Source organism: Lepidochelys kempii, chromosome 1, assembly GCF_965140265.1.
Source record: "Lepidochelys kempii isolate rLepKem1 chromosome 1, rLepKem1.hap2, whole genome shotgun sequence".
NCBI lineage: Eukaryota > Metazoa > Chordata > Testudines > Cheloniidae > Lepidochelys > Lepidochelys kempii.
Window position 1 is genome coordinate 84,517,269 of NC_133256.1, and position 72,089 is coordinate 84,589,357.

Sequence of the window (72,089 nt, forward strand, 5' to 3'; positions counted from 1 at the left end):
AAAAATTGTCTCAAGATTTGCTTTCTTCCAGGCTTCTGGAAGTTCTCAGTATTCCAAGACTTATTGAAAGTCAACATTAATGGTCCAGTGAGCTCTCACCCACCCCTTTTAAAGCTCTTGGATGCAAGTTATCTGGACCTGCTGATTTTAAAATGTCCAACTTTATTAGCTTTTGATTAACATCCTCCAAAATCCTAGTAGAATAGAAATTGTATTATCACCACCATATGATAAGACTATATTATCTGTTTTTATACCCAAATACAGAATAGAAATATTTATGTTACACTTCTGACTTTTTTGCATTACTATTGATAATTCTATTCTGTCCATCTAGTAATGGTCTAAAACCACTGTCAGAATTCTGTTTGTTCCTAATATATTTTTAAAACTCCTTCTTATTATCATTAACTCTACTGGCCATTGATTTCTCCTTTGCATCCTTCATCAATTTTCTACAATTCTTAACTGCTGATTTATATTCATTACTAGCAATGCCCCCATTTTTTCTATTATATATTATTTTAAGTTTTTTTATAGCTACCTTCATTTCACCTCTAAACCAGGTTGTTGTTTTTTTTTAAATTAATACTGTCTTTTTCCAAGATTTTGGGATTGTGGCTTTTGGGCTTCTAGTAAGGTGTTCTTAAATTATTCCCAATTATCATTCACATTTTTTTCTGCTTCATTTCTTTCCTCTAGCTGATTTGGCTCATAACTGTTTTCAGCTTTGTGAAATTGGCCCTATTAAAGCACCCAGTACTATTGGTAATGAATCTCCAGCAAGGATTGTCTGTCTGCCTTGGATGGCTGCAGAATTCTTTGCAGGCAAGTTTGTTTTTTTTCTTATAGATTGGGCTGGGCTGCTATCTGTGTGTGTGTCCTGTACCTCTGTTCATTGCTCTGGACTTGTTGGATCATGAGAGATATATTCCATAGTTTCCACCTTGAGGACCTGGTATCAACTTGAAACTTCTAGCTGTGTGGAATTCCTTCTTCTTATCTTCTCTCTGGTGGTCACAGCCTGCCCATCCTCAACTCTCTACATCCATATGGAATGCTGCTGTGACTTCTTTCCTCTGGTGGTTATGAACCTCCAGGCCTCTTCTCTGACTTCCTCTTCCTCCAATCCCTTGCTGGCCAAGTTCATTCTTCCTTGAACCTGAGTTACTGGTGTTTCTTAAAGTGGCTGTTTAGGATTTCCTCACATTCTTTGAGTATCAGTAGACACATCAGTACACATCAGTAGTATCTCTACTCACCCCTCAAATCCAAGAACAGCTACCAACTTGCACTTCATTTACAGGAAATCCCTTCTGGTTCAGGAAGGAACAAAAACATGGCTCATCTCTTGCAGTCACCACCACTATTCCATCATTGGCCATCTTTATATTACTTCCAATAATGAACTTGGAAGGAAAGTCTCTTTTATTGCTTCTCTAAATTCCCTCTGAAACTGTCTTGTTAACTGCCCAGCTATGCAGCCTGTATACAGAGAACAAACAAAGAAAGTCAAATAACTACAACCCATATTTGGTAGGGACCACATTCTGAAATAAATCTTTTGTGAACCCCATCATCTGGCTTTCAAACAACCCACCAACCTCTCCAAGTTCATCATCAGAAGCAAGATCCCCACTGAGAAGCTCACGCCTACTCAAAATGGCACCAGACCCTGCCAAAACATCATATGCAAAACCTGCAAATTTATCTCCATTGTTATGATGGTCAATACAACCGATAATAAACCTTTCAAACTTTGTAAGTCCTACACATGCCTACAATAACTATATAGGTGAAACCAGACAATCACTACAATCAAATGAACTCATACAGAAAAATGATAAAAGACAAAACCACACATTTCACAAATCATCCACTCCATATCAGACATCTCAGTCCACATTCTCAAAGGAAAACTGCACAATCCATTCAAAAGATGAGCCTTGGAACTTAAATCAGTTAGACAGTAAAAACTTGGACTTAACAGAGACATTTGTTTTATGGCTCATCACAACAATGTATAAAACACCCTACTGCCTGCTAACATTTAATTGCCCACTTCATTTGTAAGTGGTCTCTGACCGCATGTGTGACCCCTTATGCTTAACAATCTATCCCAACTTTTATTTTAGTTTAGACACTCTGGTTACCTCCCCTGAACCTGAAGAAGAGCTCTTTGAAGCTGGAAAGCTTGTCCTTTCCCCCAACACATTTAGTATAATAAAAGATATTACTGCACCCATCTTGACTCTCTCATATTCCTAGACCAACAAGGCCACAACACTTCAAAATACAAACACCCCACAGACGGACCAAATACACTGCTCACCAAGTCCAGCTACGTCCAAGCAGAGTTTCCAGATGTTCCCTCCAAAACTCTTCTATTAGCTGCCTATGTTTGCGGTGATCTTGGGACTGACCAAAAGGGTCACCACGGCCAAACACTGTCAGGCTCAACTTCTCCTTCATCATCTCCTTTCTCTTCTCTCATACATCTTCAGTTTGTTTTGCTGCTGCTGCTACTGCTAAGTAGCCTTTTGCACTGCCTGCAGAAATGTCGGACACATGATCCTCCCCCACTCATCACCCTGGGCAGGGCAAGAATGATGTCACTGACCATCAACAGCACCAAAAAAGCTAATTATAGACAAAGTGGTATAAAATAGAAACAAAAAAATGTAACATTATGGATACAAATAGCTCAAGGACCAACTTCCTTCCCCTAGCCTGGCCCCAGAAATGACATGTTTCAGAGTTGGTTTGCGGAAAATGTAAGAATTCATTATTTACACTAGTTAGGATAAGATTATAAGAGCTACCAATTGTCATGCTTTAGGGCATAAACTCATAAACCTAGTCCTCAGCTCTCAGATGCAAATATTGAACACATGGCTTTAAATTGCTTGCCAAGGAAAGGAATCAACATGAATTATATAGCAAAGCACAAGATTAGAAAGCTATGACTAACACAGTATTCATTTCTATGCTATATAATTTTCTAAAAACCTCAATTTGACAATTCTGCAATTTCTGTGCTGTAATATACAATGAAATACACCAGTTCCAGGATTGATAAAGTCACACTGGAATCTAAAATGATCAAGTACAACTGAGAGGTACTGAACTGACAAAGACAAATGTCCTCCTGCCTTATTTATGTGATTGTGAAAAGAAAGTATTGGTGAGTAAGGAATTGAGGTTTGTTTCATTACTCAAAATAATTCATATGACTTTGTCTTTGTAGCATTCTTCTTTGTTAAAACAAACAAACAAACAAATTAGCATGCTTCAGAATTAGAAAAAAAAATATATGAAGGGCTGTTGAAATACACAGGCTGTTCAATGTGCCTTGCATTGGGCGTACAACCCTGATGCCTTCATGCCTCATAAGAATGGTAGGCAGATGCCTTGCTGACCTAAAAATACTTGTGGTGTTTTATGTGTATATATCCCCCTGGTGATTGTGTAATAGGTTCTTCACAGTGCTTGATTTGCAGAGGATATGAGAGCGTTACAACCCTGGGGTGAGCTGGAGCCGGTTCGCACCGGTTCGTGCAAACCGGTTGTTAAATTTAGAAGCAGTTTTTGAACCAGTTGTTAGGGCTCCCTGAGCTCCTGGCCGGGGAGGCTCCCCCTGCCCCTCCCCCGCCTTCCACCTCTCGCAGAGGCTGGTGCCAGCGCTCTGGACCGCTCGTCGGCAGCTCTGCAGCACCTGCGGCTTTGAGCAGCATGGTAAGGGGGTGATCAGGCACTATGTGACTGGGCACCGCGTAGGGCTGGGGAGCCAGGCCTCCGGCAGCAGCAGCCTCCTCTGCCCCAGGAGCCAGGCAGGCTGGTGCCATGGCTGAGGGCTGCCTTGGGCTTGCTGGGGCAAGTCCCCCCAGTCTCTCCTGCTCCTGCACTGTGGAGCTGTCCAGCCTCCGCTGCTTAGGGGTGCTCCAAGGTGCGGAGTCGGGCAGACGACAGCCTTTGCCTGCAGGGAGCCGCAGCCCCACATGCCAGGAGTGACCCCACTGATGCAAGGGCTGCAGGACTCCTGTGCCACCAGCAGGCACCTGGGATGGAGAACAGGCCTGGGGAGGGCAGGGAAGCAGGACAGAGCCTGGGGGGCAGGATGGAGCCTGGGCGGGAGACGGCAGGACAGAGGGACATCCCTTAAATCAGAACTTTTTATAGGGAACCGGTTGTTAAGATTTTGGCAGCTCATCACTGGTTACAACTATAGCTACAGAGCTTTAAATTCAAGTGGCAGCCCCTCATGTTTTATCTCTGAAGATCCTGGGTTCAATGTCTCTTCATTGTTAGTCATCACATGTGTATTTCATTTTTAAATTCTACCAGGGGTTTTCTGGAGAGAGGAAAGTACAGTGTTACAAACATGCATGGTTTTATCATGAGTCTTGTGATATTTGATGATTTCCTTAAAGTCCCTACTCTTGTAGTGATGTTATCTCACGAGACTCTCAGCTTTCAGTTAACAAAGGATTGCCGAGAAAATTTTGAAAAATGTGAACCCTAAATGCACAAAACTCAGAAGGGAATTGAAAGGAATCAAAATGTATTATTAAAAAAATCTCATTATATTTAAGCCAGTCTCATGATTTTTGAGGGTCTGACTCGTGATATTTAAATGAATATGGGTGGGCAATGAAGGAGTACAGGGTGAGCAGAGTAATGGGAAGATAGAAAGGGAGAACATATAAGACAGGGAGGGAGTTGGGGAGGGGAGGAATGGTAATAGGAGGTGTTGGGGAGGGGAGGAAGGAACAAGAGGGAGGAAAAAAGAGCTCAACTCTCTCCAAAGTTTAGGAGAGGACAAGAGGAGTCCACCCACCAGTGGAGACTAACAATTGTGTGTCTGCACAAGAGCATTTGACAGATGTGTAAGTTTGAATTTCCACCCTAAAATGATCACTCACAGCTTAGGAGAAGGAGCCATCCTGCTAAAACCTCAATATTCAGAATGAAGACACAAAATGTGATTTTGTTATTTTCATACCCTTTTAATTTTTTTCTCCTGATTGTTTCATGATTTTTGAGGCTTGGTGTTGGCCATACTGCCCAAAGAATGAGGAGAGAGGACTGTAAGCCAACTCCTCTCCTGTCTCCCTGAATAAAGAATACAAAGAAATCTCTATGAACACCACATCCAGGAAACAGCAAAAATAACTGGGAACTTTGGGAGGGGCAAAGTCCTGGGCTCAGAGCTAAAATTCTTCTTCCAAAGCCCAGAACACAAATTGTCCTATTCTAGGTACTGGATCTGATTTTGTAGAACCAAACACTGGCCCTATTGAAATCAATGGGAGTTTTGTCACTGACTTCAGTGAGGCCAGGCTTTCACTCTTGAGTTTTAATTGAGGCCCATCTGTGCTAAAGATGGAGGCACCACAGAAATGTAGGGCTGGAAGGGCCCTCGAGAGGTCATATATTACAACCCCCCTGTGCTGAGGCAGGGTTAATTAACCATACACCATCCCTGAAAGGTTTGATTTACTGTTCCAAGAGTTTTCCACAATGAGAAAGGTTTGCTGGTGTAAAGAACAACTTGAGGGGATGTAACAGACTATTAGAATAAAGACTGTAAAACTAGAGAAAGCAAACACTGTTTCTGCATAGCCAGGATAGAAATGGTCTGTGAATAATTAGATATTTAGTACAACAGTTATTGTAGGTTAGAGAAATTCTAAAATGAATATCAGAAAAAAGTATGTTCTTTTCTGCAAAAGATAGTAATTTACACTTTTTGTTGAGACTAAGAAGGAAAATTGCTGTTTTCTCTGTCACTTTTTATTTTACTTTGGAATCAGGGAAGAGCACAGTAGTGACTTTATTTGGAACAACATCTTCTGCCACAGTGGACAATGACAAAATTACGCTCAAGCCTAGGTTACATAAAGGAACTGGTAGCAAATCCATTTAATTGTGTTATTTTTTATATTTGTCTAAGAACCTACATCTGCTTAATAAGGAGTTTGTTTCCATCATTTGTTTAAGGCTTCATTCATTTTTCTGGTGGTATTTATTAAAAATACATTCTTTTTTTTTTCAGATTTCAATATCAGCATATTCCCCCTAGTAATAACATATGGAGTCTGAATCCAAACAGCTGACTGATGTTTATTTAAAAACTCTCTGCTGAACTAATTCATTATACATGACTTCAGATTTTATTTTATCTTCTGATTTTTATCACACAGCACATAATGCTGGAGTTACATAATGTAAAACGAAACAAATAAAGTACCCATCTGCAATGTAACTTCTGACTCTTTTTTTTTTCCTAAGGATGTCCTGAGACAGCAGAAAGATTGGGCAGATAGGGTATATGCTTAGAAGTTACAGTGCCACAGGAGATTAAAATATATGCATATACATTTTTTCCCTTTGCAGTAAAAAGGTAAACCAGTTACAGGTCATAGTACTGCTGGCAAACTGAGAAAAGACTTTCTTCAACAATAGACAGTGTACATAAAGAACTAAAAGTAGTTGAAGTGCTAAGATCTAGATTCTATAAACAATTAAGTGTGTGTGTTGCTTTACTTGTGTCAGTAGCTGACTAAAGTCAATTGGACTATCCACATGTAAGCATTTTCATGATCAGGGCCTAAGGATGGGGTCCAAAAGGGACTTAGGCACCCAAGTTGGTTTTCAGGAACCACTGCAATCCATAGAACTCCCACGCAGCTGCTATTTACCCCTGTTAGGTGCCTAAACTTGCTCAGGGTCTAAATTTTTGTAGTAAAGTTCCCTAGGTTCTTACTTCTGAACCTGGGCATTGCTCCCTCACTCTAGGCACCAAGAAACCTATCTCCCACCTAAGCCCGGACCAAACCACAGGAAGGATAGGGAGTCCTCTGCCTAAATTGTGTGTGCAGCCTGATCTGGTAGATGTGTTCAAATGCTCCCCAACTCCACACAAACAGTGGAGGAGGCGCACCCACCCACCCCCTTATAACCTTTAGCCTAATGGTTAGGATATTCACTCAGGATGTGGGATACCCCTAGTTTATGTCCTCCTTCTGCCTGCAGAGAAGACATTTGAACAGGGACTCTGCCATCTCATAGATGATTGCCCTAATCACTGCACTTTTATCAGTCTCACTCTTCATGTAGCCCAATTAATATTTATTCAATTACTTACTTAAAGTGGAACAACTTCAGTAAGAGAGAAGGAGGAATAACTATATCAGAATATTCCATAGCCTTGTGGTTAGGGCACTAACATGAGAGGTGGAAAATTCCTGTTCAAATTATTTCTCCTGGTAGAGGGGAGTTGGACGGGGGTCTCCCACATCCTAGATGCGTACTTTAACCTTTGGACTACAGGTAGACCCTCATTATCAAAGAAATGTAGGGATAGAAGGGACCTTGAGAGGTCATCTAGTCTGACCCCCTGCACTCTGGCAGGACCAAGTATATCTAGATCCTCCCTAATATGTGTTTGCTCAACCTGCTTTTTTAAAAACCTCCAGTGATGCAGATTACATAACCTCCCTTAGAAGTCATTAAAATTAGAAAGTTTTTCTTAATATCTAACCTAAATCTCCCTTGCTGCAGATTAAGCTGGTTACTTCTTGCCACTTCAGTGGAAGCGGAGACAGTTCATCACTGTTCTCCTTATAACAGCACTTAACATATTTGAAGGCTGTTATCAGGTCTCCCCTCAGTCTTCTGTTCTCAAGATTACTCATGCCCAATTTTTTTAATCTTTCCCCATAGGAAAGATTTTCCAAACTGTTTATCATTTTTGTTGCTTTCCGCTGGACAGTCTCTGATTCATCCATATCTTTCTTAAGAAATCAGACACTGTTCTCCAGCTGAGGCCTCACCAGTGCTGACCAGAGTGGGACATTACTTCCTGTGTTTTATGTACAACAGTCCTGCTATTAGCCTTTGTAGCAACAGCTTCACATTGATGACATATTCAATTTGTGATCCCCTATAATTCCACATCATTTTCAGCAGTTATTCCCCAATAAATTATTTATTGAATTTCATGTTCTTGATGTCAGACCAATTCTTCAATATGTCAAGGTTGTTTTGAATTCTAATCCTGTCCTCCAAAATGCTAGCAACCCCTTCCAGGTTGGTGCCACTCATACATTTTGTAAGCTCATTCTTCACTCCATTATTCCAGTCATTAATGAAAATATTGAATAGTACCAGACCCAGGACCTCACCAGATACATCCCTCCTCCCAGTTTGACATCAAACCATTAAGAAGAGCCTTTCAATCAGTTTTGCACCCATTTTATAGTACTTTCATCTGGACAACATTTCCTTAGTTTTTTTATGAAAATGTCAGGTGTAATGATGTCAAAACCTTACTAAAATCAAAATATTAGGTTTACAACATTCTTCTTATCCAGTGACCAGTAACCCTGGCAGAGAAGGAAATTAAGTTGGTTTGGCATGATTGTTTTTGACAAATCTATGCTAGCTATTACTTTTATTCTAGTCTTAGAATTCAATTTTATATAATTGTATATAATATCAATGTTTATTTTTCAGCTTTTTAAATTTTTTTAAAGACTTTAAATTTCACAGTGTGGGAAATCATGGGTGTGTCAGATAATAATTATTTAATTACAATAGATGTTGAGATTCACAAATTTTAAGATTTATAACAGTTACAACCCAAATTGTCAACATCACATGTCAAAATATACAAAATAAATATCCTAAATCAAACTCTAATACATTCTGAAGCATCAATTTTCTTATTTTGCCTATCTGTAAATTTCACTTATCAATGGATTTTTTTTGCTAATTTCTGTGTGTACACTGAAATTGACATTTAACTATAAAAATCTAATCCTTCCAAGATGTTTTATAACCCTATTGTCCTCTAGAAGCTGACAAAACTTATTGCTGAATAACTTGTTCCAATATCTTTCAAGGTATCAAAGTTAAGCTGATTGGTCTATAATTTCCCAGGTCCTCTTCCCCCCGCCCTTTTAAAAACACTACTATATTTTTCCTTCTCCAGTCTTGTGGGACCTCACCCATCTTCCATGAATTCTCAAAGATAATTGCTAACCGGTCCAAGATTGTTTCAGATAGTTCACCCTAGGACGAATTTAATAAGGACCTACTAAATAAAATACATCTAACTTATCTAAATTCTCTTTAACCTATTCTTTCTCTATTGTGGTTTGTGTTTTTTCACCCCTTCTTGTTTGCATTAATTGGGCTGTGTATCTGGTCACCATTAATCTGTTTAGTGAAGACTGAACCAAAATAAGCATTATATAATCAGCCTCCTTCATGTCATTGGTTATTAGCTCTCCTTCCCTGCTAAGTAGTGAAGCTATATTTTCCTTCATCTTTCTCTTGCTCTGATGTATTTATAGAACCTCTTCATGTTACCTGTTTTGTCCTTTGATAGATGTAACTTATTTTGTGCCTTTTTCTTTATGATTTTGTTGCAAGATGCTTGTGCTGTTCTTCTGTACTCTGATAGCACTGTTCCATGTTTCACTTTTTGGCAGATTCCTTTTTGATTTTCAGGTCATTAAAGAGCTCTTGACAGAGCCATATTGGCCTCTTATTCTTCTTCCGATCTTTCCTTAGCATCCAGATAATTTGCTGTTGCACCTTGAGTATTGTCTCCTTGAGAAATTGCCTTTTTCTCTCCTGTTTCTCAGATTTTTTGTGTGTGGAGTTAAGTGGTTTCTGAGCACGCCTACTGGAACGAGTGCTGTACATCATTTAGGTGGAGGAGCACCTATCCTTCCCAGTTTGTGAATCACTAGCAGAGATGGGTGCCTCCCTGAAGCCTGGACTTAGGTGCCAAACTCTGAGAGAGGGACAGGATTTAGCACACACCCATCTCACCAACATCTCTCCTTGTCTAGCTTTGTTGGCTCCCTAACTAGCATGCTGTCTTTCTGGATCACGTTCTTAGGCACCTATGTCTCCCCCTTCATTTTACAGGGAACCTCAGTGCCTAACTTGGGCTATCAGAATTGTAATGTTGTTCCTGTGATTTTCTAGTTGAGACTAGAATATGTATAAAAATCTTGCATGGTAATAAGATCAACAGAGGTGATTGTAATTAGATTTTATTTTAGTCTGTTGTGGGATTTTAATTCCTGATTCTGTTCACCTCCTTCTGTGTATCTCTTATAAAAGTTCTATGGTCGGGGACAGCAGTTTGTTTGTCTCTTGCTTATTGCAATAGAAGACTTTAATATGTCCTCCCTCCCACTCAAACTGTACTAGCACTTGAATACAAAATGCCTTTTTTTTTTCATTGTTCCGTTATAAAATAAAAAGAGCATATGCTATATATGGACATAATAAAACAGTTTGTTATCCATGGACTGCCAAGTTTATTTTTTCGAATAAAAATGATTGCCATTATATTTTTAATAATGTGCCAGTTCTTATAAAAAACTAATGCTAATTATCACTAGAGAACTGTTCATTAACTTTTGCAAACAGATAAATAATGGATAGAAGATGTTTTGTTAAGCCTGAAATACAGCAGAATACTCTTAATTGGGAAATGGAGGTTGGTAGGCGGTCTGTCATCCCAATTAGGCTACTATTTTGATTATGCAAAAAGGTCTTTTTTAAAAAAACCCTGAGAAAAACTGAATTAAATAAAATACTGTACTGACTAAAATGCAGTAGTGAAATAAAGAATATTCAAATCACTTTAGATATATTCTTAGAATTTTTTGGCAAGTTCTGAATAAGAAGATTAGAACTTAGAAATTCATACTTTGTGGACCTTTGGTTAAACCCCACTTAACCTTTTGCACTATTGGCCAAATCTAATGCATACTGAAGAATATGGCAATCTTTCTGTTGAACTCACTGAAAGTTGGATTGATCCCTATGTAAAAATGTCCCTATTAAGTAGAATTTTTACTAATGCTGTTCCAGTAAAATAGCAGTCATTACCATTTGCTTCCATTAGGTTAAACCGGTGCTCTCATACATCTTTTGATAAAAAGACCTCCCAATTAAGGGCATCCTAATTTAAGTGTAATCTAGTTATGAGTAATTCCAGTTATCCTACACACCCTGCTTGTACTGCTACTTCCAGAACTGGTTAAGTGTCTATATCTGTACTTTGTGTTTTATATATATATGAAGAAAAATGAGAAATTAGACATTTTAAAAGCACCAATCTTGCAATGACATGCACTAGTGCAAACCATTCTGTCTACGTGGCATCTCAGTGAAATCAGTGGAACTCTGAAGCACTTAGACGAGAGGAAAGTGATCAGGAACAGTCAGCATGGATTCACCAAGGGAAAGTCATGCCTGACTAATCTAATTGCCTTCTGCGATGAGATAACTGGTTCTGTGGATGAAGGGAAAGCAGTGGACGTGTTATTCCTCGACTTTAGCAAAGCTTTTGACACGGTCTCCCACAGTATTCTTGTCAGCAAGTTAAAGACATATGGGTTGGATGGATGCACTACAAGGTGGGTAGAAAGTTGGCTAGATTGTCGGGCTCAACGGATAGTGATCAATGGCTCCATGTCTAGTTGGCAGCCGGTATCTAGCGGAGTGCCCCAAGGCTTGGTCCTGGGGCTCGTTTTTTTCAATATCTTCATTAATGATCTGGAGGATGCTGTGGATTGCACCCTCAGCAAATTTGTGGATGACACTAAATTGGGAGGAGAGGTAGATATGCTGGAGGGCAGGGATAGGATACAGAGGGACCTAGAGACATTGGAGGATTGGGCCAAAATAATTCTGATGAGGTTCAACAAGGACAAGTGCAGAGTCCTGCACTTAGGACGAAAGAATCCAATGCATCGCTACAGACTAGGGACCGAATGGCTAGGCAGCAGTTCTGCAGAGAAGGACCTAGGGGTGACAGTGGACGAGAAGCTGGATATGAGTCAACAGTGTGCCCTTGTTGCCAAGAAGGCCAATGGCATTTTGGGGTTTATAAGTAGGGGCATTGCCAGCAGATCGAGGGACGTGATCGTTCCCCTCTATTCGACATTGGTGAGGCCTCACCTGGAGTACTGTGTCCAGTTTTGGGCCCCACACTACAAGAAGGATGTGGAGAAATTGGAGAGAATCCAGCGAAGGGCAACAAAAATGATTAGGGGACTGGAACACATGAGTTATGAGGAGAGGCTGAGGGAACAGGGATTGTTTAGTCTGTGGAAGAGAAGAATGAGGGGGGATTTGATAGCTGCTTTTAACTACCTGAAAGGTGGATCCAAAGAGGATGGATCTAGACTATTATCAGTGATATCAGATAACAGGACAAGGAGTAATGGTCTCAGGTTGCAGTGGGGGAGGTTTAGGTTGGATATTAGGAAAAACGTTTTCAATAGGAGGGTGGTGAAACACTGGAATGCATTACCTAGGGAGGTGGTGGAATCCCCTTCCTTAGAAGTTTTTAAGGTCAGGCTTGACAAAGCCCTGGCTGGGATGATTAGTTGGGATTGGTCCTGCTCTGGGCAGGGGGTTGGACTAGATGGCCTCCAGAGGTCCCTTCCAACTCTGTTATTCTATGATTCTATGATTCATCACAAGTGTAAGGGTCAATACAAATATATCCTGTTGCAGGATCAGAATGATGGTATGGGAAAAAAAGAAGGGAATAGATTGAAGTATATTAAATTTTGAAAGGTGTAATTAATATTAAGCAGATTATCCTTTATTTCCCATCTCCTGTGGGGCAATGCCCCAGTGATTGTGTTGGAAGAGATTAAAAGACAGTAGTGGGCCCACGTAGCCCTCCCCCCCCCCAACAGCCCTTCAGAGCACGTTCCCTGTAAATAAAGGGATGAAAAGAGAACAATTTGGCTTGGAAGGGGGAAGGTGAGGGAGGAGGACAGACCTATCCTGAAGGTCCTGACAAAGGCGCCAGAGAAGACTTCCTGAGGTAATTGGACTATATGCTGAGCCTGATCAGGGCTGATGGTTTGGTTTTCTTTTCTTTTTTTCTTTTCATCCAATGTTGGATGAGAAACTGAGAGAGAAAAGCAGCAGTAGGAAGTGACCCAGGGACAGTAACTAGGAGGACACCTTTGGGGACCAGACATTGCTGATAATTCCAAGGCCCTGGGTTGGAGGCTGAAGCAGTGGGTGGGCCTGGGCTCCCTAATCACTGCTCCTACGACAGGAAGGACCCAAACCACCCATCCACCTCATTGCATGTCTAATTAAAGGAGGACTAGGATCCCGAGATCTACCCACTGGGAAGTAGCACAGAGGGATGCTAACCACTAGGCCACCTAACCCACCAGGAACCCAATTACAGGACCCCAGGGACAGATGTTGAAGGAAAAGGCAGTACATTTAAACCAGCAAAAGGAAAGGAATACTTTTACCGTATAAACTCATACTGATTAGTATGGCTGAATTTTGAAAGATTTTAGAAATCTGGTATTTGTGATAAATTTAATATTTACAATTATACAATTTAAAGATAAGACATTGAGTATTATAAATTAATCATTTTGGATGTCACCTGACAGTCTGTGGCAGTTAGAAAGAAATTCCCACCCTTAAGCATCATATTACTGTTAGGAGTGTTTCTGTCTTTGTCTTGCTTTAGTTTGAAGCATCCAAAGTGGCCACTGCCACAGGACATGTATTGGACTAGATGCTTTGACCAATATGGTGAAATTAAATGTTTGCTTTAAAGACTTGTGTATTAACAAGATAGGATGCCAATTTATAATCTTGTGTCTCCAAGAGGTTATGTTTCAAGGTTTGTAGGACTGAATGAGACGTATGGAATGAGTAATTCTAGCACTTCTCCTTGAGTTCTGGGATGCAGGCAAAGACAGAAAGATGGTTTAGAAGCTGATACTGGGCAATGTACACTTTTAAAGTGTAAATGGAAAGAAGAGGGGCCTGGCTATAGCAGGTCCAATGTGGAGTGGAGACAAATTATGACATTATATGATTAAAATATGACTATGTAGATCATTGCTACTACCACTGTTATATAATTGCAACAAACCATGCACAAAATATGTCAGGTAAGGTGTCATTGAAAAAGTTTTGGTTTGTTGAATATTATTATCCTATTTGTATGCATGTATCATTTTTGTATTTAAAGTTATGAATATTGACTATGTAACTCTATTTTCAAATGTGTTTGCTCCTCTGGTAACTCCCAAAAGGTACTTTACAGCCAGCCTAGCCAGCACATTGTGTTTGTTAATGGGCCACCAACTTGAATAGTCTATTCACAGTGGGCCAAGGAAGAAGCTTATCCCCACCTGATAAACTTTCCTGGGGATGTTTTAGCTAGAATATGGGTAATGGCCTCTGCTATAACTCATCAAAGCATGCAAGGGCATGTGACCAGTTTATGTGACACTAAGCTCCATCCTGAGTCTGTACTTTTCAACTAACTGTGCTAAGGGCTTTGCTTGGGACAATGAGTTTACCTCCAAATGACAGAAACTATAAAATGCCCTGGAAACATCTCAATTTTTCCTCTTTCATGCTCTGATCTCTGGACAAAGGGGAACATTCTAACAAAAGGACTGAGGATCTTCTGATCATTTGGAAGCAACCAGACATTAACAAACCAGCAGTTTATTCCATCACTGCTTCAAGCATAATCCAAGAACATTACAATAATTGTATGTATTTGATTCCTTTAACCAAATTTAACTTTCACCTCTTTTTTTCCCTCTTATAAATAAACCTTTTGATAGTAGATACTAAAGGATTGGCAACAGCATGATTATTGGGTAAAACCTAAGTTATATATTGACCTGGGTATGTGGCTGATCCTTTGGGATCAGGAGAACCTTTGTTTGATTAAATTGGTTTTAAATAATCACTCATCTTCAGGTCTTGTGTCTGGGTGTTGAAACAAGGACTAGAATACCTAAGCAGACTTCATTTCACACTTCTTGTTAGCCAGTGTGGTGGCACAGAAGTTTACTTTTGTTGCTGCTTGGTATATCTTATGGAATAATAACCACCAGTTTAGGGGTGCATCTGCCTTATTCCTTAGCTGTTTATCCTGAATATGGTATTCTTAGTTCTGACCCATTGAGGCATGGTGACACAAATTATGAAGGTTTTTCCTTTGCTTTTAAAAAATGAAGAAGCCTGTGGTTACATCTGAGAAGCTACTCTAAGGGATGTGGAACGAAGAAAATTTTGCCCAAAGCATTAAAATTTTTACATGAAAAGAAGAGGCTTTCTGAGGAGGTAAACTTTGGACAAGTTGTTTTTGATCTTGTTAATCAAAACAGAAACAAAGGGACTGAAAGATTCATATAAATTTAGGGGAGAATAAGATAAGCCTTCTGAGGTTTTTCTGTCTATAGTGTGAATAGTACTGTGCCTAGAAAAAGCCAAAGTTTGTTGAGCCAAATAGCTTTGTCTCTAACAGGTTTTCAGTCCCATTATCAATTACTTGAGTCTCATTCTAGTGGAAGAATAAATTGAAGCATTAAAATGGCATGTGCAAATATCAACCCATAGTAGATTAACAAAGCTAAAGAGTATTTAGCTGTGATTGCAGACTCTTGAATTTCAGCTCCTTTTTTGAAATGCTATATAGTAAAAGTTCCCTTTTCTCATCCTGCTCTTCATTCTTGATTTGTCTCTGTGTTTTGCTTTCCTCATTCTTTCTAGTTTGCCTAATTTAGAAGCACAAACAATCTGACACACTGTCTGTAACAGGCTCAAACAGTCTGGACACATACTGAATACACAGAGGCAATCCAAACCAGGCCATCTGGCCACCAAGTGTGTGTAAGGATATAAATGTGCAGGTCTATAACCTGGGGGACCTGGATCTCTGATACTCCATCATTGACACCACAGGAGATGGGTGAAGCAGCATCTCACTAAACATGGAAGGTCAGGACCCACAAGAAATTCTATTGGCCAATCCAAGGCCTGCTGCTTCCTGATTGGCTCAGACCCACTACTTAAGCTACAAAGTGAGTTGGGTTGATAGTCTGAGCAGCTATGCTGACTTCCACCTGTTGATCCATATTGGATCCTGCTCTTACTTGCCTCCTGCAATCTTGATCCAACCCTGTTCCTGAATCCTGCTCTGCTCATAAGCTGCTCCTGCTCCTTGCCTGTTTCTCATTCCTGCACTTTCATCTTCTTCCTGACCATTGATTACAAAACCTGGTTCTGACCCCCAGCTCTGACTTCTCAATCCTTGGCTCTGGCATTTGGTATCGGAGCCTCAGCTTTGATTCCTAGTCCTGACTGGGATGATTTAGTTGGGGATTGGTCCTGGTTTGACCAGGGGGTTGGACTAGATGACCTCCTGAGGTCCCTTCCAACCCTGATATTCTATGATTCTATGACTCTGGCTGAACCCCCTGGCTCTGGTACTTGGCAGTTGAATTTGGTTCTGAACCCTGCTTCTGTTCTCCAACCTGGTGCCTGCTTTGCCCAGTAGGCTAGACCACCTATGTCCCAGTTCCTAAGCATGTGAAAATATTGGGGTCAGGAAGTAGTAAGTAGGTACTAATGAAGAATAAAGAAGTAGACACTTCTTGATAATATGACCTTTTCTAATGGGGAACAAGCAACAAGATTCCATTAAGTTTGGAGGAAAAGACTATGGGAGATGTCTTAGTATTCTGCAAAAGGAGAACCACACTGATGTTATTATCAAGCACTAGACTTTTCCCAAGCAAATCTTTACAACCAACCTGTTGTTATCAAATGTAATCTAAATTCTTGAATACCTGTACATGTGGTGATTCAAACATATTGTGATGCATCTTGAAGAACTCTATTGATTTGCCTATGCCTACACTATGAACTAGACATGTGAATGCCCCTTTTTGGTACACATACTCATATTAGCTCTCATTGATGCAGTAGCACTGGTAGTGGGGGAAAAGACATAGCTGAGGCATGCCAAGTACAAACCTGCCTGAAATCAGTGGGTATGCTCTTAGCACAGCTCAACCATTTCTCCTCCGCTGTTACCTCTGCTACCACAGCTACACTGCTATTTATACTCCCAGGAGCTCAATCTATATGAGCATGTGTACACAAACAGAGGAATCACACCAATAGCTCATATCCCTATGTCTCCTGGGGCCCTGGGATAGTCTTTCAGACTGGCCAGGAAGCAACAGCTTTTTGACCATGAACTACAGCATTGACAACTTTCATAATTTTATTGTCTCTCTAAGAGCCCTAGCTCATGGAGTTAGAAAATTACAAGAGAATGTTTTATTTAAAAAAAAAAAATCTAGTTCTCATCGTTGCAGAGAAAGCTGGAAAATGTGAACCTTAAAGGGTCAAAAACTAAAGCGCAATTTTTTTTTAAAAAAGTCAGGATTTTCTAAGCCAATTTCATGATTTTGGGGGTCTAACTTGGGATTTTAGAAAGTGTTGTCAATACTGCAGTTACAAATCTTTCTATAAGCTGAAAGAAAGTACTTGTTCTATCTCTATTTAGATATAGAGTAATGATGGGAGTAATGATACTGATCTTGTTTGTAAAGTATTGTAAAGTATTTTGAGACCTATGGATGAAAAGAGCTACGTAAGAGTGAGGTATTATTAATTATGTTATCCATATGCCCCATTTAAAGCATAGGGAATATCTCTAAAGCCACCTGAACCTTTGAAAAGAGAAGACTCTTTTAAAATGCAACCATAAGTTATTAATTCTACACCGACCATAACTTTTACAATATACCATTCAGTTAGTAGGATAGGGCTCTGGCCCTCCTGGTGGGCTAAGCACCCCTTAGTCTATGGCCCAAGCTTACTGGCAGGGCAGACAGCAAACAGTACAGCCTCAGGCTCTGACCCTCTGGGCGGGTCAGAGCAATATGCAGTCTCTAGCACAGCCTCATGGGTAGGGCAGACAGCAAGCACACAAAGCACAGGTCTTCAGGCCTAGTGAGTAGGCCACCACTGCAGGGATGGGGTCATCAATAGAGTGGGTAGGGGGACCCAGGCACACCTTACTTCACTGGTCCCAGCCCAGGGCCCTAACAATGGCCAGCGGTCAGCAAGGATCCTACCACAACAAGCTGACTCGTATTGCAACAGCACAACATGACTAATGTCTGGTTTCTCTGGGCTACTTCCTAGCAGAGTCCATTAGCAGGGCTCCATCATCTGTAAGTCCTCAGTCTCCTCTGGGTAAATAGTGATGCGCAGTCCCAGCAGCTCCTCTCTGCACTCCATCTTTTCTGGGGTCAGGGTGCCACATGGGTCAGCAGTACAACCAGAGTCCTGCAGCAGGCTAGAAACATCTGCCTCTTTCCCTTTCTCCAGCCCAACTGAGCTGAAGGGTCCACCTCTTATACTTCCTGTCCTGCCCCTCTGCTTCTTGCACAATCAGGATGGGGCTGGCTTGGCTCCACCCCCCAGGGAGGGGAGTGATCCTTCCCCATCAGGGACATAGAAAGCCAATTAAAGTTCCAAAGTTTTGTTTTTATTATTTTTTCTTTCAGAGCATTGTTTACTGGTGAGCTTATCATGCTAAAAATAATCATTAAGTATATGGGATGGGTGATTCTATGATCACACACTATATCTCAAACATCTCACTGTATTATTCAGTTCTTTCTAAGACTTAGGCCTTGTTCCTGCAACTGCCATATGCCCACTGACTTCAGTATGTGGGTGTTGAGGTCTGGCTGCAAAGAGCAACTTGAAGGATGATGGCCTTAGTCCTCCATCTGGACCAATTTGTAATAGGCTGTACTGCTATGTACATGCAGATAGTCATTTAAAGGCATCTAAATACAAATTCACAGTGAATGATGCAATGGCTCATGTTTGAAGTGTTAAAGAAAATATTGCAGTGTGATTTATGACATTGGCTAAATATTGTGATCATATAATGAAATTCTTTTTATGTTGCACAACTTCATAGTGACAATTGCTGTCTCTGTAGTGCTTATCTATGTGATCTTAGTATTCTCATTGTACATCTTTAGCCAATATGCCCTTCACTACAAGTGCTTCAGAATATTATCTTTTTAAGAGTTGGCCTTCATGCAGCCATCTACAATTTCATTGCTAAACCCATTATGACCATTGACCTCAATGAGCACTTGACCATTTGTATTCCTAAGTGAAAACTCTTACCCCATTCAAAAGCAAGGAGAGGAAAGGAGATTTCATTCACCCAACAGCAGGGTTTCTTCAAAGGACTTAAAAAACAAAATGAAAAAAATCTGGGCAAATATGCCCTATAATAATATCCAGCTCTTATTATCCATAGATGTCAAAACATTTTTAAAGTTGGCCAGTACCGCTATCCTCATTTTACAGATAGGGAAACTGAGGCACATGGAGAGCAGTGATTTGCTCAAAGTCACCCAGCAGGAAGGAGGCAGAGACAGGAATAGAACCTAGGTAACCTTATTCCAAGTCCAACATGTTATCCACTAAGCTGCCAAACAGAAAGCTAGAAATCTGCCCTGATAGTGTCTTTCTCCCATCTGCAAAATAGTCTTCTAATTTAAATAACAACGGCACTTAATATTCTAATCTGAGTTGACTGGTTCTATCACAAATATATATATATTTTTCTGCACAACACTTTCACATACAATATGGAATTATGTCTTTCTTTTTGCCTAGAGACTTTTCAATTGCACTTGATAGTCTTTATTCACAGGTCAATGGAAGCTGTTTGGAGTAACTTAGAATCATAGAATCATAGAATATCAGGGTTGGAAGGGACCCCAGAAGGTCATCTAGTCCAACCCCCTGCTCAAAGCAGGACCAATTCCCAGTTAAATCATCCCAGCCAGGGCTTTGTCAAGCCTGACCTTAAAAACCTCTAAGGAAGGAGATTCTACCACCTCTCTAGGTAACGCATTCCAGTGTTTCACCACCCTCTTAGTGAAAAAGTTTTTCCTAATATCCAATCTAAACCTCCCCCACTGCAACTTGAGACCATTACTCCTCGTTCTGTCATCTGCTACCATTGAGAACAGTCTAGAGCCATCCTCTTTGGAACCCCCTTTCAGGTAGTTGAAAGCAGCTATCAAATCCCCCCTCATTCTTCTCTTCTGCAGGCTAAACAATCCCAGCTCCCTCAGCCTCTCCTCATAACTCATGTGTTCCAGTCCCCTAATCATTTTTGTTGCCCTTCGCTGGACTCTCTCCAATTTATCCACACTTATACATGCCATAGAAGAATATGGCTCTCTGCCTCTTCTGCTGCTAATACATATTCCCTATGACTCCTGCCATTGCTCAGTGAGATTTAAAAAAGAAATAAAAGCATGTTTTATTTCTGATTATATAGTCATCCTTTTTATACAGTCAGGGTCCTCTTTTTATGAGGCAGCAAGTCAGATCAGGAGTTAGTTTGTTAGAATTTAAGGTAATAAAATCCTTTATTATTAAAATATAAAACTTTAGACTCATTAGACCAAAGTGAACACCTTAGGCATACAAAGTGTTTTGAGTTTATCAGCCTGAGGCATTTCCAAGGTTAACGTCATTGTTGCCATTCAGCAACAACTCAGCATTCTGCAGTCCTGTGTTTTTTACACGTGTAATGCATGCAGCTGATACTGCAGCAAATGAAAAAGGACATATGTCTGCTCTGATATGTGAGAATGGAGCCGTATGTGCTGTGATTTAGCTTCAAAATCCCCTATTTCTCCTTTCTGTACTGGAGCTAACTCTCCTCTATTTTTCCCAAATAGGGTGGCAGAAATAAATAGACATACATGCCCCCTCAATTTTTAAATTTTATTTTTCCCCCATCCCAACCCCATAAAATGGCCTGATTTTCAGAACTGAGTCTCTGGATCTCTCGTTGATCACAGTTGGAGATTGGGGGTTGCTCAGGCCCTCCACAAATCAGATAACCTTTAAAAAAAAATAACCCTGTTCTAAGGCCTGATCAAGCACAGGCTTATAGTGTTTAAGGCCAGAAGGGACCCCCAGATCACCTAGTCTGACCTTCTATATCCCAGGTAACTAAATACCACCCAGACACCCCCACACCAAGGCCAACAACCAGAATTAGATCAAAGTATTACAGCCTTAAGCAGATTAAAGGTATGTCTACTCTGCACACACACATCAGCAAAACACCATCCTGCAGCAGTGAGTCTCAGAGCCAGGTCAAATGATTTGGTCTTGTGCTCTGTAGCTAAAAATAGCAGTGTTGTTGTCTGGGCTCAGACTGGAGCCCAAGTTCTGAGGGCCTTCTCCTCACTGGGCTCTGGGCTAGCCTGAGCCTGTATGGCTATGCTGCTATATTTACACTTGTAGTGCAAGCCCTGCAAGCCTGAGTCCGTTGTTTTGGACTCTGAAACACACCGACATGGGTCATTTTTTGCAGCATAGATGTACGCCAGGGATCAGCAACCTTTGGCACGCGGTCCATCAGGGAAATCCGGTGGCGGGCCATCATGGTTTGTTTACCTGCAGGTTTGGCCAATCACAGCTCCCACTGGCTGCAGTTCTCTGTTCCAGGCCAATGGAGGCTGTGGGAAGCAGCGCAGACTGAGGGATATGCTGGCCACCGAATCCCACAGCCACCATTGGCCTGGAATGGTGAACCACAGCCCGTGGGAGATGCAATTGGCTGAACCTGTGGGTGCTACAGGTAAACAAACCAGCCCAGCCCGCCAGCAGATTTCCCTGATGGGCCGCTTGCCAAAGGTTGCCAATCCCTGGTGTACACTGCAGGCATGTCTGTAACTGGACGAGGGCCCCCCACCCCATTTGCTTTTTTGAGTGCAGTCGGCAGTTTCCTGTTATGCTGTTACAAAGCCAAAAGCAGTGGAAAGTCTCCAGTGATGTTAGATGCTTGCTAAAAGCTATATTGCTCTATATGATCAATTGTATTCATGCTTATGAATATGTAATCAATTAATGTAAGGAATGAGTGAAATAGTATGAGTGAAAAACAATGGCAAAACAAAGAGGCAAACATCGCCTTTTATGGAACCATGGTATTATCTTGGTGAAGGTATAAAACTCAAGATGGGCAGCTAGGACGGAGGTACCAACAAGGAAATGTAACAGCATGCTAAACTTGGGACCAGACTGGAAGCAGTAGAGTCCTCCTGCAAATCTGAAGGGACTCTGGGGACTCTCATCACCTCGCGGACGATCTCTGGGCAGCTGTCACCTGGCCAGCCTCAGTCATCTGTGAAATTGAAACCAACATCCACACCTGCAGGCTGTGAGCATGAAATGAGTTGCTTGTCTGAGTATAACTGGGCAAGCAAATAATACCAATAAACAAACCTCAGTACTGCTCTAGTTCAACCTTTGTCTGTGTTTATTCCTTGGCTGGTTCCAAGGACAGGTAACAATGTCTACACTACAGCCGCTGTAGTGTTTTACATCCTTAGGGCATTATTTTCTATCAGTATAGTTAATTCACCTCTCAGAGACAGTAACTATGACTGAAAAATCCTCATGTTAACCCAGTTGTGTCTACAGAGGACGTTAGATCAACTTAACCACAGTACTCAGGGCACAACATTTTTCAGAATTCTGAGCAATGTAGCTAGGTTGACCTAAGGTTTAGGTATAGACAAAGCCTACATCAATGTGTCTCACAGAGAGAGAACTTGATTAATTTTATGTACCATGATGCATACTCCCTATACTCAATGTGTAAGTCTTTCAAGGATCATGGGCTTAAAAATTACTAAATTCCAAACCTTCAAATAAATGTACTATCATACCTGGAATTGTATCAGAATCATATGTACAGACTCCATTGCTTTGAATTTTGAAAAAATAGAAAAAAACATTTTTGTCAATATTATATGTCATTTTGACCAAAATTGAGTTATTCTATTTTTTTTTTTTCATTCAAAGCAATGGAGTCAAAATGTGCTGCTATGGCTATACTCTACTCTGATGCATCTTCATTCTCCAGTATCCTCCAGCATGCATGTACTAAAGTGATCACTTTGCTAGTTAGGGAGTTCATATTAGCTAATGACTGTGCACTTGAAGTACATACCATTGAAGACATGCAGCATCTAATTTACTGCTTTTCTAGATCAGCAAAGTGATTTGGACTCTCTATCAGCCTCCAGAAAACTGAATCATAGAATCATAGAATATCAGGGTTGGAAGGGACCTCAGGAGGTCATCTAGTCCAACCCCCTGCTCAAAGCAGGACCAATCCCCAATTAAATCATCCCAGCCGGGGCTTTGTCAAGCCTGACCTTAAAAACTGCAAAGGAAGGAGATTCTACCACCTCCCTAGGTAACGCATTCCAGTGCTTCACCACCCTCCTAGTGAAAAAGTGTTTTCCTAATATCCAACCTAAACCTCCCCCACTGCAACTTGAGACCATTACTCCTTGTCCTGTCATCTTCTACCACTGAGAATAGTCTAGAGACATCCTCTTTGGAACCCCCCTTTCAGGTAGTTGAAAGCAGCTATCAAATCCCCCCTCATTCTTCTCTTCTGAAGACTAAACGTTCCCAGTTCCCTCAGCCTCTCCTCATAAGTCATGTGTTCCAGTCCCCTAATCATTTTTGTTTCCCTCCACTGGATGCTATCCAATTTTTCCACATCCTTCTTGTAGTGTGGGGCCCAAAACTGGACACAGTACTCCAGATGAGGCCTCACCAATGTCAAATAGAGGGGAATGATCATGTCCCTCGATCTGCTGGCAATGCTCCTACTTATACAGCCCAAAATGCCGTTAGCCTTTTTGGCAACAAGGGCACACTGTTGACTCATATCCAGCTTCTCATTTATTGTAACCCCTTTTCTGCAGAACTGCTGCCTAGCCATTCGGTCCCTAGTCTGTAGCAGTGCATGGGATTCTTCTTTCCTAAGTGCAGGACTCTGCACTTGTCTTTGTTGAACCTCATCAGATTTCTTTTGGCCCAATTCTCTAATTTGTCTGGGTCCCTCTGTATCCTATCCTTACCCTCCAGCGTATCGGCCTCTCCTCCCAGTTTAGTGTCATCTGCAAACTTGCTGAGGGTGCAATCCACGTCATCCTCCAGATCATTAATGACAGGTTTCAGGAGAGTGAGGTGGGAGGAGGTATTGTTTCATGGTCTCTGTGTATATAATGTCTTCTGCAGTTTCCACAGTATGCATCCGATGAAGTGAGCTGTAGCTCACGAAAGCTTATGCTCAGATAAATTGGTTAGTCTCTAAGGTGCCACAAGTACTCCTTTTCTTTTTGCAGATCATTAATGAAGTTCTTAACCAGCCTGCTTCAGGAAAAAAAAGTATTCTGCTTTGAAATTGCAATTGATGACACATGTGGTAGAAAAATGATGCTATCTTGACAGTACTTTATGTAATAATGCCATGATCAATGATGAAATCATGCAGTGCATTTCTAAAGTTCTGCTTATGGTTGACTTTGCTGCCACCTCTGGAATGTGAGAGGAGTTCAACTTCACACCAAGATTAGTGTCTATCGTGCAAACATGTTAAGCACTCTCTATGGCTGTGAGATATGGAGACTCTGTAGCAGGCACTTGAAACAACTAGAGCATTTTCACATGCACTGTCTGCATCTCATATGTAACATCAAGTGGTCGGACAATATGGGAAACAATGAAGTGTTGTACCCATGCTTCATGACTAGTATTGAATCTCTAATAATTCAGAAATAACTTTGCTGGACTAGTCAACTCATATATATGGATGATACATGAATCCTCAAAGTTATATTTTACAGACTAGTGAAAACAGAAGCATGTATGCTGGGAGGCCAATGAAAACAAGATAAGGACATTCTCAAAGCTCAGCTAAAAGCTGGCCAAGTCTACTGAAACACATGGGAAGCTGCTATTATGAAATGGCAGCAGACCTGTTTGTGATTAAAGCCATTGAGAATAGCAGAAGAGAAAAATCCAGAGAGAAGCATGAATTAAGAAATCAGGGTCTGGAAAAAATATGCAACCACATCTGCCCAAGGTCCTGACACATCTGTGGATCCCTCGTTGGGTTCACATTCGCACAACAAGACACACTGAAACAAACTGACTCTCATGCATCATCAATGACAGGATACAAAAACCAACACTCTGCTTTGTATTAGAATTAAGTATTAAATTAAAGTACCTCAAGTACAAAATGAAGTAAAACAAGTCACCACATTTGTATGCTAGAATCTCCATTCACTGACTGGCTTATACTCAGTAAACAATCAGGAAAAAAGAAAAGGAGGACTTGTGGCACCTTAGAGACTAACAAATTTATTTGAGCATAAGCTTACGTGAGCTACAGCTTACTTCATCGGATGCATTCAGTGGAAAATACAGTGGGAAGATGTATATACACAGAGAACATGAAACAATGGGTGTTGCCATACACACGAGAGTATAACGAGAGTGATCAGGTAAGGTGAGTTATTACCAGCAGGAGAGTGGGGGGGACCTTTTGTAGTGATAATCAAGGTGGGCCATTTCCAGCAGTTGATAAGAACATCTGAGGAACAGTGGGGAGAGGGAGAGTGGGGGATAAACATGGGGAAATAGTTTTACTTTGTGTAATGACCCATCACTCCCAGTCTTTATTCAAGCCTAAGTTAATTATATCCAGTTTGGAAATTAATTCCAATTCAGCAATCTCTCACTGAAGTCTGTTTTTGAGGGGTTTTTTTGTAGAAGAATTGCCACTTTTAGGTCTGTAATCACGTAACCAAAGAGATTGAAGTGTTCTCCGAATTATAACATTCAAAAACCAGTCGGAGAACACTTCAATCTCTTTGATCACTCGATTACAGACCTAAAAGGGCAACTCTTCAACAAAAAAACTTCAAAAACAGACTCCAACATGTTTATTCTCCCCCACCCCCACTCTCATGCTGGTAATAGCTCACCTTACCTGATCACTCTCCTTACAGTGCATATGATAACACCCATTGTTTCATGTTCTCTGTATATATAAATCTCCCTGCTGTATTTTCCACTGAATGCATCCGATGAAGTGAGCTGTAGCTCATGAAAGCTTATGCTCAAATAAATTTGTTAGTCTCTAAGGTGCCACAAGTCCTCCTTTTCTTTTTGCGGCTACAGACTAACACGGCTGCTACTCTGAAACCAATCAGGAAAAATAAAGTTATAAATAATAGTGGCCTCAAAGCAGAGGATCATTAAAATCATTTATTACAATTATCATTATTACTGTTGTTTTATAAAACTGAGCATCATTTATTTAATATTTAACAAAAAAAATTGTTCTAATTGAACTGATGGAAATGTTGTTTGCAACTTTTCTTTTGACCAAAAAAAAATGCCTTTTTTTGAAACAGTAAACTTTTTCAAAAAAGTTATTTTTATAAACATTCTGGATTTTTACTTAAACAAACAAAAACAAAAAATAGAAACTTCAGCTTCTGTTTTTCCCCTTTGTCCACCTTTTTTTCTTTCTTTTGATGCAGACTACAATAGAAGAATTTATATCCACAGGGTTTTTTTTTTCCACTTTATTTTATTTTTCCACTCTAATTTTAAGAATTTCTTCAACTTTTGTAAAGTTAGAGTGGCAACAAGAAAAATTAAAATCTGTAAATCAGCCACTCCAAAAATGTGGAAAATAAAGAAAAGCTTTTCCATTTTGCAGGAGAAATAACACTTATTCTGAAATTTTTCACATAATTGTTTTTTTTTTTCTTCATTTTTTTCAGCCAGTTATAACTTTTATGCATTGTCTTCAATGGGACAATTCACAGTACAGAAAGTTAGTCACAGGCATAAATCTTTGAAGAATAGGGCCATACATAATAACAGGGGTTTAACATAAGGAGAAATTTTACATTGTAATCTGAGTTGCATGTCTGCTTTCCAGATACTGAGGATAGTTTAATTTTAAGGCTAATGACATTTCAGTCTAAAATGTTACTCATACGATCCAGACTACTTCCAAAATTTCTTGTATTTATAGCCATGATTTCCATATTCATTACTGAGTGAAGACATTTAAGAGCACTACATATGAGCCTTAACATCCAGATGCTAAATTACTGTTAATATGAAACAAGGCTAAATGAGACTAAGTAGGGTGGAATGCTTAGCCTTGGCCTAACTTTACTCCCACTGAAATCAATGGGAGTTTTACTTAGACTGTGGAAGCTCTTTGGGGCAGGGGCTATATTTTTGTTCTGTTTCTACAGGCAGGCCAACACTAAGTGCTTATGAAAATCCCCCCTGTATGGTATAATTTTTCTTCTTTGGAAAATATGGTGTTCTCCACTTTCTGGTACAATAACAGACTGACTATATATATCCACTGGCTAGATCCACAGTTGACAATTGTTTAGCACATGGTATTATAGATTAAATATGTAAAAAAAAAACCCACAACCTACTCATACATCTTTCAGGGTAATATCATGGAATAATTGCAGCCTAAACATTCTTTCTAGGAATCTGATTGACTAGTTGTAGTCATGAACTTGATTATACTTGAATAGTCCTTTTGTTTCTTTCTAGGATAGACCTATATTGATCTGTAGATAATAAATAGTATCTGAGGTTAGTAATAAAATAGTCAGTTCTACAGGTTCACCTGAGGTTACCATCATTTATAGTATAGTTATGCATCATGATCAATATGCAAAGCCTGTTACGTATCTATGATGAGAATGCAGCAACTTAAGTGATAAAAATAGACATGCTTACATGACATAGAGTTATGTGCCCTTATGTCTGTCCTAAATAACAGATTCACCAAGTCTTACAAGAGACAAATTCATAAAGTTTGTGGATCTGCATCATGTTGTCAAAAATTATGCCATTTATATAATATAATAATGCTTAGTATTTACACCCTGCTTTGTTTTCAAAATGTTTTTCATTGACTTAATCAATCTTCACAACACCTCTGTGAGTTAATGTATGTAAGCATCTTTTAAACAGTGCCTTTCTTGATGAAATCATGCTTTTGATGAGCAGTTTTCCTTTGTTGAGCTAGTTTACTCCTAAGACTTCATAACAGATATTCAAGTAAGTGCACAATTTTAAATAGCAAACCCATTGTTGAAGAAAAGATGTCTGAATGAAATATAATATCATATAATAATCATGCAATGTGCTATTCCCAGTCTACTGTAATAAAACTTAACATTTCTAGAGGAACTGCTTTCTCAGAGGACCTTGCTGAGATGTGTTGTCAGCTATTTATAATGGAAATGAAAGCTTAAAGTTCCCTGCTTGATCTTCTCATATATCACCATTAGTTCTGCTTGAGCTTCCATAACTCATTCCTAAAAGGCAATGAAGAGTACCAATATTTCCAACTGCAGCTATCTTCACAAGATCTCTTAGTTCCTATATAAAAATTTACCTAAACTGGGGTTAGGTTTGAGAGTGTATATCAGGTAAAAACATTTGCAAGGGCATAGTAATTATTCCCAAAACAAGCATTATAAACCTAAGAAATTCAGAGTTAAAGTAATACTGAAAAGAAATCCAAACAGATCAATGTATGAATATGCACAGTGAAGGCACCCAAACAAATGTACACCCATCCTGTAGTGAAGACATACATTAGCAACACAATTATGTCTAGTGTATAAGTGTTTGTCATCCCAGATTAGATTAAACTGAATCTTTAAACTTTTTAAAGGCACATTATATTTTGCTTTCTTATCATGTCAGTATAGGGTGGTATTAAAGTTCTTTGGGTGCCTTAACAATCCATTTATTCATCTGCTCTCTTTGCTAAGTATTCCCAGTATTTTAAATGTCTCATCATGCAAAAAACTATCCATGGCTGCAAAAATTTCTCTCACATATCTTAGCACACTCCTCTTATTTCTTGCTGTACCTTTTTTAGACAGAATGGACAGAACTGAACAGAGTATTCCTAGTGAGGGAGCATCATTGATTTAATTTATATAATGATATAATATTTTAATTTTATTTTCTATTCCATTATTTCTGTAACCCAACATTTTATTAGATTTTGTTGTTGTTGTGTTTGTTTTTTACCACCACTTATTATTGAGCAGAAGTTTTCATCAAGCCATTTGCAATGACACTAGCATGTTTTTCATAAATAACAAAAGTTCATTTAGAACCCAGTCATTGATAAATGGTTCAAATAATTAATTTGGATGTTGAGCTGGCTGTAACACCATCAGGTTCATGAGATATTTCAAAATTTGTTGTTGTTTTAAATTAGAATTCCTGGAAAAATTCATTCAGGAATGGCAACTGTTTGAAATTGACATTCTTCTCAGTTTCTTGCTATTAGCAGTGACAAAACTTACAAAAATGTCAGTTTTAGTCAGCTGCAGCTTGGGCTCCTAGGGTCTGCAGCTGAAGGGAAGCCCCAGCACGTGGACTCCCTGGGGACACCAGGCTGGGGACTCCCTGGGGACACCAGGCTGCCTGCTCAGGAGTCAGGCAGCCCAAATACCTGAATAATTGGCCTAATCCCAGGCCAATTATTCAGGTATTTGGGCTGCCTGACTCCTGAGCAGGCAGCCTGATGTCAGGAAGCCCTGTGGTGCCCAGCCTGGGGCAGTCTGCATGACAGGACTGCCGTGAGGCAATGAACCCTGAAAGCACACTTTAGAGGTCCCAGGGCTTTCAGATTCCATGGCAGGGAGTCTAGAAGCCCTGGAATATTAAGCCTTCCCTGGAGCTGTGGACCCTAGAAACCTAGGTCCCCAGACCTAGGCAGTCTATATGGCAGGGCTGCCTTGGAGAATCAGAACCAGGCAGTCCACATGGCTAACCTGCCCAAGACCCAGGAAACCTTGAAGCCCACACTTTCCAGCGCCAGGGCAGTCCGCATGGCTGGGCTGCCCTTGAAGCCTGGGCTCCAAAGCAGCCAGCCAAGTGAGCTGGCAGGGAATCAGGCAGGTTTGGGACCAAAAAAAGAAAAAAAAAAAAACAACCCTGGCAGACAGTACTGTCAGATCTCTGGATAGCAGGGTTCTGCCAGACATATGCCAGTGGTTTGGCAAAAGTTCATCAAACCCAACTTGCTTTCATGAGAATTTTTGGGTTTGTTGAACCAGCAATTTCACTGGAAAATTTCCTACCTGTTCTACACTCATGTGCATTACCATCCATTTGTCAAAACTGAATTTCATCTTCCATTGTGCTGTTCATTCCTCTAGCTTTATTAAGATCATCTGAATTTCCTCACAATCTTTTCTCGTCTTCTCTGTCCTAAATAGTTTGGTTTCATTGTTCAGCCTTTTTCCCGATTACTGATAAATATTTTAAACAACAGTCTGAATGTGGAACCTTTAGACATCCTTTGAATTTTTTTTCTTTTGTCTCTTAAACAATGTCTAATCCATCAGAGTTCTTTACCTGTCACCCTATGACTGCCTAGCTTCTTTAATTGCTAGTTATGTGGGACGTTAATATTGGCTTTTTGAAAATCCCAGTCCACAACCAGCTTACAAAAATGCATTTGAATGTTTACTTTCTATTGCATATTTACTTTCATTTCTGTAATATTCCTGAACAAACAATGGAACTAACAGTCAGCTTCAAGCAGCACCTCCCTACTCTGCGTTTCATGTAGTCCTGTATCTTGTCTTTGACACTAATTGATACCAGATAATGCCTCAAAGAAAGATGCAACAAACCTGCTAGTAGAGATTACCAGCAAACACTTAGGTACTGAGGGTTTAATGATGCTCCCGTTGAAATCAATAGCAATACTTCCATTGACTTTAATGGAACAAGATTGGGTCATGATTCATCCCATTGATTTTCACTGGGATTACTCATTTGTTTAAGGTTAGGCATATGCATAAGAAGAGTTTCTCCTCAGTCTCAAACAGTAAGTAGTTGACTTATGCCCTGAGACATGAGGATTTTATGTCCTCATGCTGTTTATTGTCTCATATAATATAATAATATAATATAGCTGTGGATATTGATTATTCATATCAATATCTAATACTTTTTTTTTTTTAAATCCTGATAAGCCCTTGCTATCAATAACAGTTTGGACCAGCAAATCCCAGTAGTTATAGTAAAAACAATCCCTCATCCCTGCTTTCCAATTTTCCTTTTTTCAGTTTTAAATATGTTTCCTTCTAGTTTCCTTGGATATATTTTTGCTAGTATTATGGTCATTAGGTAAATATTAGGTAAACAGAAGCTCTGAACCATCATTTGTATGCCTCTGTCACATAACTGCTTATACTGTTCCTCTGCCAACTTTAGTTGTAATCTTTTTAGTCTTTCCTCATATGAAAGGCATTCCATGAATCTAATACTTGTGTTATTCTTCTCTGAAACTATTCTGTTTCTGCTATATCCTTTCTGAGATGAGAACTGAATACAGCATTCAAATTGAGGATGTACCATCAAAGTAAATGATGACATTATAATACTTTCGGTATTATCCTCTATCCTTTTTCTTAATTCAACCTTAATTCAACCTAACATCTTATTTGCTTTTTTGCTGTGTCCTTTTGGCAGACATTTTCAAAGTCATGTCATTGTTTAAGTTACTGAAATAATGCCAAGAACTCTTCCTGAGTAGCTGCAGTTAATTTAGAATCCATCAGTGTCTATGACTATTCATCTTGTTTCTTCCAAAGTGCCTCTATTTGCACTTGTCTACATTGAATGAAATTTGCTATAATTTTTCCCAATTGCCTACTTTAGCTACACCACCAGTTCAACAACCTAACTTAAGCATCTACTGTAGTCTCATTGTCTTCGTATTTAAGTGCTGAGCAGGAATGAGACCACTCATGCTTAAAGTTAAATATCTGGATAATGGCTTTGCTAATCCAGGCCTATCCCCTTCTGTAGGATTTTTGCTTTTATTTATTGGACAGTTTCTTCTATACCCTGGAATTCTGACTCAAACGACGAATGAGTGAAAGTAATTCTATATTTTAATCTTTCACATATGGGGCACAAACAGGAACCTGCAGCTATTATACTATAGCTGACAACCAAAGCAAGTAGGAATCTTGAAGTAGTGTATCTTTTATTGATACTTAATCACACTAGAACTTTCCACTTCCTTTATTTAATAGCTTTCATTTTGTCTTCAACTTGAGATAACCTCACTTTTCCACTTTACTGCTGTCTAACTCAAAAAGAGCCAAGTTTTATATCAAAGATGTTCTTCAATCAAACAACTTTCTATTTCCTATCAGTGCTGAATATTTTAGAACTCCACTCCAGCTGGAAAAAATACAAACACAAATTTATATTGAGATGGCTGGGCTATTCCTGAGCTATAACAGCTTCAAAGGGCTACCAAAGGACTGACAGGCCCTCTAGTTTGTCAAAAATATAAAAATACTTTAGGCAATAAATTAATCCCTCTGAAGTCCATATGGTTTCAAACTCTTTTGAAATAAGATATAGAAAAAAGACTGATAAAAAAGGTAGTGTTTTTTTTTTCTTTTATGTAGGCATATTTTTAGGCTAGGACATTGGTTTTCAACTAAGGGCAAGGGCCTTTTTCATTTGTGGACCCCTAAAGAATTTCAAATGGAGATGGGAACCCCTTTCAAAATTCAACCTGTGATCAGTAGATCCCTAATATAGAAGACTTAGACTGAAAACTAAGAATTCAACTGTAAGCATTGCCTGTGCTTGGCACGGCATTTGACACTGCTTTAGAAAGGGCACTAACCTGTGGGCTTCTATGGTTAGGGCAACACTTCCAGGTTTTGACCTGTAGGTGGGAGTATTCACATACATTTGATTTATCAGAAAAATTGAATGCCTTTTCTGGGATCTGAAACTTTGTTTTCATAGGTTTCAGAGTAGCAGCCGTGTTAGTCTGTATTCGCAAAAAGAAAAGGAGTACTTGTGGCACCTTAGAGACGAACCAATTTATTTGAGCATAAGCTTTCATGAGCTACAGCTCACTTCATCGAATGCATTCGGTGGAAAATACAGTGGGGAGATTTATATACACAGAGAACATGAAACAATGGGTGTTACCATACACACTGTAAAGAGAGTGATCACTTAAGGTGAGCTAATACCAGCAGGAGAGCGGGGGCGGGGGGGAGCTTTTTGTAGTGATAATCAAGGTGGGCCATTTCCAGCAGTTGACAAGAACGTCTGAGGAACAGTGGGGGGTGCGGGGGTGGGGGATAAACATGGGGAAATAGTTTTGCTTTGTGTAATGACCCATCCACTCCCATAGAATCATAGAATCATAGAATATCAGGGTTGGAAGGGACCCCTGAAGGTCATCTAGTCCCACCCCCTGCTCGAAGCAGGACCAATTCCCAGTTAACTCATCCCAGCCAGGGCTTTGTCACGCCTGACCTTAAAAACCTCTAAGGAAGGAGATTCTACCACCTCCCTAGGTAACGCATTCCAGTGTTTCACCACCCTCTTAGTGAAAAAGTTTTTCCTAATATCCAATCTAAACCTCCCCCACTGCAACTTGAGACCATTACTCCTCGTTCTGTTATCTGCTACCATTGAGAACAGTCTAGAGCCATCCTCTTTGGAACCCCCTTTCAGGTAGTTGAAAGCAGCTATCAAATTCCCCCTCATTCTTCTCTTCTGCAGGCTAAACAATCCCAGCTCCCTCAGCCTCTCCTCATAAGTCATGTGTTCTAGACCCCTAATCATTTTTGTTGCCCTTCGCTGGACTCTCTCCAATTTATCCACATCCTTCTTGTAGTGTGGGGCCCAAAACTGGACACAGTACTCCAGATGAGGCCTCGCCAATGTCAAATAGAGGGGGACGATCACGTCCCTCGATCTGCTCGCTATGCCCCTACTTATACATCCCAAAATGCCATTGGCCTTCTTGGCAACAAGGGCACACTGCTGACTCATATCCAGCTTCTCATCCACTGTCGCCCCTAGGTCCTTTTCCTCAGAACTGCTGCCTAGCCATTCGGTCCCTAGTCTGTAGCGGTGCATTGGATTCTTCCATCCTAAGTGCAGGACCCTGCACTTATCCTTATTAAACCTCATCAGATTTCTTTTGGCCCAATCCTCCAATTTGTCTAGGTCCTTCTGTATCCTATCCCTCCCCTCCAGCGTATCTACCACTCCTCCCAGTTTAGTATCATCCGCAAATTTGCTGAGAGTGCAATCCACACCATCCTCCAGATCATTTATGAAGATATTGAACAAAACCAGCCCCAGGACTGACCCTTGGGGCACTCCACTTGATACCGGCTGCCAACTAGACATAGTCTCTATTCAAGCCTAAGTTAATTGTATCCAGTTTGCAAATTAATTCCAATTCAGCAGTCTCTCGTTGGAGTCTGTTTCTGAAGGTTTTTTTTGTTGAAGAATTGCCACTTTTAGGTCTGTAACTGAGTGACCAGAGAGATTGAAGTGTTCTCCGACTGGTTTATGAATGTTATAATTCTTGATGTCTGATTTGTGTCCATTTATTCTTTTACATAGAGACTGTCCAGTTTGGCCAATGTACATGGCAGAGGGGCATTGCTGGCACATGATGGCATATATCACATTGGTAGATGAGCAGGTGAACGAGCCTCTGATATTGTGGCTGATGTGATTAGGCCCTATGATGGTGTCCCCTGAATAGATATGTGGACACAGTTGGCAACAGGCTTTGTTGCAAGGATAGGTTCCTGGGTTAGTGGTTCTGTTGTGTGGTGTGTGGTGGCTGGTGAGTATTTGCTTCAGGTTGGGGGCTGTCTGGAAGCAAGGACTGGCCTGTTTTCATAGTCACCTTTTGTGTACCCCTTAGACATTGTCTGCTTACCTCCGGGGATCCACAGTCCACAGGCTGAAAACCACTGGGCTAGAAGATGGAGAGTTGAAAGTTTCACTGTGAGCTTCTTTACCTTGCCCATAATTACAGACTATACAGTACCCCTGAATTTGATGTTTGAACCTATGGACCCATAATCATAGGCTCTTTATTAATAGTACAAAACAACAAAGACGGGGGAAGAGTGGCCCCGCACTGGTACCGCAAGGGTTTACCCTTTTTTCCTAGCAGAGGAAGCCATGCCCCTGAGGCTCTTCTGGGCATGCTCCAACTGGAGAACAGGTATAAAAGCCTGCAGAGCTTCTTAGTTAGGGCTGACTGCTGGAGGGGAAGGAAGCAAACTGCTAGCTGCTGAAGAGGGCTAGCCTGTGCTCCAGGATCCAGAGGACAGCCAAGCTGGGATGCACCCTGTTGCCCAGATGGAGTACATCACAGGAGAGGAACAAACCAGAGGACCCCCGACAAATTGGAGAACCCAGAGGTTATGGTAGGAAGTGACCCAGGGGAACTTTAGAGGAAAATGGTGTTAAAGCTACACTGAGGCTTGGTGTGTTTCAGGCTGTTGAGCTGGTGGCAAGGAGAACTTGCCACTACCAGGGCCTGGGTTGGGACCTGGTGGAGAGGGTGGGCCTGGATCCCCCTACCACTCCCCCCACATCATGGGAATCATATGGACTCTGGCTGCTAGGCCATGCTACCCTGTCTGAGGGGGGTGATTATATGGATGCTGGCCATTGGGCCACACTGCCCTAACACTTGGGGCAAGTTGCATGGACTCTGGTCACTAGGCTGCACTACCCTGCCTGTGAGGGGGGAGTTATATAGACTCTGGCCATTGGGCTGCACTGCCCTGACCAAGGGGTGATTGAGTGGAGGGAGGCCATTAGGCTGCATCGGGCAGCCCACAGGGAGGCACTCACATGAACTGGAGAGTGGTGAGGTTCCAACACCCCATCCCACCCCTGCCACAAAGGGGCCATGTGGTGCCAGGCCTGCCTCAGTAACCCACTAAAAATCACTACTGGTTATGTGTTTTGTTTTAAAGTTAGCTCTAAAAAGTTAGGCAAAAAAATGCTTTGGAAGCAGTCCAAAAATACATTCTTTGGGCAGAATGACAGCTAGGTTCCTTGGCAGCTAGCTGGAAGGTGGGGCCTCCTGAAAGGCTGGCTGCTGATCCTTCAAATCCATTTCTTAACTCTATGTAAACATACTTGTTTTAAAATGATCTATACCTTACTACAACACTGTGTGTGTATGTGCTTAAAATCTAATAAAAAGTCATTTTAAATAAAATCACTCCTGGTATGTATCAACAATGTATCAGACAGATGTGCTGTGCCCTCCATTGATTTATTCCTAAAAGTGCATAAAAAGAAACAGCTAAGTTACCGTTTCTGAGGAGCCCCATTTAACAGATATGGTGAGCCACCCAGGAGTGGTAAAAAGGGTGGAGAAGATGAGGATAACTTGTGCATGGGGTTTGCTGTGCTGTGAAAGAGGGGAGGACGTGGGTCAGGGTAGCAACCTGCAATTTCCCTGTGGCATGGTCTGTGAGTCAATTTATGGATATTTCATTACTGGTACTCAGGGCCCTAGACTGGTGGCCTGGTCAAGGAATTATGTCGGAAAGAAAAGGAAAATCTGGAAAGAAAGAACAGTTGGAAATGATTTTGGGAAACAGTTTGACTGACTTTGTATAAGACCCTGGTAATCGTCTCTGGAGGCCTGGGAGCTTTACCGGAACTGGAGCATTCATAGAATCATAGAATATCAGGGTGGGAAAGGACCTCAAGAGGACATCTAGTCCAACCCCCTGCTCAAAGCAGGACCAATACCCAACTAAATCATCCCAGCCAGGGCTTTGTCAAGCCTGACCTTGAAAAACTCCAAGGAAGGAGATTCCACCACCTCCCTAGATAACCCATTCCAGTGTTTCACCACCCTCCTAGTGAATTTTTTTTTCTTAATATCCAACCTAAACCTCCCCCACAGCAACTTGAGACCATTACTCCTTGTTCTGTCATCTGCTACCTCTGAGAACAGTCTAGATCCATCCTCTTTGGAACCTTCCTTCAGGTAGCTGAAAGCAGCTATCAAATCCCCCCTCATTGTTCTCTTCTGCAAACTAAACAATCCCAGTTCCCTCAACCTTGCCTCTTAAGTCATATGCTCCATCCCCCTAATAATTTGTGTTGCCCTCGGCTGGACTTTTTCCACTCTTCTTGTAGTGTGGGGCCCAAACAGCCCAAAATGTTGTTGGTCTTCTTGGCAACAAGGGCAAACTGTTGACTCATATCCAGCTTCTCGTTCATTGTAACCCCTAGGTCCTTTTTTGCAGAAATGCTGCCTAGCCATTCGGTCCCTAGTCTGTAGCAGTGCATGGGATTCTTCCATCCTAAGTGCAGGACTCTGCACTTGTCCTTTGTTGAACCTTATCAGATTTCTTTTGGCACAATCCTCTAATTCAGGGGTCTCAAACATGTGGCCTGCGGGGCTCTTCCCTAAGGCCCGCCAAGCTCCCCGCGCCCTTGCCCCATCTGCTCCCCAGTGTGACACATCCCCAGCTCATCTCCAGGCCGGGGTGAGCAAACTACATACCAGGGCCAGATCCAGCCCCTCAGGGCTTTGGATATGGCCCGTGGATTTGCCAACCCTGTGGTGCTGAGGGTCCCGCGCCGCTCCGGGAAGCGGCAGGCACCGCTTCTCTGCGACCCAGGGGGGAGGGGGAGCAGAGAACTCTGTGAGCTGTTCTTGCCAGTGGGTACCTCCCCTGGAGCTCTCATTGGCTGGGAACGGGGAACCGGGGCCAGTGGGAGCTTCAGGGGAGGTACCCACCGGCAAGAACAGCTCACGGAGTTCTCTGGTCCCACTCCCCCTGGGGTTTTTGGGAAGCGGTGGGCACCACTTTCCAGAGCAACAGGGCTGGGGCCAGGGGAGGCAGGGAGCCTACTCTGGCCCCGGTGCATGCCCCTGCCACCCCAGAGCCACTCAAGGTAAGCGGCGCTGGGCTGGAACCCAAACCCCTCCTGCACCCCAACCCCTTGCGCTGAGCCCCCTCCTGCACCCCAACCCTCTGCCCTGAGCTCCCTGCTGTACCTCACACTCCCTCCTGCACCCCAACTCCATGCTCTGACCCCCCTGATGCAGCCAGAGGGCAGGGGCATGGATGGAGTGTGTGTGTGTGTGGGGGGGGGTGATGCGGCCCTCAGGTCAACGTACAAGTCCTCATGTGGCCCTCCTGGTGACTCGTTTGAGTCCCCTGCTCTAATTTGTCTAGGTCCCTCTGTAACCTATTCCTACCCTCTAGCGTATCCACCACTACTCCCAGTTTGGTGTCATCTGCAGACTTGCTGAGGGTGCAATCCACACCATCCTCCAGATCAGTGTTTCCCAAACTAGGGCCACCGCTTGTTCAGGGAAAGCCCCTGGCAGGCCGGGATGGTTTGTTTACCTGCCGCAGCCACAGGTTCAGCCGATCGCAGCTCCCACTGGCTGCGGTTCACTGCTGCATGCCAACAGGGGCTGCGGGAAGTGGCATGGGCTGAAGGACGTACTGGCCGCTGCTTCCCGCAGCCCCTGTTGGCCTGGAGCAATGAACTGCAGCCAGTGGGAGCTGTGTTTACTTGCCACATCTGCAGGTTTGACGAATCAAACTGGCCTGGCCTGCCAGGGGCTTTCCCTGAACAAGAGGCATCCCAAGTTTGGGAAACGCTGCTCCAGATCATTAATGAAGATATTCAACAAAACCGGTCCCAGGACCGACCCTTGGGGCACTCCCCTTGATACTGGCTGCCAACTCAACATGGAACCATTTATCACTACCCGTTGAGCCCAACGATCTAGCCCACTTTCTATCCACCTTATAGTCCATTCATCCAGCCCATACTCCTTTAACTTGCTGGCAAGAATACTGTGGGAGACTGTGTCAAAAGCTTTGCTAAAGTCAAGGAATAACACATCCACTGCTTTCCCCTCATCCACAGAGCCAGTTATCTTGTAATAGAAGGCAATTAGGTTAGTCAGGCATGACTTGCCCTTGGTGAATCCATGCTGACTTTTCCTGATCACTTCCCTCTCCTCTAAGTGCTTCAGAATTGATTCCTTGAGGACCTGCTCCATGATTTTTCCAGGGACTGAAGTGAGGCTGACCTTTCTGCAGTTTTCCAGATCCTCCTCCTTCCCTTTTTTAAAGATGGGCACTACATCAGCCTTTTTCCAGTCTTCTGGGACTTCTCCCAATTGCCATGAGTTTTCAAAGATAATGGCCAATGGCTCTGCAATTACATCCGCCAACTCCTTTAGCACCCTCGGATGCAGCACATCTGGTCCCATGGACTTGTGATTGTCCAGCTTTTCTAAATAGTCCAAACCACTTCTTTCTCCACAGAGGGCTGGTCACATCTTCCCCATGCTGTGCTGCCCAGTGCAGCAGTCTGGGAGCTGACGTTGTCCATGAAGACAGAGGTAAAAAAAGCATTGAGTACATTAGCTTTTTCCACATCCTCTGTCACTAGGTTGCCTCCCTCATTCAGTAAGGGGCCCACACTTTCCTTGACTTTCTTCTTGTTGCTAACATACCTGAAGAAATGCTTCTTGTTACTCTTAACATCCCTTGCTAGCTGCAACTCCAGGTGTGATTTGGCCTTCCTGATTTCACTCCTGCATGCCTGAGCAATATTTTTATACTCTTTCCTGGTCATTTGTCCAATCTTCCACTTCTCGTAAGCTTCTTTTATGTGTTTAAGATCAGCAAGGATTTCACTGTTGAGCCAAGCTGGTCGCCTGCTATATTTACTATTCCTTCTACACATCGGGATGGTTTGTTCCTGCAACCACAATAAGGATTCTTTAAAATACAGCCAGCTCTCCTGGACTCCTTTTCCCCTCATGTTGTTCTCCCATGGAATCCTGCCCATCAGTTCCCTGAGGGAGTCAGTCTGCTTTTCTGAAATCCAGCGTCCATATTCCGCTGCTTTCCTTTCTTCCATGTGTCAGGATCCTGAACTCGACCATCTCATGGTCACTGCCTCCCAGGTTCCCATCCATTTTTGCTTCTCCTACTAATTCTTCTTGGTTTGTGAGCAGCAGGTGAAGAGCTCTGCCCATAGTTGGTTCCTCCAGCAGTTGCACCAGGAAATTGTCCCCTACACATTGCAAAAACTTCCTGGATTGTCTGTACACTGCTGTACTGCTCTCCCAGCAGATATCAGGGTGATTAAAGTCTCCCATGAGAACCAGGGCCTGTGATCTAGTAACTTCTGTTAGTTGCCAGAAGAAAGCCTTGTTGACCACTCTTGTTGCTCACACTCCTAAACTGAATCCAGAGACTCTGTCAGGTTTTTCTGCAGTTTCATACTGGAGCTCTGAGCAGTGCATACTGATCTCTTACATACAATGCAACTCCCCCACCTTTTCTGCCATGCCTGGCCTTCCTGAACAGTTTATATCCATCCATGACAGTACTCCAGTCATGTGAGTTATCCCACCAAGTCTGTTGTTCCAGTCACATCATAATTCCTTGATTGTGCCAGGACTTCCAGTTCTCCCTACTTGTTTCCTAGGCTTCTAGCATTTGTGCACAGGCACTTAAGATAACTCGCTGATCTTCCCGCTTTCTCATTATGAGGCAGGAGTCCTCCTCTCTTGCGCTCTCCTGCTCATGCTTCCTCCCAGTATCCCACCTCCCCACTTACCTCAGGGCTTTGGTTTCCTTCCCCAGTGAACCTAGTTTAAAGCCCTCCAACCACCTTAGCCAGCCTGCTTGCAAAGATGCTCTTCCCTCTCTTGTTAGGTGGAGCCCATCTCTGCATAGCACTCCTCATTCTTGGAACACCATTCCATGGTCAAAGAATCAAAAGCAGTCTCTCCGACACCACCTGTGTAGCCATTCGTTGACTTCCATGATTCAACTCTCTACCCTGGCCTTTTCCTTCCACAGGAAAGATGGACGAACACCACTTGCACCTCCAACTCCTTTATCCTTCTTCCCAGAGCCATGTAGTCCTCAGTGATCCGCTCAAGGTCATTCTTAACAGTACCATTTGTGCCCACATGGAGAAGCAGGAAGGGGTAGCAATCCGAGGGCTTGATGAGTCTCAGCAGTCTCTCCGTCACATCATGAATCCTGGCAAGCAGCAGACTTCTTGGTTTTCCCGGTCAGGGCAGCAGATAGATGACTCGGTCCCCCTGAAGAGGGAGTCCCAGATCACCACCACCCACCTGCTTCTCTTGGGAGCGGTGGTCGTGGAACCCCCATTCCTAGGACAGTGCATCTCATGCCTTCCAATCAGTGGAGTCTCCTTCTGCTCCCTTCCCTCAGATGTAACATCTAGTCCACTCTCCATCAGTACTTGTGGAGAGAACATGAAAACTGTTGCTCACCAGTATCTGCATTGCTGGTACATGGACGCTCCCCTTTCTTCTGGAGGTCACATGCTGCCAAATTTCTTCACCGTCCTTCTGTTCCCCATGGTGCAGCCTGTTCTGATTCTTCAGAATGTTGTCTGTAGAAGCATATCCTGATGTCTGTCCAGGAAATCTTCAATTTCTCTTATGCAACCCAGGGTCGATACTTGTTTCTCCAGACCTTGAACCTTCTCTTCCAATGAGAGAATTCCTGCAGCTCTGTAAGCAAATGTTACCAGTGCTAATAAATAAATCCATTAAAGGCAAATTTAAAAAAAATAAAATTAAATTAAACACCAAAAAGTATTCAATGTGAGGGCAGCTCAGATAGCAGCACTGCAGAAGCAGTGAGTGAAAGAGAAGGAAGTGTTGAATTAAAACAGCAAGCAAGGGAAAAGTCAAGGAATTATTAAAGCCTTACTGAAGGATTCTCAGGCTAAAACCCAGGAAGATTAACAGGGAATGTAAGAGACAAAACTGTGCTCTCAGAGCTATGTAGGAAGAGAAGAGAATACTGACTATGAGTTCAAAGGAATCATAGGCTGGGAAGGGAAGGATGCCTAAGAAGAAGATACTGATTTGTATCCTTCTCATTACAATAATAGAATAAAACCCATGAGTTTCCCTTTCCTTTGGGCTCTTCCGGGCAGCCCCCATATCATTCCTTGCTTGAAACACTGGAAAAGCTGCTGACTGCTACACCCATAAGCCCCACAGTGAAGATTACTCCCCAGTGGAGTAACCAAGAAGGGGAAAAATGGGTAGAGGTCCGGCCCTTTGCCCCTAACCAGATTAGAGTTGTGGGGAAATTGGTTGGCTTGCTAACCTGGAGCACAACCTTAGGGTGACTGGCAAAGATAGCTGGCACTTCCAATCTCACTCCAGCAGATGTGGTAGCAACCCCTACTCTCCTCTCAGAGCCAGGATAAGGCCTAGGGGTATGGGTTCCTAGATGCTTTAACCCAAGGAGCCCCTCTTCTAGATTTCTTGCTGCTCTCTAATTTGTCTTGGCTTAAGTTTCCCTTTCCTCTTAATTTCTTCTTTCCCCTCTTCTCTCCCCCTCCCCTTTTTCTGCTCCCGTCCTCCTCTTCTCCCTTGCTGTCCCCCCCTGCCATTTTTCTTGTGTGTTTTTATTTTAAAAGTTAAGTATTAAAGCCACAGTTACATTTACTTTACTGAAAGTATTTTACTGTCCTTGAAAATATGGTTGCCAAGCAATAAAATGTTGCTACTAATCCTGCTTGGAAGCAGTTTTACAAAAAGCAGTAAATTTTTTTTAAAAAGTCAGGCCCATTGCCATTTATTTCCATGGCCATGATGATTTGTGGCTTTGCATGAAGCAAACTCATTTAAAGCAATAGCCCTCACAAATAAAACTTTAAAAATGCAAGGGCTTAAAAAAAAAAAAAAGCATGTCCTACAAAAGTCAGGGCAGAGCCCCTAGTCCCTGGTAGGTTAAAACTTGAAGACTGCTCCTAAGACTTGTCCACCCTGAAAATCTTGTTAAGGCTGGCTGAGCATGAAGGGGAAACCCAGAGTACACCTGCCATTTCCTCCCTTAGGGAGGCCAGGCACCCCCTAGGTCTCCTGATTTGCACAAGGATAGGTGGAGGAAGTTCACTGTTTCTGTGGAGTTTAAAAGAAGGCTGTTAGGACAATTTTTGGTTAACTATAGGTTCCACATATTCCTTGATAAGGATCCAGAATAAAAACACATTTGAATCTCCGGCTAAAGTTAAAACCTTACAAAGGTTTAATAAGGCACAAAGTGTTGTTCCCTTTTTCAGGAACACTCCATATCAAATCTTAAAAAAAAAAAAAAAAAGAAAAAAAAAGGCAATTTGGAATTTGGCTTATTACATTTTTAGAAATACTCAATGTATTAAAAAAAAAAAAAAGGTTTGTTAATTTTGTTAACAGGGTCCTATAAAAAATTCCTCCTGGCACACCCTAAAGCCAGTGGAGATTTCAGGAAGCTATGGGCTAAAGCTTCTGAAGAACTGGAGTGGCCCATGTAGCCCCCCAGAAGTTCTCACAATTGCAAAAAAAAAAAAAAAGTGTGGGTCAAAAATACAATAAAATGAGGTATAACTAAAGCAAAGATCCCAGTTATAGACCCTGAACCCCCCACCCCAGAAGCAGTATAGGTAACCAGAGAAGGCAAAAGTCAGCCTAAAAAAAACAATTGATGGGCTTTTAAGCCAGGGTTTTTAATGTCAAGCCCAATAACGCTGCCTTCTGGCCAGTCCTTAAAAGTAAAGGCAAGATTTGATGGCTGGTAGTGGAATTTTGCTCCCTTAATTGGATAAACCACTGATGGCCTCCATTGTGGTTAAGTATCAGGAGGTGATGGCCTCCATTGTAGGAGGGGCTCAGTGGCTTTCTATTTTGAATTTAGCCAGTGCTTTCTTTCCTATCCCTTTGCACCATGACAGCTATTACCAAATTTGCTTTACCTTTCAAGGGAAGCAGTTATGTTTTTCCAGGTTTCCCAAGGGCTGAAATAATAGCCCTATTTGTCATGTTCATGTAGTCAAGATGTGGAATGAAATGCCTGAATAAAAGTGAGATTTTACAGTCAAACAATAAATAAAATTAAAGTATTACAAAAAAATCAGGAAACTGGGTTGAAACAAGCCCCGCAAAAGGCCGGTTGTGCTCCCAACAAGTTGCTTATCTTAAAGCAGGGGTTCCCAAATTTGGTTTGCAGCTTGTTCAGAGTAAGCCCCTGGCAGGCTGCAAGATGCTTTGTTTAACTGAGCATCCAAAGGGAGAGCCGCTCGCAGGTTCCAGTGACCGCGGTTCACAGTTCCTGGCCCATGGGAGCTGTGGGAAGCGGCACAGGCCAGGCAACCACTTCCCGTAGTTCCCATTGGCTGGGAATGGTGAACCGTGGCCACTGGGAGCTGCGAGCGCTCGTACCTGCAAAATTAATAATGGTCATGTGTCCAGCCCCAGCAAGCCCTAAGCAAATCAGGGCAAACAGGTGTCACAGGGTTCAATCCAGATCAGTAAGGGGCAGCGTCATGACTTTCCCTGAAACTCTAGGTGCCTCACAAAGCTTTGCTACTGTAGCTCTCCAGTTGGGTTGCTTACAACTAGCCTACAAGCATGCAGATCACACCCTGAGTATCTGTGTGCTAGTCAGCCCTGGTTCAGCAGCTCTGATGCCAGCAGCCTGTCTAAAACCTCACAGACCCATTGTGGCTTCCACCAGCCTTTGCTACTACTTGTAGGGTGACTCCAACCCACTCCTATTTCCCCAAAACCCTGTGCTCTGTGAACTCTAGCCCTTGCCTGGACCATTCAGAGAAATAAGCTTTGTTCCTCTAAAGACACAAAAAAGCACCTTATAGACCAAGAACTTTACTAGAATAAATGCACCCTTCCCTTTAAACATAGCATTGATCTGGTTTATAGAAAAAAATAACACATCTTTTAACAATAGGACATAAGTTAAGTGATGCCAACTAAAAGGAACAGTTAGAAAGGGTAGCAAGCAAATAAAAGTGAAAACTCACATCTAAAAGTCTAAAACTTAACCCTAGCAAGGTACAGGCTTTGTTCAAGATGTTTTTGTCACATATATTCAGTTCCTACAGACTTCAAACCCGACCCACCCCCTTGCTCAAATGACCCATCTTTCTCAGGTTGCAAGAACTGTTTCCTTGCATCTGTCAAGTCATGGATAACAATTGTCTGACTCTCCCTTTACAATCCAGTAAAATTATTAACAGCATTTTTCACAAATTTCAGAGTAAAAGCCGTGTTAATCTGTATTCGCAAAAAGAAAAGGAGTACTTGTGGCACCTGAGAGACTAACCAATTTATTTGAGCATAGGTTTTCGTGAGCTACAGCTCACTTCATCGGATGCATACTGTGGAAAGTATAGAACTTTTTATACACACAAAGCATGAAAAAATGGGTGTTTACCACTACAAAAGGTTTTCTCTCCCCCCACCCCACTCTCCTGCTGGTAATAGCTTATCTAAAGAGATCACTCTCCTTACAATGTGTATGATAATCAAGGTGGGGCATTTCCAGCACAAATCCAGGGTTTAACAAGAACATTGGGGGAGGGGGTAGGAAAAAACAAGGGGAAATAGGTTACTTTGCGTAAAGACTTAGCCACCCCCAGTCTCTATTCAAGCCTATTTCCCCTTGTTTTTTTCCTATCCACCCGGCCTCAGACATTCTTATTAAACCCTGGATTTGTGCTGGAAATGACCCACCTTGATTATCATACACATTGTAAGGAGAGTGATCACTTTAGATAAGCTATTACCAGCAGGAGAGTATGGTGTGGGGAGGGGAAGGGGGGGAGAGAAAACCTTTTGTAGTGGTAAACACCCATTTTTTTATGCTTTGTGTATAAAAAGATCGTTTATACTTTCCACAGTATACATCCGATGAAGTGAGCTGTAGCTCACAAAAGCTTATGCTCAAATTGGTTAGTCTCTAAGGTGCCACAAGTACTCCTTTTCATTTTTCACAAAGTTCATTAACCTTGCTTCAAAAGGCAGGATGACCTCATGCTATTCTTCCTTCCTCTAGTGTGCTAATTTCTATGTAAATGGAGTCTCCACTGGTTTTGGTCATACCTTGCTCAATTTCTTTGGAGGCAGGTAGTTATCTGTGACATTACCTCCGATCTGGGAAACATCTGTTTCTCCCTTTGTTTGCATCACAGACTGTAAAGCATATCACTGAGTATTCATAATTCTTTTCATAGTGTTAATGTATACAATTCACAATTATATTAATCAACAGCATATCAAGGCTTTCATAACAGACCATGCACAATACAATTTTATATTAAAGTAATATTGTATACAATCAGTTGATTTGATTGCTTATGTGAGGTTAACTCCCCTTTTCCTCCCCACCACCTCTGGCTTTATAGACTAGTAAACTTTTGCAATGTATTCTTTGAAAAGTAAAACCTAAACCAAGATTCTCTCTCCTGCTGAGTTTAGACACCATGCTGTCTCCTCCCCCACTTGTTGGCATCTTAACTTTGTTTACCTAATATATAAAAATAGACCTTCATCGTCTTTGCATGAAGACTGGTCTGGTCAGAGAATCAAATATGTACTTCTTTGTCTAAGGCAGAATGTTTATGAATTGCTTGCCAAACATATTCTAAATCTTATTTCAAAGCATATTCATAACTTTTTGTACACACCCTGCACCTATACTATTTAAGAATATTAATGATCAGTGAGTTATTTGTTTTCTAGAGATCTTACATGACACCCTTTAGATATAGATTACAACCACAATGGGTTGGGGTACAATGAATTCATCGGGCAAGCTGAAACTCATTATCTGATACCAGTGAGCCCCTGGCCTTCTGCCACTGGCATGATCTTGGTCAAAGTGGATAGTTAAAATAAGGATTTACTTGAAAATTTTATCTTTTGAAAGAATGTTGTTTCTTTTGTGTCTTTTAATACATGTTAAAAATGTTTTCATTTGGTATATATCAAGTGAAAGAGTCCTTGGCAACAAAATCCCAAATCAAGTAAAGATTGTGACAGTAAGAAAAGTAACCAGTAAAATTACTTTTAAATAATATCCTAGCCTAAAAAGGAACATATCCAGTCGACACAATGCGGTGAACATATTGTGACATGCTGATTTCAGCATTCTCAGAAGCCACTGACTGAACTGGCATGGAAACTGAACAATCCTTCCGCCTCTAGAGATTGTCCCTGCATGCCAGGTTGGAGGCACATTGGCTGCAGCAGCGTGTGAAATTTTGTGCTGCTTCTGCCAAATGCAGTAGTTTTCCTCTTGAGCATGACTTTATCTTCCAAAGGTGTCATTCCAGCACTGTTTGTGAGCATTCAATTCACTTAAACCTTGCCTTTCAGTGAGACCCCACCCTTTTCAATCCATTTTATATTTGAACACCATACCACTTGCTTTTTAACAAACATTATAAAGCTGACCTAGCCACACAGTCCCAAGTGGGGAAGCATTACTACAAAGGACAGTCCTTGCATACAGAAAAATAAAAAGCCTGAGGCTGAAACTTACATTTGAAAGGACTTTTTTTATTGCAGAAGAGCTATGCAGTGCTCATCAGTGGAATCAGACCCATTCACACAGCCACACAGTGGTGAACATTTGGAAATGAAAGAATGCACTCCTTACACTCCTGTCTGCATGATCCACATGTTGAGATATACCATGTGACATGGTGTAAATGATGCTGAAATAAAACTAGACAATTGAAAGTCCACACTTGTGAGCATAATCCAAACTCTTCAGTAGGAGCCCATTGAGAATGGGAATGAGAAAACACACAGTCCCTTCCACTGAGTACAAGATCATAGACCCTTTAATACAGGGAAAGTGGTCACAGAACAAAATTTCTATTCATGAGGGTACAGGAATTTTAATGTCTGTACTGTTTGTTATTATGTACAGAAGAAATGGATATCAAACAATAATTAGGAAATGTTGGGCCTGCTTGTCTACTGCTTTGTAACTCTTGTAGTCTTCTGCAACTGTGCTAAGTGTGTATAAAAAAGCACCCAGTCAGAATTCTCCACCAACACCAATGGTAGTGTCTAACACAAACTTTGCACAGATATAAATGACTACACAAGGTACTACATCAGACCCTTGGTGCCTCTAATATTTTCATTTTTACAGTGTAGTCCTGTCCCCCCTCTCCCCCCCACATATATATAAACACAAAAGGTGGCATGTAATATATGATTGGAAAACTCATCACGCGGCTGTGTACAAAGAATTATAGATGTGTGCTGAAATTATATATTTAAAATGCACTCCAGGAAGGACATAAGGTACCCAACCCTGGACAAAAGAATGTGGTTCTGTCTGCTTGAATGTGTCTCCAAGGTAAATTGATAGACATCAATTTAAAACCATCTGTGTATCTATCTCTTGAGGGGTGGAAGGGGACAGAGGTCTTCAAATTATAGAACACTGGATCCTTCAGACAAGAAGACTGAAATCTCTGGGAGCTGCCTTTAGGTGAGTAACCTGCTTAGGCAAAGATTGTAATTTGCTGAAATTATTTTTTAGTCCTAGAAGCATATTTTCACCTTTGTTTACTTGTAACCCTTTTATTTGTATTCCTTGTACTTGGAATAACTTTAACCTTTGCCTTTTTGTTAAATAAACTTGGTTTACTTTTGCCATAAACCAATTAAATTCTTTGATTGAAATAAGAGTTTGTCAAACTCCAGTTAAATGTAAGAAGATGCAGTTTATTGTCTTTTTAAAGAAGCAACAAGTTTAACAATGTCTGGGAGCATTCCAGAAGAATGCAGAACATCACAGGGCAGATTATTGGTGGGAAATATGGACTGGGTGCATGTTGGTGTCATCCTGAAAAAAGTAACTGGATGGTGTGTGGGGGGGTGAGAGAACCTGGATTTGTGCTGGAAATGGCCCACCTTGATTATCACACACATTGTGAAGAGAGTGGTCACTTTGGATGGGCTATTACCAGCAGGAGAGTGAGTTTGTGTGTGTGTGTGGGGGGGGGTGAGAAAACCTGGATTTGTGCTGGAAATGGCCCAACTTGATGATCACTTTAGATAAGCTATTACCAGCAGGACAGTGGGGTGGGAGGAGGTATTGTTTCATGGTCTCTGTGTGTATATAATGTCTTCTGCAGTTTCCACGGTATGCATCCGATGAAGTGAGCTGTAGCTCACGAAAGCTCATGCTCAAATAAATTGGTTCGTCTCTAAGGTGCCACAAGTACTCCTTTTCTTTTTGCGAAGACAGACTAACACGGCTGTTACTCTGAAACCTGGATGGTTACTGGAAACCAGGGTGTGACCTGCATGCTTGTCTGCTGTCTGTTGGTTTCAGGGCTGTGAGACACAGCAGCATAGTATTTAAGGTACCCAGAGTTGCTTAGTGGTTTGGATGATCCCTAAAGCATCACAGAATGAAATTCATTTGGATGAAAATTAAGCACCAGATTCTCATTTGGTTCAAATTGGCTTATCTCCATTGAAGTAAATGGAGCTTCATCTACTAAGGAATCTGGCTGTAGGATATTGTTACAATTAGGAGCCTACTTCACAGAACATAAATACAACTTGTATTTTCCACAAAACAAACATGTGCCTCATGATATCCAAGCAGCTATTAACACCTTCTTTTCCCATACTTTAAAGAAATAGCTAAAACAAGCTCCAAATGACATCAGAATAGGGATCCTCATCCTCCTCTCACATACTTCTATGTAGTGTAATCTCACTGACTCCATCAGAGGTACTCCTGATTTAGACCAGTAAAAGTCTGAGGAGAATCAAGCAAGTTTGTTTGTCTTTGAATGTTTGGAAGAGGTGCCCTTCTGTTTCTAATTCAATGTGTGGGGGAGTGAGGGAGGGTATGTGTGCTGCTAACTAATGTCACTCTGAAATATTTCAGTGGAAAGAAAAAAAACCTAGACTGAAGGAAAACCTTAAGGTGAGGACTAGAGCCAGCACTAGGCACAAGCTGACTAAACAATTGCTTCGGGCCCTGAGCCGCTCAAGCAGGGCCCCCTATTCAATTTTTTTGGTATGCGTTGTGTGTGGGGGTGGGGGAATATTCCTGTTGAGGGCCCCCAGTGGGCTAGCACTGCCTCTGCTGAGGACTCCATTTTTTGTTTTTATTTTAACATTTTTTACTGTAATCTCTGAGACTACATAACATGCTTAACTCTGATGTTTGTATTCAGTATACATTAAGAAACGATACATATAGTTGGCTGGTGTCATTCATAAGACTGTTTAAATTGAAAGAAAATATAAGGCTTTGCAAATAATACATAAGATGTGCAAGTAATCTTTCCCATCTGTTGTATTTAAAATGAAGCTATATGGTAACTGCACAGTTTTCAAATGACAAAACAGAAGTCCTGAACTCTTGTTGGTATTAAAAATCCCATGGCAATCTTCACGAGTATGGGTGTTAATGCAGTGACTTGGTTGAATTCTAAAATGTGGTATACTTAACCTTGCCGCAGTACAGAGAAATAGACTAGATGTCTTCTTGAAGTCCCTTCTAGCCCTACATTTCTATAATTCTATGCTCTCTCAGTATGATCTCTCATGGATTTTTTAACTGTCTATTTCCAGACATTGTAATATTGGGGTTTTTTTAAAGATGTAGATTTTTAGTAAAGAAAACATAGTAATGTTTTGGGGAATTAGCTAGACTCCAATGAAACACACTTTGGACATTAACTCCCCTTAGGAAAGTTTTCAGTTTGGATGTTATGCTTACACGGTGAGCTATGCCTTAGACCCCTTTACAGTTCCTCTTGACTGCACTCAGGTGACACGTTTCACTACCATCACCCTCCTCTGGTGGAACCATGTGGTCCCTACCACTCTGAGATTGGTCTTTGGGCAAGAGACTCTTGTTTATCAATTGCGATAAGTCAACAGGCCCAGTTGTATTTGGCATCGGCAAGAAACTTTCTTCTGGGCCCTCTGACCAGTAGCTGATTAAAGTGATTCAAAACAACTACATAGACCCAAATATACATAGCACTAAAAGAAAAGGATTAGAACAACAAAAATTCTACATGCCAGGGTCTTGCCTAAAGTTTATCATTTTTCTCCAGCCTTGGATAAGACTAACTACTCCAGACCCTTCAAACAGAGACTGTGCCTCAGTCTTTTCTGTTCTCTGCAAACAACCCCCTCCCCCCCACAACTGAACACCTCATGCCTTCTAGAAAGTGATTTGTAACTCTTCAGCTACAGGCATTCAGCTTGGCAAACAAGCTATGTAACTTTTGGCTGGTGCCTAGAAATAGCCTCTTCCCAATTAATGACTGAGCCATCGTTCTCAACACACTTGAAGTTATCTACCCAAAGATGTCTTGTCTTTGGCCATTATTTCGTTTCCCACCTGTTCTTCCTTCTCTTGATTTAATGTCATGTAGACAGACCCAATAATATCAAGATGGTAAACTGAGGTATGCCCAATATTTAGAAAAAAATTAGACAGATATCTCCCTCATTCTCCACAGGAGTGCTATAAGGACCCAGTCCACTCCCCATAAATTAATTGCAAAATGCCTAAAAGCCGAATGAAGTTTTGTCCATCAAAGGAAAGCCAATTGATTTGTTTCTGCTAATGCCAAGTATGAATTTGATCCATTGATTACGATGGGATTAGGATTTGGCCCTGTCAGTGAAATCCTGGCGACACTGAAGTCAATGGGAGTTCAATTCAAAAGGGTCAAGATTTTGCCGTATATAGCAATTAATTATGACAGGCATGATCAGGAAATACTTGCTGCCCTGCAAAATTTCATGATTTTAAAATATTTGTTTTACAATATGGAAAACATGTCATGGGAGCTTGAGGTATATTTTGTTTGATAACTTCACTTTTTCAGTCATTAAGTGTGACTAGTGTGGCTGGTCAGTTTATCCACTAAAAATGATGGTATTAAACTGATGTGCCAATTGTAGGCTCTGCACTTAATGACTCTAAGTATAAATTGAGACCGATTCATTCTATTTTAACCTGACATTGTTACTTGCTAGTTGTCTTTGAAAGAGTCAGATTGTGAGGAGATTTGAATCTACAGAGTGAGATACTTCTGCACTTTTGTTCTGTAATAAAAATGAAGCATTATAAAAAGTATGACTTCAGCCTTATGGCATTTTTTTTATCTGTATGATGACTGCTTTTATTTGCAATAACTTAACTTTAAGGGATAAGCCACTGGGGCAAATAAACCTAGCACTACTCAAAACAATGTTTATATCAAGATCCAAAAAATATACACTCATAGAATGAAAGACAGCTATGAAATGGATATAAGTCCCCAATACACTCAACAGTGAGTACTGTTGATGTAGCACATCTCAGAGTGGCAGCACAAATATGAAAGTCTGTCCTTAGTTATACTTATACGTAGTCATTGATGAATGTTTGTGTTATGATATTTACATTTTTTAAAAATTGTTACCTGTCCTCAGGCCTGATACTGCAACGTTGACATCAAATGGATTGTTTGCCATTGACATAAACGGGAGCAGCATGGTCAAGCCGATGACTGAAGTAAATTATTTTGAATGAAGATCTCAAAGGAATTCTTATTTCTGCATAAGCTGCCTGATTTCACGAGTCAAATATGTGATATGTGAGTTTAATGCCTATTAATATTCTAACTTCCAGAAAAGGGAAGTGCACATAGGATAGTCTCTAGACCAAAGAACATGTGTAACCAGATGGGGAAATATCCTCTGGCATTAAAGACAAAACGATTTTACTCAAAGGAGCTTAAACAATGGTGAATACTATTCAACACAAAGATAAAATTACTGAAGTTCAAAATGTTACACAGAGAAACAACCAAGGATTATCCCTGGAGGAATGAACCACAAAGCCATACAGCAAGAAATGAGATTCAACAAGATATCATATTCTCACAAAGGGGTACTTGCAAAATATACCTAATAAAAGGCCAAATAGAAATCTGGAAGAGTTCCAAAGAACTTAATCTATGTGCTTGAGGAATATCAAATGCTCTTTATGGATCGAGGACAAACTTCCAAATTCAATGAAAGTAAGACACTGGGCTAAATTTCACACCCAGTGCCCAATTAATTACCCCAGTGGTGCCAACATTTTCCAGCTGTTCCCCCCACAGTGGTATCTGTCTGTGCCCCCTCTCCATTGCTGCACAGTGGGCTCATCAGAAGTGCTGGGGCTGAAGGAGGAGCTGGGGGAGGAGCAGGGGCTAGAGGTGAAGCTGGCCTGGGGGTCGAGAGGGAATGAAGGCAGAGCTGGGCTGGGGAAGGCAGAGCTGGGCTGGGGAAGGCAGAGCTGGGCTGGGGAAGGCAGAGCTGGGCTGGGGAAGGCAGAGCTGGGCTGGGGGTGGAACAGGTGGTGGAGCAGAACTGCAGAAGGATGGCCTTCCCTTCCCAGCCCCCAGCAGGGGCTGGATGGGCCCTACCATATGCCCCCCCCCCCCAAATTCCTACATGCCCCCCTGGGGGGAATAGAGAGGAAGTGACTTTCCCAGGGTCACACAGCAGGTCAGTGGAACAGCTGGGAATAGAATGCATATTTCTTGATTCCCCATTCGGGGCCTATTCACGTGTTAGCTAAAGATAACTTTTGTCATCTACAGATGACAGCTTTCGGTTAGTGGCTAGTATGTCCAGATTGGTTCACTAGGGGAAAATGTTCCACAAAAGACCCGACTGATAAGAATATTACTATGATACTGAAACACCCTCAGTACAAAAGGCTTTTTCATGCTCTCCACTTCTGTGAGTAGAGAGTATGGAGGTTGGATCCAGGTCTCAGCAAGGCAGAAGAGGAAGTGTTAACATCATGGCATCAGTAACGCTATCAATATGCATGCTTCCATCATTCAGAAGACCCCAGTATGGAGTTTCTGCAAGGTTTAGGATGCTTGTGGGGAACTCGTCAGCATTAACTTGTCCATCTTTCCCCCTACATTGTGATTATTCATGTATCGGGTCATGCTGTGTATGGTATATTCTAGAGCTTGTGATTTTAAAAACTCACATCCATGAGCTGTAACCTTTGTTTTACATATTCCCAATTAATAGGTTTTAATCCTTAGTTTGAAAATAACTGAATTGTTTTAGGTTCAAGCCTCCAGGGCAGTCACACATGTTTAAATTTAGTGGAGGACTATGAATGACAAGTGACAAAATAAATACTTTATTTAGAATAAAATAGTTAGAGCAAACAGCAATTACAATATGCTCAGTCCCTAGATGAGAAGAATGGGTATAACCCTTTCTCTAATGGTAGATGGGTGTGCCTAATCTAAAATTAGTGTGCTACCCTTTTTAAAATCAGTTGTAATAATACTTACTTAATTAACAATAAATCTACCTTTTACTATATCAATATTTCTGCTACCATGATTAACTATTGCCTACTTTCTCAAAGGCTATTTAAGCCTCATCTTAATTAACATTTGTGTAAATGCCATACCAATAACTATCAATATAGATAGCATTTACAGAACATTAACGTTTTATGTAAAATGCTGAAAAAAAGCACATTAGAACCAATAGATTTTTACAACATGACCTGGGGTTATGCCTGTACCTATCTGTAACTTGCCTCTGAATTGTCTCACTTCACTTTACTCATGTTTTATCAGGCCTTTCTTGGCTATTGTCAAGCCTATTCTTAGGAAATAGGTATTTGGGTGTACTTACGTTTCTACACATTTCTATATAACACAAGAAAACATCATCTGTATAGGTTATGGAGCACATCCAGCAGATATGAGGGCAGGTCCTGGCAACACAATCCCAGCAGGAGCCTGCTGTCCAGGATTTGGCTCCCAACTCATCTGTATCTTTTCCAGTGAAGAGGTTTGGTGCCTACTGCCACGGTGTACTGTGTCTCTCCAGCTCTTGGAAGCATCAGTGGTTATAGAGGTCAAATTTTCTGCCTCTTCCTTGAAGACAAATGCCTCTCCCCAGTGGAAGAATGGATAAGAGAGACTGCAAGAGGAAGCTTGAAGAGTTTTTTCCCCTCTGCATGGCAATGGTGTATGCACAGAATAATATGACCTTACACTTTTTCATTTTTTCTGACTTTATTTTTTTTTCCTTCCCAGCTAGGTTTTGATTTTTCTTATTTTTACTTTGCTCTTTATGGTATGCAGTGTTGTTGTAGCCATGTTGGTCCCAGCATATTAGAGAGACAAGGGCGAGATAATCTTTTATTGAACTCTTTTTTAAGTTCAGTACATATCGGTCTGTTAAGTGTCTGACACATACTGGTTTTCTAATTACACAATGCATAACAACTTGGTCACCTGGCTGCCTATTAGTTGCAATGGCTGGCTTGGTCAGTTTGGAATCCTTGAGTCATTGTCATGTTCTGCACCTGTAATTTGTATAGTTTTCACTGTTCTTTCTGAGGAACAAACTAAATGTCAATGGTTGCTGTTGAACTAAACCCTGTTGGTCTCAGCCACGTGATTTGGGTGCTGAATTCTTTTTCTTCATGACAGCTGGAGTTGCCCCCTCCTTTTCTTTATCCAGTTAGACATGAACACAGTCACCAGATTCTAGACCTGGTAGTTTTCTGACTGAATGATATCTGTTGTAAAATTGTTCATAAGCTCTTTTAGCCTTCTTATCTGATTTGGTTACTCTCTTCATGTCTGGCCATTTTGGAGATAGAATTACTGTTCCAACTTTGGGAAAATAATCTGAGTTGTCTTGCCAACAGGAGTTGTGATGACTATATTGATGACCACACAACTATATCCAGTAGTTGTTCTTGGTGTCTGTCTATAACTCAGAAGAGCAAGGAATGGATCTTCATAATGCAGGGATTTTCTTGGCAGACTGTACTGCTCTCTCAACCTCTCCATTCACTTGTGGATATTGTGGGTTGCTAATAATATGATCAAAATCATATTTTGTTTGGAATGACTTAAATCCTGCTGCACTCAGTTGTGGTCTGTTATCCATCACTAGTTGCTCTGCAATACCGAAGTGAGCAAAAGTGCACTTCAGTTTCTTAATAACACTGCAACATGTTATGTTTTTCAAGTACATTATATCTATATACCTGGGGGAAAAAGTGCATTATGACCAATGATGTCCTCTGAATTCACATAAATCTGCACCTAATCTCTTCCAAGGTCTCTCTGGTAGAGGTGTTTGTACACTGTATGGTTCAGCATTGTGTCTTAAAACAATTGGTACTAAATCTCTTCAAAAGTCCAATATCAACAAAACCTTCAAGTTCTTCTACCTTTTCTCTAAGCTCATTGTGGCTGCTATGCTGCAGCTGAGAAAGTTGTTGGTCTTTGATCCTTTGATCACACGCATTCTGAATGCATAGCTTTAGTCTTTGTACATTCTTTTTTCTGTGATGAACTGGCTTATGCAATTTAGAAAGCTCTGACTAGCCCTGGAGGCAATGTCAGAATACCCTTTTGAACATCCTTTTGTTGCCTATCTGCTACAGAAGATCCATAAACCTCGAAATCCTGGACACCCCATCATCTCAGGCATTGGCACCCTGACAGCAGGATTGTCTGGCTATGTAGACTCCCTCCTCAGGCCCTACACTCCCAGCACTCCCAGCTACCTTCGAGACACCACTGACTTCCTGAGGAAACTACAATCCATCGGTGATCTTCCTCAAAACACCATCCTGGCCACTATGGACGTAGAAGCCCTCTACACCAACATTCCACACAAAGATGGACTACAAGCCGTCAGGAACAGTATCCCAGATAATGTCACGGCAAACCTGGTGGCTGAACTTTGTGACTTTGTCCTCACCCATAACTATTTCACATCTGGGGACAATGTATACCTTCAAATCACCAGCACTGCTATGGGTACCCACATGGCCCCACAATATGCCAATATTTTTATGGCTGACTTAGAACAACGCTTCCTCAGCTCTCGTCCCCTAACGCCCCTACTCTACTTGCGCTACATTGATGACATCATCATCTGTACCCATGGAAAAGAAGCCCTTGAGGAATTCCACCATGATTTCAACAATTTCCATCCCACCATCAACCTCAGCCTGGTCCAGTCCACACAAGAGATCTACTTCCTGGACACTACAGTACAAAAAAGCGAAGGTCACATAAACACCACCCTATACCAGAAACCTACTGTCCACTATTCCTACCTACATGCCTCCAGCTTTCACCCAGACCACACCACACGATCCATTGTCTACAGCCAAGCTCTACGATACAACCGCATTTGCTCCAGCCCCTCAGACAGAGACAAACACCGACAAGATCTCTATCAAGCATTCTTACAACTACAGTACCCACCTGCTGAAATGAAGAAACAGATTGACAGAGCCAGAAGAGTACCCAGAAGTCGCCTACTACAGGACAGGCCCAACAAAGAAAATAACAGAACGCCACTAGCCATCACCTTCAGCCACCAACTAAAACCTCTCCAACACATTATCAAGGATCTACAACCTATCCTGAAGGACGACCCATCACTCACAAATCTTGGGAGACAGGCCAGTCCTTGCTTACAGACAGCCCCCCAACCTGAAGCAAATACTCACCAGCAACCACATACCACACAACAGAACCACTATCCCAGGAACCTATCCTTGCAACAAAACCCATTGCTAACTGTGCCCACATATCTATTCAGGGGACACCATCATAGGGCCTAATCACATCAGCCACACTATCAGAGGCTTGTTCACTTGCACATCCACCAATGTGATATATGCCATCATGTGCCAGCAATGCCCCTCTGCCATGTACATTGGTCAAACTGGACAGTCTCTACATAATAGAATAAATGGACACAAATCTGACATCAAGAATTATAACCAGTTGAACACTTCAATCTCTTTGGTCACTCGATTACTGACCCAAAAGTGGCAATTCTTCAACAAAAAACCTCAAACACACTCCACCAAGAGACTGCTGAATTGGAATTAATTTGCAAACTGGATACAATTAACTTAGGCTTGAATAGAGACTGGGAGTGGATGGGTTATTACACAAAGTAAAACTATTTTCTCATGTTTATTTCCACCCCCCACAGACTGTTCCTCAGACGTTCTTGTTAACTGCTGGAAATGGCCCACCTTGATTATCACTACAAAAGTCCCCCCCCCAGCTCTTCTGTTGGAATTAGCTCACCTTAAGTGATCACTCTCCTTACATTGTATATGGTAACACCCATTGTTTCATGTTCTCTGTGTATATAAATCTCCCCACTGTTTGTTTGTTTTCCCACTGAATACATCCGATGAAGTGAGCTACAGCTCATGAAAGCTTATGCTCAAATTTGTTAGTCTCTAAGGTGCCACAAGTACTCCTTTTTCTTTTTGCGTATAGAGACTAACATGGCTGCTACTCTGAAACAAAAGGAGAGTTGAAGGTGATTGTAAGTCCCTTCTGAGATGGCTCTACCATCAGCTCCTGCATGAATTTTAAAGTGAATAGTCTTGCCATAAAAATCAGTTTCACTCTCCAGGCAGATTCTGTGTCATCACAAGAAACAATCCTTTTTCATTGTCTGTAATATGAATCAATTCACTGACTTTTTTGCTGTGGCAAACAACTGAAAAATGTTCATCTGTGCAATCATTACACCGTGCGTCACTGGCTAGAGGTGCACCATCTCTTGGGATGTGACTTTTTCCACACCTTGTGCATGTAGGCAAGAATTTGTCCCTCTTAGCCTGAGAGTTCTCTCTCCTTGCCACAGGGGTTTTATGATGACTTTTAACACCAGTTTCTGATAACTTCCAAATTAGTTTTAGGCTTTTCAAGTTCATCCTGCCTTTCGTTCTGTAGCTTGACTAATTCTGACTGCCTTGTTAGCTGTATAGCTGTGGCAAGGGTTAAATCTCTCTAATTGTAGCTTCTGTGAATGGTTTTTATCTGTTAACCCAATAACCAGTCTGTCTCTGATATTTTCAAGTTTTTCAATTCCAGTAATCAGTTTTCAGCCAATTTATGCAAAGTTTTTCTAAAACATGCAACATTTTCCTCTGGTTCTTGAATTCTTTTGTGATAACATTCTATTTTACAAATAACCTTTCTCTGAGTAATAAAGGGTGAATCATACATAGCCAGAACCCTTTTATGGTCACCAAAATATTTAGTAGCAACTGGATTTCTAACTTAGTAAATGCCAGTGAAAATGAGGTAGGATCAGAGGCTAAAATAAAAGAGCAAGTTAAAAAATAATTGGACAAGTTAGATGTTTTCAAGTCACCAGGGCCTGATGCAATACAACCTAGAACACTCAAGGAATGAGGAAATATCTGAACCATTAGCGATTATCTTCAAAAAGTCGTCAAAGACAGGTGAGATTCCAGAGGACTGGAAAAGGGCAAATATAGTACCAATGTATAAAAAGGGGAATAAGGACAACCCAAGGAATTACAGACCTGTCATCTTAACTTCAGTACCTGTAAAGATAATGCAGCAAATTAACCAATTTACAGACACCTAGAAGATAAGGTGATAAGTAACAGTCAGCATAGATATGTCAAGAATAAACCATATGAAGCCAACCTAATAGCTTTCTTTGACTGGGAAACAAGCCTTGTGGACAGCAGGGAAGTGGTAGAAGTGATATATCTTGACTTTAATAAATCTTTTGATACTGTCTTGCTTGACCTTCTCATGAACAAACTAGGGAATTACAACCTAGATGGAGCTGTAAGGTGGGTGTATAACTGACGGGAAAATCATTCCTATAGAGTAAAAACAACGAGGAGTCCTTGTGGCACCTTAGAGACTAACATATTTATTTGGGCATAAGCTTTCATGGGCTATGACCAGATGCATGGAGTGAAAAAAGTAGGCAGGTATAAATATAAATATACAGCACATGAAAAAATGGGAGTTGCCTTACAAAGTGGGGGGGTCAGGGCTAAAGAAGCCAATTCAATTAGGGTGGTTGTGGCCCATTCTCAACAGTTGACAAGAAGGGGTGAATATCAACAGAGGGAAAATTACTTGCAGTCTTTCCCTTGTGAAGGTTTGTCAATGCTGAAGTTCCCTGGGTCATTGAACAGTGGCATGTTGATGAGATCCTGTAACCTTTGTTGCTGTTCCTTCTGTCTGCAACCTCTGTTACTGTTTTTTCCCTTCCATTTCTGTTCTTAATTTACTCTGTAACATATATGGGCTGGATACAGAGCTTGCTTATACACACCAGATGTGTTCATCATAAAATACTTTAATTCTTAAAAGTATGACTGAGGTTTGCTTAAATAAGATATTTTGCACAAAGTGTCACCTAGTGGCTAAACAATGTAATCCAGTTTAGTATGCCATTATATTTTTGTCCCTACATACTTGCAATATTCTTTTGTACTCATCCATAGCAATTTGGGTAGGACAATAAACATACCTAACAATCTTGTAGCAGGGCATGCTGTCTCATTTAAGGAAGATTACAGACCAGGCACCTACCCTGATCTGAATTCAATCCCCCAAAGAAGGAAATTCTAGATCTTATATGCAGTTTATTTAAAGACAGATTATAACTTTAAACCACACTGTTGGGCTGAGGAAGAGTTATGTTGTATTGGTAGACCTTGGAGGAATTCTGGTTAGTTTAGCCAAAATTTATGCTAGTATTTCATCTTGGAGTAAAAGCTCTGTCCCCTTAAATGTGCTTTCTCTTGTGCTGCACCAACTTTTCAGGTTGATGTTATGAAGAGTGGAGTCAGGACTCCACTATCTTCTCCTCCCTTTATAGTGGTTCTTGCCTGGAGCAATGCCTTTGCTTGTCCATTAGAGTGTGGCTTGTCCCTGTGCAGGGATGGATCCTTTATACCTCTTCTGCATCTTTCATTCCTGTGTAAGGTATGAAGGATAAAAGTTTTTAAATTGGCAGAGATGGCCAAGGAGTCCTTTTGTAACTCTGCTAATTTACATGGTTCCTCATAGTTGCTATTTGAACTTAATGTACTTTGTTTTAAATTATTTAAAAGAATAGGCTAGCCAAGATTAAATCCAAACAAACATCATTATGGCTTGAAGTACTACTCATTTCTAAACTAACTGGGAATTACACAAAGCAATGATCAAATAAAGGTCACAGTTGGAATTAAATCAATAAGTCAGAGTTAACAGTGATACTAGTTTAAGTTATAAAATTAAATCAAATTAATGCAAATCAGGTAATCAAATCATGAGGCTAATACAACAAAGAATCACTTTCTATCAATCTTGTATCAGGTGACTGAAGGCGGTAGCTGTTTTGCTATAGTCTAAAACCCTCAACTAAAGATCTCCTGAATGGCACTGAAGCCAATTTAGCTGATGAAGGACATCCCTGTCAATTTTGTTTTTAGACCCTGACTAAGACAATTAACTTGGCTAATCTTAAAGAAATATAAATATCACTGTGGTTTAAGTTACAACATCAATGCTACTCCATGCTTTCTCCTTATATCTCATTGATGTTACGGTGATGGATATACTACTCTTTAGTCTGCCACCTACACCATATACAAGTTCACCAAGCTATTTCAGAACAGCAGGAGATTGGTCAGGCTGAAGTTTTCACCACTTCTTCCTGTGGGTGGCCAGCCCAAGGGAGCTAAGAATGAACACTTAGATACCCAAGGACCTGGTAACAGGGCATGCTATCCTAAGGAGCACCCCGTTCAGTGGGATTACGGAAATACCATACTGAGCCTCTATGGGACTCACCCCGGGACTACAACAGCAATGGCTACAAAGGCCCAAGACTCCATTTCTCAGAGGCAGAGATAGAACTGGTGACCATGACTGCCAGAACTGGAACTCAAAGACAAAGTGTTTTGTTTTACTTTCGGGTTTTGGGTGGGTGTGTTTGTAGTGAACCAGGGAAAGAAGCATCACAGCCAGGGAGGACCTTTCTACCCTTCCCATTCCTAGCTAAGAGAAGACTTTTTGTGTCCTTTTGGGATGTCTGGGACACTGAACAATGTCATCTCAGCAGGGATCAGAAACCCAGGAGGCTGAGGAGAGAGTTAAGATCAGGCTACCAGGAGACAGCCCAGCTGCACATTTGAATCCAGATTAGAGAGCTACAAGGACAATCTAACCAATCTTGGTGTGAATACTTTGTAAGAATATCTCTGTTTTTTTTTGTTTTTTGTTGTTTTTTTTTTGGGGGGGGGTCCTCTTCTGTTTTAAGATGGCTACCCATTCCAGCATTTCATCACCCATCAGACACTAAGCCTAAACTCACTATTTGGATAGGCAGATGTTGGGAGGCAGGACCAACTGCTCTGTACTGGCTGTACATTTGGGAAGGGTAGAGTTGATGTATTGTTTTGTCTTTTATTATCCTAATACCTTTTTCTATTGCCCTTATCCTGAGCCCCCAATGACCCATAAAGCCTCAGTTACTGTCTAATTTCTCTGGGAATTGTGATAGATATTGTTTGTGCTCTGACACTCCTCTGTAATAGACTGCATGTTAAATGTTTTCCCTAGGAATAAACCCTCTGTGTTCTCTGCACAGGAAGCAGTTTCCTTGGGTAGAGGCACGAGCCACACTTAAAGGTGACCCCAGACCCATATCTGTGAAGAGAAAAAAGAGAAGGCTGCAGCCATACCTCAGGACTGGGGTACACCTACCTAGGGGAGGCTACAGACCAGGAACCAGACCTGTTCCCAGTTCATTCCCTAACAGGAATTCTGATATTTATATACAATTTATTTAAAGACAGATTATAGCTTTATAGCACAGCCCACATCATGGTTGGTGAGAAGGAGTTGTGCTGTACTGGGAGCCCCTGGAAGATTTCTGGCAAACTAAACCAAAAATTGTGCCCCTGTTTCACCCTGGAGTGAAAGCTCTGTCCTCCATGACATGTAGCTTTTCAGGCTGGTGCTATGAGGGATGGAACCATGACTGTCATCCTTCTTCTCATCCTTTGTGATTGTGAGGGCCCAGAGTAGTACCTTTTGCTTATCAACTGTAGTGTAGTTGGTTCCTGTGCAGAGTTGAATCCTTGTACCTCTTCTACATACCAATACACAGCCAGCCACAATCCAGTCCCTAGAATTTTGAAATCTATAGCCAAATTCTTCCCTTGCTTGCAGTTAAGTGTCATCAGCATGTTCTGAGTTCCACAATTAATTTCTCCCATTTTCCTCTCCATATTATGTCATCATTTTTGTGAAAGGATTAAAATTCAAAATAATGTCTTCAAAGCCTCACATTGAATCTGGACATTTCAGTTTATCTGCTTGTGCTTGTACCCGCCATTGAAGAAGTGAAGAAATGAATACCTATCACCCAAGCCTTCCATGTTCTGTTTCCATGGAGGAAATGGTTAACTATTATGATAAATCAGCTCTAATCAACATTGTTTCTATACAAAACCTTGGATACTAATGTAGCACTTAAAAATTTGGAATAATTCAACATACATTTAATCTAACATAGAGAGCTTTCTATAAGAAGAAACCTAAGAAACGTTGTTAATACTACCTAAAAGGAATAGTAAAGAAAATTAGTTTTATTCCAATAAAGTATTTGGCAGAGAGCCAAAAGGGATAAGTAGCTATTATTATAAATACAGCTGAGTGTAATTAATAAGCATTTGAGTGGGGTTTATAGATTTGTAGTCTCCATGTCATTCTTAGTGTTTTAAAGGCAGAGCTCTTTAAAATGCAATTGGAGAGAGAATGTAAATCTGGGCAACTGAATAACTCCAGACAAAACAACTCTGATTTCAGACTAATTCTATAATTGATTGAAAATTATTTACTTTTTCATTTAAAAACATTAAAAGGCTTCATTTTCTTTTAAATGATGTGTGCAAACTTCCAATTTTGATAAAAAAATATAAATGATTTTTTTTTTTCGTTTTGAAAGTTTTCCTTTTATTTTGATGGTAAAAATCCCACTTTATCTTTTAATTTTCCATCTCTTTCTTTCCAATGGAAAAAGGTGGATGGAAGAAGGGAACAAAAATTAGAAAAAGGGTGGGGAAAGAACATTTTTCCCTTTCATATGTTTTTTCTACTGGAAGAAAGGGGAGAGGAAGTTTTACCCTGTCTCTACATTTAAACTATATCAATGAATTATTTATTATCTTATTAATTACATTTTAAGACTTTTATGTAGTGGGAGCAAAAACTGAAAGAAAGTGGACATTTCCAAACAGTTTCAAAACAAAAACAAATAGTGTTTTTTTTTTCTTTCCTGAAATGTTTCATTGTGAATTGAAGAAAACCTCCATTTTGAGATGAAAAACCTCTTCATCAAAAAAATGTTGATCAGTTTTAGTTAATTCTGAGGATAGGTCTACAGTACAAAATTAAATCGACTTAACTTACATTGGCATACAGCTGCTGCAGTAATTATATCGTTTGTGCTTCTCTACATTTTGCTCCTTGCGTCAGTGGTGCATGTCCTCACCAGGAATGCTTTTATCAATTGTACTGTCAGTATTGGGCAGTGTGGGACAGCTTCTGAAAGCCAGTAACAGTTGATGTAAGCAACTCAGTGTCTACATCAATATTGACTCTATGTCTCTCATGGAGGTAGAGTTATTAAGTCGGTGTAGCAGGGTAGTTAAGTCAAGAGGAGGGAATTTTTTTTTTTAGAAGCTTACATAGTTAGGTTAACAGAAGCTGCCTTGTGTTGACCTAACTCTGTAGTGTATACCAGGCCTGAATGGACACCAAGACACTTAGTTGATGGGGATGATACAGTGACAACCAAGCACAAGTTTCTTACAATAGGGTGTCAATAGGCCCACATCAGAAATATCCCATGTCAGAAGTCCAAAGTTTCCTTGATCATGTAGAAGCTGGGATAATTATAGTGTTATGTATGTAGAAGGGGAGAGAAGCTGGGAAAGTGCTGTATATGGGGAAGAGCTGTCAAAGGAAAGAGGAGTTGGGTAAGGAAGCTTCACCTGTAAATGCTGCAGGATTGGCTTGGTGGACCGGCTCCATCTCTCTTACTCTATTCCTCCTCCAAATGAGACTGATGTGTGTTTTGGATGTTAAGGACCTAGGGGTAGAAGGGAAAGATGCTGGTGTTAAATAATGCAGTTGAACTGAGAAGGCTAGACCTGTTTAGTTTCACCGATGATTCCTTTTGGGGAGAGAAGCAATTTTTATTTATTTAAATTTGGGAATGGCCTGATTCTTCAGTGCCCTACACATAGTACAGTCACTTACAACTGTGTAGAATGAGAATAAAGTGGATGTGAATTCTACCATCCTCACTGTATTGGCTTCAAGTGGTTCCTCCCTGTCAGACTTTTTACATCACCTAGTGGCTAATAGCCAATTGACAAGGTATTAGCATGGTATGTGTCACTAAAGAGTCTAGGGCTCTGACCCCTTGGCACAGGGCAGGGCAATTAACAGTCGTTAGCCCAGCTCTCTGGCTAGGGTAGACAGCAAACACAGTCATACTCAAGACGTCTGGGCAGGGCAATTAGCAATCTACACTCCAGGTTCCTGGCTGTGTTAGACAGCAAACAAGTGCAGGCCATTTGGCCTAATCTGGGTAGGCTGACAACCCAGGGGTGAGGTTGGCAGCATGGGGTAGGGGGACCCAGACACACTCTACTCCACCAGGTCCCAGCCAAGGGCCCTTGCATTGGCAGGTGGTCCCACCACTGGGTCAGTGGGGATCCTACCAAAACACGCTGACTGTGATTTCAGTAACACAACCAGACTAATGGCTGGTTTCCTTGGGCTAATTTCTACCCCTATCTGTTCATAGGGCTCTGTTGCTCATGGGTCCTCAGTCTCCTCAGGCTACTCAGCTGTCGGCAATCCCAGGAACTTCTCTGGATATTCAGCTGACAACAGTCCCAGCAGCTCCTCTCCCTCAGGGTTCTCCTCCGGGGCAGGTGTTGGCAAGGCTCGGTCCCTGGTCTAGGAGACAGCAGTGAGACAGAGGCATCTGCTTCCTTCCCTTGCTCTGGCACAACTGAGGTTTAGGCCCACCTCCTAATATTTCCTCTTCTGCCCCTCTGCCTCTGGTAAGGCCCAGCCTGGATTTACCCACCAAAGGGCAGGGAGTGGTTCCTTTCTGTCAGCCTTAGAGGGAAGCCACTCTGCCTCTCTACACCCACTAAATGACTAAGCAAAGTACAGGAGAGTGAAAACCAGATTCAAAGATTTCTGTCCATAAAGTTTTCTAAGTATTTATCTTTATGTGCTGAAGCCCTTAACCCAAATTCATCCCTCATGCAACTAAATTAATTTAGCTAATGTGGTTATATGAGGACAAACTGGTTTCTTATGCCAGTTTCTCTGGAGTTGCACTTGCTTACAATAGATATGAATTTGATCCTTAGCACAATTTTAAAAAATCAAAAGGATAATAAAACATGTAGTCATAGAGTTATATTCTCCTGAGAGTTTCACCAGAAGATATCCGGAGTAAATCCATTGATTTCAGCAGAGTTACTCTGAATTTACATCATTCAAACTAACAAGGAGAATCAGTGTTCTGCAAGTGATGATATTGGGGGTGAAAATGCTTTTAAAATTATAACCATGAGCAGAGTTAATTTTCAGAGCAGCTCATTCCCGAGCGACTTTTACAGGCTGTGAGAGACTGTGCCTTTATTAATTGTGCCTGGTTATTCACTGACAGCCATAGACAACAAGATAAGCATTGTAATACCTCAGGAAAATATTTTTGTCAGGTTCATATTATTGATGAAATAAGTCCCTATATCATTTGTATTTAAGCAAAGCAATATTAATTATTGTAAAAACTCAATACTAAAAATGAATATAAAAATGTCCACCTTGTATCTTTCCAAGTAATTTATTTATGACCCAATTCTGATCTCATCAAAGTCAAGGAGGTTTTTAACCATGTAAGCAGAATGGGGCTCAGCTGTATGAATTAATTTACATTTTGATGGATTATGTTTTTATTAAAACAACAAGGAGCTTGGTGGCACCTTAAAGACTAACAGGTATTTATTAGGGCATAAGTTTTCGTGGGTAAAACACCACTTCTACATCCCTGGTGGCCAGGATGGTGTTTTCAGGAAGATCACCAATGCATTGTAGTTTCCTCAGGAAGTCAGTGGTGTCTCGAAGATAGCTAGGAATACTGGTAGCGTAGAGTCTGAGGAGAGAGTCCAAATAGCCAGGTAATCCTGCTGTAAGAGTGCCGATGCCTGAGATGATGGGGCATCCAGGGGAACTACAATGAAGAAACTACAATGCATTGGTGATTTTCCTAAAAACACCATCCTGGCCACCACGGATGTAGAAGTTCTTTACACCAATATTCCACATGAGGATGGACTACAAACTGTCAAGAACAGTATCCCTGGTGAGGCCACGGCACACCTGGTGGCTGAGCTTGGCGACTTTGTCCTCACCCACAACTATTTCAGATTTCGGGACGACTTATACCTTCAAGTCAGTGGCACTGCTATGGGTACCTGCATGGCCCCACAGTATGCCAACATTTTTATGGCTGACTTAGAAAAACGCTTCCTCAGGTCTCAGCCCCTAGCTCCCCTCCTCTACTTGTGCTACATTGATGACATCTTCATCATATGGACTGACGGGAAGGAGGCCCTTAAAGAATTCCATCTGGATTTCAACAATTTCCACCCACCATCAACCTCAGCCTGGACCACTCCACACAAGTGATTGATTGATCTCAGGACCAGATCCACTTCCTGGACACTACAGTGCAAATAAGTGATGGTCACATAAACACCACCCTATACCGGAAACCTACTGTTCGCTATATTTACCTACATGCCTCCAGCTTCCATCCAGGACATATCACACAATCCATTGTCTACATTCAAGCCGTAAGATACAACTGAATTTGCTCCAATCCCTCAGACAAACACCTACAAGATCTTTATCAAGCGTTCTTCAAACTACAATACCCACCTGGGGAATTGAGGAAACAGATTAACAGAGTGAGACGGGTACCCAGAAATCACCTACTACAGGACAGGCCCAACAAGGAAAATAACAGAACACCACTGGCCATCACATACAGCCCCCAGCTAAAACCTCTCCAGCACATTATCAACGATCTACAACCTATCCTGGAAAACAATCTCTCACTCTCACAGACCTTGCGAGACAGGTCAGTCCTCACTTACAGATAGCCCCCCAACCTGAAGCAAATACTCACCAGCATCTACACACCACACCACAGAAACACTAACCCAGGAACTAATCCCTGTAGCAAACCTCGTTGCCTACTCTGTCCCCATATCTAGTCTAGTGACACCATCAGAGGACCCAACCACATCAGCCACACCATCAGAGGCTCATTCATTTACACATCTACTAATGTTATATATACCATCATGTGCCAGCAGTGCCCCGCTGCCATGTACATTGACCAAACCGAACAGTCCCTACGTAAAAGAATAAATGGACACAAATCAGACATCAGGAACGGTAACATACAAAAGCCAGTAGGAGAACACTTTAATCTTCCTGGACATTCTATAACAGATTTAAAAGTAGCTATACTTGAACAAAAAAAACTTCAGAAACAGATTTCAGAGACAAACAGCAGAACTAAAATTCATTTTCAAATTTAACACCATTAATTTGGGATTGAATAGGGACTGGGAGTGGCTGGCTCATTACAAAAGTCTCTTTGCCTCTCCTGGATTTGACCCCTCCTTATCTATTATTGGGAGTGGACTACATCCATCCTGATTGAATTGGCCTTGTCAACACTGGTTCTCCACTTGTGAGGTAACTCCCTTCCCTTCATGTGTCATTATATAATGCCTGCATCTGTAATTTTCACTCCATGCATCTGAAGAAGTGGTGTTTTACCCACAAAAGCTTATTCCCTAATAAATCTGTTAGTCTTTAAGGTGCCACTAGACTCCTTGTTGTTTTTGTGGATACAGACTAACACGGCTACCCCCTGATACTTGACACTATGTTTTTATTGGCAAATGTCGATTTCATCATAAACGCACACTGAAGAAAAAATATTGCTATCAATAATAATCAAAATTTACAGAGAAGCAAAGTATGAACAATTGCTGCTTGGGAACTTATTAGAGTTTGATTTAAGGATATTGATTTGGATATTTTGACATGTGGTATTGGCAATTTGTGTTTTAATGGTTATAAAGGTTTTGAACCTCAGCACCTGTCATTAAATAATCATTGTCTAACCCCCCCATAATTTTCCCACAATTGTGAAAATTTTAATTGATAAAATCTAAAAAATGCTTACAAATAAATATTGATGTTGTCTTTCAAAATAATAAAAAAATAAATATCAAATTCTGCAAGCCTGCTATTAGATATACTTTAGTTACTTCTCTATCAGTATATTAAATTAGCCAATTTTCCGCAGGATAGCTCTAGCACTGGACTGTTCGGATAATTAACATTCATATAATCCAAAGTGATCTTTGGCCTTTAAGTATTTCTCAGGAGTAATTGGAGGTACCTCATTTATTACAGTCCTCAAAGTTTGCAGTACTGTTATTAAACAGTACAGCTCTGATCCTGCAAACTTTAACATTTGTGTCTAACTTTATGCCACATAAGTACTTTTTTCAGGATCAGGACCTATCTGATTAGATAAATTTGCAGGGTTCTATTTTTTCCCAGATCCAAGTTTGGTATCCTTGGTAAATAGTAAAAGCTGAGCAATGAAAAGACAGAGGTGGGTATTGGAAAATCAATATACAACAAATCTAGGTGAAAAATAGCACTAACTGCATGCCTACATTTTGTTTCTATAACAAACATTACGTCTAAATAACAAATTAGAGAACTATAGATGTTAAATTGCCATCTTTTAAACACACATATTTAGGTAGATTGGATGTTATCGCCAATTACCCATCTTTTTACAAACCTATCTCAAAAAGAACACTTTTTTCCAGAAAAATCTTTATTAACATTTTCATCTGGATTTATAACTAAAACTATGTAAAATGTATAAAGTACTATAGATTCTAGACTTACATAGAACAAACCATTATATATCAGATACTACATTGGGCCCAAAGGAGTTCATAGGCAACCCTGGACCCACATAATCCAGCCCCCCAGGGTCTGCCAGGCATACTCTGACTGTTGAAGAAGGTTAAAAGGGAGCTCAGCAATCCATGTGAAAGTGTTGGACAGGCTGGAGCAGGAAGGCAGAAGCCAGAGTGAAGGCTGAGCCTGACAGGTGGCCACAGAGTACATTAGGCCCACAGGCAGTGCTTTCTCCAACCATCCCACCCTTCATTTGGGAACCTGGGAGCCCTGCATGGCCCTTCTCCTAAGGATAATAGAAACAGAAGGGTTACATATAAAACAAAATCAGTGCACACTTTCTAGAGACTACATTTAACAGGCTGAACACCTATCTAGATCTGTCTTACCCAAAGCCTTTTGCACCATTTTCAACCAAGGCTGTTTGAGATCCTGTTTTCATGAATGTCAGCATGCTTTCCGCTTACTTCCTAGGTGCAGCATAGCAGGGTACTTTCCTTGACCCCCAATTATAGTCCAGTAAATGTTTCACACGCACCACCAGATATGCCTATTTTCCGCCTGCTATCCTTTTTTTCCTGTTAAATCTCACAATCTTTCATCTGCATTGAAGTCATACAGAAAATTGTGAATGAGACAATACTCAATTACTTTTCAACAGAGAGATGGATAAACACTTCTGGTCTGGAAGGAAACCAGTTTTTCATCTCTTCTGGGCATTAACACCTTGATACAAATTGTAAGAACATATTTCAAGAGTTAGGTGTATATATACTGGAAATATAATACATACATGCATCTCACAGTGATTATGAGCATCAGTATGACATATGTTTTTATTAGAGAACTCACATGGCCATTCTTTAATGAACTAGAATGTACATGTTGTTCGGGAAAATACTGTCAATGCAGCAAAAGACCTAGTCACTGCTAGTAATTGGAATATTGATTATCATTCTGATTGCCACAAGCAGCTATAGGGCCTTTGTAGCAAGCAGCCTTAGCATAACTAGGCAAGCTGGAGGGAAGGGGGTTGAGTGACCACGAGAATTGAGCATTACTCTGCTGCCATCCTGCTGAGCTCTCTTTTAAAATTGCTGAAGTATGCGGCTTTGAAAAACAGGAAGTCTAGCTATATTTTACTTCTGGTGTGTAGAAACAAAGCTGCACAACTAACGGCTTGAAACTGCTTTCTTAACTTTTTTTTTATTGACATTTTATTATAACACAAGCGCAAAAGAGTAAAAGGTCTAAGTTGAATGGACTCTTTGGTGAACTCATCTTGAAGTCTCCGGCAGAAGGTAAAAGGCTGCCCTCCAGAAATCTGTCACTGGTGACTCAAAGACCACGCTAGACTTTGGGTAACTATAGATTTGGGGTGCTCTAACAGTTGTGTACTTGTGCATGTGCCAGAGGCTAAATAAAATAAAAGTTTTAAGTGAAAGCACTCTTTTTTGTACTTATCATTTATCAGATGGACGTGCTATGTCCCCAATGATGTCTTTCTTGACACCGTCTCGTAAAGAATAAAGTTACCAAGAGCTTTGGGTACAGAAAAGCCCTGGGTAACAAAGTCAGATTTGGGAGATACCTGTATTCTCTATGCACCCCCTCTGTGGCCCTTTGCCAGCTGGCATTAAGAGGTTCTTGAATCACACTTGCCCCACCCCCTTTTTTAATTGTACTATTTTAAAATTCCTTTTACCAGCCTTTAAGTATAGATGGTACATCAAATATCTGATTTCAAAATATGGACATTTTAGTGCTTACTGTGTCAATTTCTCTCTGTTCCATCCATACAATCCCATTGAGATCAATGCACGTGTTCAATTATTATACACAATTAAGTGAGACAAATATATTTTCTGATAGTTGCAAGGGATTTTAGCAGCACAACTCTCAAACTTTAATGAGGTTGCATTACTCAACATTATGTAAATCTGTGTGTATTGAAAGTTGATTTCCAAACAAGTCTATATCTGTTAACTGGAAAAAGATCCAAATAATGCAATTGTATACCTTATTATAACTTGTCATATGCTTTTGGAAAAAAAAGGGACTCATTCTCCATGACCTTGCATCTTGTATTATCATTTATACTAGTATAAATTGGTAAAATGCTACCAAATCAAAATGGTATTGTTTGTCACCAAAGCGCTTTGTACTCACTTGGAATTTGTATGATATAAATAACCGCACAAGGTGCAAGGCAATGGAGAATCAGGCTTATTATTATTTATTACAGCTTGTTATTTCTGTAAATTGAGCTCCTTGAACACACCAGGAGTGCCTTGAATTCCTTCATTTCCCCTCCCTTCTCCCCTCAACTCCCTATGTGCCACCCTTCCATCTCCCTCCATTTCAAGGATCCCATCTATCATAACATACAGATGTGAAAGCTTGAAATCTACCAAAGGTAAAAACGGAAGTCTAAATGCCTTTCAAAGCAAATGGCCTGGGAAATATTAGGCATTACATTGAATGAATTTATAACAAATGCTGGGATTTGTCAGAGTCTACTAACTTCTCATCTCTGAAGTTATCCAGAAAAGAAGATGGAAAATATCTGAGACGTTAAATATTGAGACAGAACCTCTGCTATCGCAGATGTGGTATAAGGCAGCTGCAGG